Source organism: Oratosquilla oratoria, chromosome 21 (genome assembly GCF_046742065.1).
Source record: "Oratosquilla oratoria isolate Oo_2021 chromosome 21, ASM4674206v1, whole genome shotgun sequence".
Lineage (NCBI taxonomy): Eukaryota > Metazoa > Arthropoda > Malacostraca > Stomatopoda > Squillidae > Oratosquilla > Oratosquilla oratoria.
In genome coordinates, this window is record NC_134797.1 from 45,590,472 (window position 1) to 45,654,820 (window position 64,349).

General features: G+C 38.5%; 1 protein-coding gene across 1 annotated transcript; it reads left to right on the top strand.

Moving 5' to 3' along the window:
* Positions 1 to 6,068: 6,068 nt before the first annotated feature.
* Positions 6,069 to 50,295, top strand: LOC143037148 (sorting nexin-32-like). The gene is made up of 11 exons (XM_076205266.1): positions 6,069 to 6,187; positions 10,061 to 10,211; positions 10,731 to 10,857; positions 11,297 to 11,396; positions 11,733 to 11,826; positions 21,462 to 21,630; positions 22,326 to 22,453; positions 26,756 to 26,932; positions 48,677 to 48,770; positions 49,105 to 49,265; positions 50,089 to 50,295. Exons 1-11 carry the CDS (start codon positions 6,138 to 6,140, stop codon positions 50,293 to 50,295), a joined length of 1,458 nt encoding a protein of 485 aa, XP_076061381.1. The 5' UTR covers positions 6,069 to 6,137.
* Positions 50,296 to 64,349: the final 14,054 nt, after the last annotated feature.

Here is a 64,349-nt window from a genome sequence, read left to right on the forward strand (position 1 = left end):
TGTGTGTGTGTGTGTGTGTGTGTGTGTGTGTGTGTGTGTGTGTGTGTGTGTGTGTGTGTGTGTGTGTGTGTGTGTGTGTGTGCGCGCGCGCGGGCGTGCGTGCGTGCGTGCGTGCGTGTGTGTGTGTGTGTGTGTGTGTGTGTGTGTGTGTGTGTGTGTGTGTGTGTGTGTGTGTGTGTGTGTTTGTGTGTGTGTTAGGATCCTATATATTACAAGGGAGGGTTCCAAAACATCAGAAATAAGATGGGGGCAGATCAACAGGTGCTGGAAACTTAGTCTAAAAGATGTGGAAATCTAAATTATTGACAGACAGTGTTGGTTTTATTGGTACATTCCTTAACCGTTTTTACACTCGGCAGATTTCCTCACAGCTTTTAAAAAGATTCATTGTTTAACAATGGCGTGTGACTACGCAAACGTCACACTTCCGAAGATTCCCGAAACTGTTTTCGAAGTGCAGACGATTTATCAGAGTTGAAAAGTAGCGTTTTCACTGCCTACATTCAAGTTTTAAACAATCATGAGAATGCTCGGTAATTTTTTTTTTCTTTCTTTTTTATCTTCTCTGCTTGGATTTTGAAAAGGTGTCTCCCGTTGTACACTTTGACCTTTAGGGGCAAATGTTAAGGACAAGAAGGTAAGGAGAGTTGGGGCGGAAAAGGAGATGGCAGATAGGACTGATGAAAGAGCATTGGGGTGGTTTGGGCACATTGGAAGAATAAATGAAGAAAGGCAAGTAAAAAAAGGGTGCAAGGCAGAGGTGGGTGGAGTGAATTTGAGGGACTACCGAGGATAAGATTGATGGACGAGGTGAAAAGGGTGTTGACCAAGAGGGGAATGTCTGTTGAGCAAAGAAGGAAGAGGCAGTAGATAGGGGTGAGATGCATTTTGATGCAGCCCGAAGAGATTTCTCCCCATCTTCTCTTCTTCTATATGGAGAGAGGGAGGGGGGGGGGGGTCCGCCGATTAAAAGAAGCGGCCTTGCTGTGGATGTACTGTGTCTTGTTTGTGACTCAGTGTAGTGGGCGGGATACAGGGATGACCCGTCATCCAAGAGGAGCTAAGATGAAAGGGAGGAAAGGGTGATAGATGGGAGTGAAATGAGTGGGAGTAGGTACGTGATTTCTGGCTTGGCTACCCTCTTTGTAGGAGGAGAAAAGCCCTTGGTATATAGATAGATATGTATGTATACGAAAGAAATATTACCATCATGTGTACAGTAATGAAATGGTATAAAGTTCAATCTGTATAGAAGCTGCAATGCTTTCTCAATATAAAAATCAAGACATCATAGTCTGAAGTTTACAAATCCTGTTTCTCAATAGAGTGGCATGTATGGAGTGGTCATTTACCACTCAACTACATATCATCTAAGGCAGCGTTTCCCAATCTTTTCCGACAATAGCAACCCCAATTGTCATGTCTAAGCAGTCCAGCACCGCTATCTTGTTATTGGAATGATAAAAGAAAGTGAAGTGTTCTACTTGATGATTTATTTTCTTGATTCCTTAGAACTGAAACAAATTGACAATGTTGTTTGTAGAAGAAATAAGAACATCCTAGAAAAATAAAATAGCATGGGAAAAATAAAATATGCACAACTAGGTAATCAATGATACATATACCAATGTGATTTTTGTGTGCATCACTTCCCAGCACCCCCTATAATTGATTTATGCACCCCCAGGGAGTGTTAGCACCCCAAGTTGGGAAACGCTAATCTGAGGGAAGAAAATTAGCCGGGTCTCTAATTTCCACCTTTACTATTTCTTGACGTACTTAACGAATCCCAGCGCAGAATTCCTCCCCTGTCTCTCTATCTCCCCTCTCTCTCTCTCTCTCTCTCTCTCTCTCTCTCTCTCTCTCTCTCTCTCTCTCTCTCTCTCTCTCTCTCTCTCTCTCTCTCTCTCTCTCTCTCTCTCTCTCTCTCTCTCTCTCTCTCTCTCTCTCTCTCTCTCTCTCTCTCTCTCTCTCTCTCTACGGTAAATGGCTAAATTTCTGTGGATTTTGCCATGGTTAGATTACCCTAAATTTATGTATTTTTCATATTTCTACCCTGTTACCTAGATATTGTTCAAATTACCCTAAAACATGGTAATTGCCCTGCGCCTGGCAGCACTGCCTACCGGAGTAAGTGAAATAACTATTTCAATAAACATTAAATGGATATATATATATATATATATATATATATATATATATATATATATATATATATATATATTCCAATAATTACTACTTAAGTGGAGTAGGGGAGTGTTTTATATTGCCAAGAATCTTATTTGCCTTCAAATGCGGCATAAGAAAATGTATTAAAAAGGCAAAGAGAAAAGGAAGCTGAAACAGTGATTAGAAATTATCGTTGATGTTCACTATTTTTTCCTTGAGTGGGGAACGCGTTGAAGTACATATAAGAGGAAATGCAAGAAGCTTCTCGACTGTTAGAACACTCAAAGTAATCAGTAATAAGAATCTTAAGAACTCGAACAAAATATTTAATAAATCCAAGTGGAAAAACTGAATAAAGATAGTTTCAACTATATAAAATTAGTATCACAACTGGTTGATATTTTAATCTATATAATTATTCAATTCAGAATGTAAAAATCAATAAAGACAGTAGAAACTATATTAAATGAGTATCACAAATGGTTGAAAAAGTTTGGTTAGTACAAGAACATCATGAGAGATTCTCCACCTGAATTGCACTTTATAATGTGTGTATAAACCCAGCTACAATCTACACAACTGGTTGAAAAAGTTTGGTTAATACAAGAACATCATGAGAGATTCTCAACCTGAATTGCAGACTTTATGAATGTATTAACCCAGCTATAATCTTCACAGCTGGTTGAAAAGGTTTGGTTATACAGGAACATCGTGAGAGATTCTCCACCTGAATTGCAGACTTTATAATGTGTGTATAAACCCAGCTACGATCTACAACCTAATGGAGGCGAGGCTACGGAGTGTTCAGAGGGACCGGAGAGATCAATGTTGTGCTGAGAGACGAAGAAGAGGGAATGTTGAGTAAGAGAGCAGTCTGAAGTGAGAGGTATTGTGGAGACGATAAAGGAATGGAGGCGCTACTATAGCATGAGGTCTACCTCAATAAGTCGTCTACCCTGGTGCAGCGCGGAGGTCCACCGTGCCCCTCCTCTCACGTGGCCATCAGGTCAGATGAGGTCAAACATGGATATTTATATATTTCTCACATTTTCTAAACACGTGACCTCCCCATATAAAAAGAATTAAATGAAGCTCCTAAATCAAAATCCTCCTCTGCCTGAACCAGTTAACAAATAATTCAGAACTTCAGGGCAGAGGCGCCCGCAGGCGGACGCACCGGACGCACGTGCGTCCAGTTTGGACATTACAAGCATACAAGGTCCCCTATTCAAACATTTTTCCCTTCTACAACCCTCAACTTTCAATGAAAAATGTAGATGTTTTACATACATTAGAAACGTGGTAAAGCATCAGTGTTAAAATTATGTATGCACTAGAATACATGTGGATCTATGTAGTATATAAATTATCAACAGAAGAAAACGCAAACGAAAAATGTGACATTGTGTGGTTTCATGTGTCATAGAGACTGGTAGAGTTGCAGAGTTGTTTAGCGACAGGATTTCCGCTTGTGTGTCTGAACACCAAGTGAAATGTATGCACGTGTCATGGTTCGAGTGGTACGTATTCACATGTGCTGTATCGCGTGGTATATGTAATTTTGTCGATCCTGTCAGCGGAGTGTGTATGTTTGTGTGAGTCGTGCACGTGCCTTGTGCGTCCACCACAAGAAAGTCTGTGGGCGCCCCTGCTCCAGGGTACTTCAAAATCTTGCTGAAGGAGTTTTATAGAAGAGTTATCCTGACAGAGGAAACAGTAGTCGTTTTTTTAAGAGATATAGTTCAAAAAGCATAAATGAGGTTCTGTCATGGAGGAAAAACGGAAGCGTAACAGAGGAGGAAAATTCAAGCCTGCATTACGTTGTTCTCGAAAGGGGTGTCAAACTACACGTTCTGTTCATAAAGGAAATTAAATTTTCCATTATATACAGACATGAACAATAAATTGCACTGCAGTTTGAGCCATTATTTCTCACGAACGAAAAGAGAAGATGGTCGGAACAAACGATAACAACATCCAAATTGACAAGGCAAGATTTGCTGGTTGACGGAAGTACAACCGAGGAAGGATGCTGAATGGAGACAACATTCCTCTCTCCGAAGACAATGATGCAGAAAAAAAAAAAAACAGAAACCATGGGCGTAGAATTGACGGGCCTTGGGTTTTTGGTCTCAGACTGTCGGTGCTTTTGGGTGGAACGGCGTGATCGAAACACTCCATATTATTGAAAGGAAATGTGCAAATGGTTCGGTGATATATTCAGATGAGAGGCCAGCTTATAGTAATCTAAATGCCATACTTACTCTTACTCCACTGGTCTTCAGGCCACTTGGTGATCCATAACCGCTTTTGAAATGTCTCGCCATGTCTTTCTGTCTTGTGCCACCTCCTTCCATTCTCTTGGTTCTATTCTGCATATCCGCACATCTTCTTCAACGCATCTCCTCCAGTCTTTTCTAGGTCGTCCAAGTGGTCGTCTTCCGTGCACTCCACTATTGAGCACTTTCTTTGGCCATCTATCTTCTTGCATCCTTGTGACATGCCCTGCCCATTTCAATCTTTTCAGTCTTATTACATTTTTAACATGGGGTTGTTTTGTTTGTTCTCGAACTTCCAAGTTATGTCTTATTCTCCATTCTTGCCTTTGGTTGTCATACACGGGTCCTAATTTTCTCTAAATGCCATAGGTTACCAGAATTCAACAGTGAATTACCAGCGACAGGAGCAAACACTTGGCAATTGAGCGATCGTGGTTGTATGCTAAAACGATGATTCTCAAGAATATGCGAGGTTAGTCAGCTGTTCCTGTCACATCTTGATAGTTTTTGCTGGAAAATGAGAAAAAAATTCTAATTATCTATTCGTGTCATTTCTAGAGGATATACGAATTGTTTATCGCTAAAATAAATGTATTTATTGTATTTGATAGCGTGTTTATTTTTACCTTTCTGCCTTTAATATAAATATAAATAGTATATAGATATATAAATATTCGTGTCATGCCTAGAAGATATACGAAGTGTTTATCGCTAAAATAAATGTATGTATTGTATTTGATAACGTGTTTATCTTTACCCTTTTGCCTCTAATATAAATATAAATAGTATATAGATATATGAATTATTATCTAAGGTTTAAATAAATATGTATACACATACAATATTATAGTTTGATGCTGCGGTAGACCGCACGCTATGGTCGAAACGGGAGGTAGACCTCACGCTACAGAACACCGGAATGGAAATAAAACTGGGCAGGGAACATCAAAGGTTGTCAAAAGGACGGATATGACATATGGAGTGAGTTATTGACTAGATGCTGCAAGATGGGAAGCGTGGAGAATGAAAATTAGTCAAAATAAATATTAGAGAAGTTTTCAATAGTGGCGTGATGAAGAATTGTGCTGTCTTATGACTCTTCGAAATTGGACTGAATGACTGATTCTATGTTGCCATGTAATGCAACAACAGTTTGTATTTTTTAAGTTTCAATTCTTATTTTATAACTATCACCAAATCATAACATCTAGGATTTTCAAAACGAATTGTAGCCTATTCGGTCCTTTTTTTTCCAAAGAACATTGTAACCTCATTGTTTTGTTTTATAAAAGATAAATCAATAACGTCCATATAATCTGTCACACGTAAAACACAATCTTTTATCTCTGTAAGTACAATGCATTGGAAAATGTCGGGAACCTCTAATCATTGTATTATCTTACAATGGGCGTCACGATAGGATAGCTATCGCATATTCATTAGTTGGGCTGAAGCCACAGCACAGGTATTAGCACCATAGATCTATTTTTGCATCTCTAATAAGACAAGGTACTGTGATTATTTAAAAAATTAAAGTTACATTTGAGAAAAAAAACATGAATTGTTATCCATCAAAAATATCGTAGGTCTCAGCTGATTGTCAACATTTGTTTACATGTATTAAACAAACCGCTAGTTTGTGTGCTATACACCCTTAGTTCAGTTATAGTCGCAAAACAAACAGAGTCTATGAAAATTACAACACAGGAATCAGGTCTTTATACAGAGAGTGCAAAGAGGTAATATACAAAAGTAACGTTGTTAATCTGTGTTGTAAGTTAGTGCAAAGTGAATATAAGTTTGACGTAAACTGAGCATTGCCATTGGGGGCGTATCACAAAAGTATGCGGGATTTAAATATTGTTGTATTTGTTTTCTCAACTAAAAATGAGGTTGCATATCGGGCTATGGGAGAAACTAGCAACGCAATACTTTAATAGCCCTGTCCCAATATGATAAACTTGAAGCAGTTATAGTGAAAATTTGTAAACAGTGAAGTGAGTGTGAAGGAAGTTTTGTGTTTCGAATTCAGAAGTCATTAGCCTAGGCAAGATACTAGATAGGTGTTCGACCAGCGGCTAATTTGTGTGTAATTTTAGGAATTCTGAGGTGAAGATACAATAGCTAGATAAGTAACAAGGTCAGAAGTAATCAGTAGGGGTAGTTGTAATTATTATAACAAAGGTGGTACCTTTCAAGTGGTTTGTGATAGATCTCCCCAAACTTGAAATAGGTAGTCATAGTTCTGTTGAGGGTCACCATAGTTAAGTGAGAGGGTGGAGGAAGTAGAAATCTTGTTTATAATGATACTACCATTGAAAATCACCATCACAAGACCTCTAGGTCTTAATCTTCACTTTAGTTCGTATTAAAATTGAGAAATCATTGGGGGGTGGGGCCTGCCAGGAGCTTCTGCCATGTAACCACTACTTGGAAGAGCTACTTCAACTCTTTCCAGAACCAAGGGGTCTAGGAGCTTCCAACTGCTTGAAAGAGAGAGCGAAGCCTTTCAATTTTACTTCCTAGTGTTATAGACCATAGGTAATGTTGCTATATCTAAGAGGGGTCACACTTCAATGTATCACAATCCTGAAGGGATGAAAATAAGGGAAGGGAAGAATGTAACATTTTCTTTAGCATACGATGAGAATATTAGGGTACACCTCTTATGTGTTAGCAGTCGATGCAATAATTGCACTGATCATGGGTATCATTTGCATACTGGTTGCATTCCACATATATATTCCAAAGGCTTTTTCCCCCCCCTTACAAGGGAGGTAGCCAAAAAACAAGGAAATAAAATCAACTCCCACCTATTCCATCCCTACATACTCCACTCCCATTCACACCCCCTCCCTCTTATCTTGGCTCCTCCTGGATGAAGGGTCATCTCTGTATCTCGCCCACTGCCCTGGGTCAGAAGCTGTGTCACAAGACACAGCACAGTGATCATGTCAAATGTACTAGGCTTTCTCATCTTTGTGTCTAAAGTACATACATACATATACCAAAGGCTTTTTCCCCCTACACAGGGGGTAGCCAAAAAGAAAAAGGCATAAAAACCACTCTGACTCATTCTATTTCCTATGTATTCCACTCCCCTCCACCCTCCTCCCCCCATTCTTATCTTGGCACCTCCTGGATGATGGGTCATCCCTGCATCCTGTACACTACCCTGGGTCAGAAGCAGTGTCGCAAGACACAGCACGTCCACAGCAAGGCCGCTTCATAAATTCAGCAACCCCCCCTCTCCATGTCTAAAGTAATAAATAATATATAGTGTGAAGAGATTTGACACATTAAATCTGGGATAACCCATGCTTGTTCACCTTGCAAGTAACATATAGATGCACCAATGTGATACAGACTTGCAGTAGTCATAACCATAGCAAAATCCGTGCTCCTGTGACCTCTTTATGCTGGGTTGGCCCACACCATGTTGGAAATGCAAGGTCTCACAAGTGCTTCTACATGTTAGCTATCTTATTAGCATGTGCTGGTTAGCTACACAATGGAAATGACAAGACAAATAATACAGTACTGACCAGGATTGTAATATCATGACTACATATACTTGTTTATGTTTGTTAATTTGTCTTTTGTAAATATTTTGTGTATTGACAGTCTGGCATGTTACTGACATGTATGCACAAGCCTCCTTCATAACAGAAGCCATGGAAGAATTATGTATTCAACTGATACCAGATGTACTGACATGCTCAACTTAAGTGAATTATTGAAGCCATATAAAAAATAATTCAGGATTTAATTGAGTTTTCACTTGTTTATAGTTCTTATGTTTATTTAGTGACATTTCCTGAATTTTCAAATATCCTGTGTGGGAGAAAAAATATTGCCAGTTTTTACTGAAGATTGGGTATATGTTAAGAAAAAAAATTGGATTAATCATAGGTGTTGTTTTGGTTTACACTGCTATCCATGGAATTTAGAAATGTCTTCCAAGTTGGTCCACAGATCCTTTAGAGAAGAAATAGTATATTACCACCTATGTTACATGTGACGTCTGAAGCCAAGCTGATTTTGTGCTGACACTGCTGTTATGCTTGATTGTGATTAGAAGACCAGTAAATTTAGGGAGAAGGTGGCAAGGAGCCTACACCAGGAGGCATACATCTGTGACTGAAACTGTCACCTTTGCCCTACATATGCGCATTTGGGAATGTTGGGGCAGGTATCAGACAGTTACTCCTGGGAATCAGAGAGAAGTGTAGGGCAAAGTGAAATTTGTGATGAGCACTGTCCAAGTAATCTCTTGCTGAAGACCCAGCCTCAAGGTACCAGAGACTGACCCAAGACACCTTAAAAGACCTTTTATCAGTTCATGAATGAGGTTATAAATACAAATTATAGATATACACAATTAGGTGATTCTTCCTGTAGCAATTTACCATCCATTAGTGGTTGACTGTGTTCATAATGAACACCAGCTACTATTTGACAATGCTAGACTTGCTTGTTTGTGTATGTAGTAGCAATCTCTAAACTATAGGAATGGTGTGAACCCATTACCTGTGCTGCGAGGAGTATGACACATGCGACACAATAAATATAGGGGATAGGGGCTCAGTTTTTATCCTGGTCACCCATTTGATAAAAAAAGTTTATTCTTGTAGTTATTATTTTTGTCTTCCCAGTCCTCCTTTAAGGCTCTAGATCTCTGGATATTTTAAGGAGTGTTTTAATTATGTGATATAGGGAAGTGGTTCTCAATCTTTTTCACTGCAGTCTCCCCATCATGAATCCTTAACATTTGTGTGGATCCCCTTAATTTTTCTCCCACATCCCACCTTGCCAAAAAAGGTAAAAAGAAAAAAATAATAATTATAAAATGTTGATGAAGAGAAACCCTTTGCTTTATTACAAAGTTGAGGACTACAATGGAAATAAGCTTACAAGCTTTTTTGTGTTATCCTTGGCAATTGTAATTGTTATTTCGAACTATGTGTTCTTGTCATTATCTGCACTTCATGTATATTAATTAATTGCCAAATAAACTTATTATATTATTATTATTGTTATTATGACAATCATAGTTATCTTCTGCAAAGGTCGAATGATAGATTTTTTTTCCTTCAGATTCCTCTGATTATATAGAAATGTATCATTTGTAAGAGCAGGCCATTCCCCTTCCAAAATTCTTGTCATGGCCCCCAGGTTGAGGACCACTAATGCAGGATTTCTCAACCATTGTTCCCCGGAATCCTAAAGTTCCGCAAAAGGTCCCTAAGGGTTCCACGAGAACAAATGAGATAAGCTAATGTACTTTTGATTTTTTACTTAATTTCACATACTTGATATAATTAAACACTCACAACATATTCTTGGTTATTGTAATAATGTAATATAGACATCATCATATCTAACCTATTATTACGATGAAAATAAAATGAGAAGGATATGGTATACTGTATGTTTTTTTTTTTTTTTTTTTTTTTTTTTTTTCTTCGTAGGGGTTCCTTGAGACATGCAATTTATTTTAAAGATTATGGAAGGGAGAAAAGGTTGAGAAATGCTGCACTGATGTAAGGAGTTGTATGATATGCATATAGTTTAAGTTGAATTGTTGATATTTAGTTATGTAATATTTGCAGGATGTTAGAGGAAGGATCAGGTTCAGGGGCTTCATCCAATGGATCAACGCCAGAACCCCCTGAGCCTTTTGCACCTAACTTTACCGTACGTTTCACAGACCGTGTCAATAAAGATGGAGATTCGGTTAGGTTTACTCTTCAGGTTTGTCAGGTAAGATATATTTGAGATTTTGAGAATAAGATTCAAATTTATTGGTCATGCTATGATTGTTTTCCAGTTCTAATTTCAGAAACGGCAAGAAAAACCCTTGCTAGCTCATTGAAATTCAAGATGAGGCACTTAGTGGTCATGCAGAACTTTAAAGATGTAGATGTTAATGTACATGAATGTTATGATTATAAGTATGAACAGTATGGTTACTTTATGTATAGGAATGTTGCTTGTTCAAGCTGTTAGAGATGTCATAAGGTATAGAATTCTTTTCTTGGTTTCCCTATGTTCTGTTCAGGAATCCAAGTTAAAGATTTAGAATATCTATTAAATCAAGTGATTGCACTTAATGCTGAATAGAAAACTGAACTTGACTAATTTAAAAAGGAAAACAAAAAGATAAAATAGGATAAGGTTAAGTTATAAATTTGGATTATATCTCCTTATTCCCCAGTTATATTTTATTATTATTTATTTATTCTATTTTCAATTACATATTTATTTATTTACTTTTTTCAGAACGGGTTAACAATTCAACTTCTGGAGAGAGAGTTTGAAGACTTTGAATACCTTGAGCACTGTGTCGTCACCAACCGTGCCTCTCAGGGTATCATTATACCACCATTGCCTCAGCGCTCAGCTATCGGTATATGGCTATTGTACTTTATTTACTTTTTTAAGAGATTGCTTGAATGGGATTTTTTTAATTGGAGGACATATACAAGGTTATGGATGTATAGATGATATGATGTATGGTGGATAGTGAAAGTCCATGAGAAATAGAGGTTAAGTATGTAGTTATGATTTCATTGTATGAGTGAAAAATACATGAGAATAATTTGTCCTTCACAGTAGAGTAGTGGCATACTGTATGTGCACTTCTATGGATGCCCTAGTTTAGGTGAAAGCAGATGCATAGGAATGATCCTTTATAAGTAATTACTTTATAGCCACATAGTTTTTGTTTTGTACATACATTTTCAGTGTATGAAGTGTGTAATGGTAGGTAAATTTTTATTTTTGAGGTGGGAGCTGGTAATGTATTGTATCATGGATACTATCCATGTGTTTCTGTTTTTCCTCAGACCCTCACACAGCTGAAGTGCAGTCCAGGCAACAGATGGGCAAAGACTCAAGAAAACTGATTGCAGATGAGTTTCATAAAGACTGTAGACAGCTACAAAAGTGAGTATCATAAATATTTTCATTAATCCTAAGAGGCATTTTACAGGTGCCAAGATAAGAGGGAGGGAGGAAGGTGGAGGGGAATGGAATATATAGGAAATGGAATGGGTGGGAGTGGTTTCTATGCCTTTTTCTTTTTGGCTACCCCCCGTGTAGGGGGGGAAAGCCTTTGGTATATGTATATATGTACTAATTGATATAGAGGCACTGAATAATTTTTCTCTTTAATGCATACATGATTGGCACTTACTACTTGCTGATTTTTTAACATTTGAATATCCTAAAATTATTATATAGTTCATTGTTTTGCTAATAAGAGGCTTTTGCATCTAACAGATACATTGAACTCCTGCTCTCACATCCTGTACTAGGCAAAGATGAAAAGCTTGACAGTTTTCTGACAAATAAGGATCCCCCTCCTCGTACAAAGGTAATAGGTTTATTAGTTTCCTTGTATCATTTAGATTTTTTTACTTACATAAGACCATAAGAATGAAGGAGACTGCAAGAGACCATAAGGCCTACATGAGGCAGTTCCATGTCCATTACCACCTATCATCCCTAAACATAAAATTGTCTAATCTTTACTTAAAACAACAGATAGTTACAACACTCACTGTATAATTACTAAGTCTATTTCATTTGTTGACCACTGTATTGGTAAACCCGTTCTTGGCTATTTCCTTCTTAAATCTAGATTTGTCCAATTCAAATCCATTACTACAAGTCATGCCCTTTTGTTTTAATATGATAACCTTGACGGCATTACCCTTGTTAAAGTCCTTGATCCACTTGAACACCTCTGATAGATTACCCAGCACTACATTTTTCCAGAGAATATAAATTAAGATGCCTAAGCCTGTCCTTTTAAATTGATATCCATTCTATAGGACAGAGACCAAAATTGTACTGCATAGTCAAGGATGTGTCAAACTAACACCAGATTCAGTTTGATAACTACTTCTGCACTTTTATTTGTAATGGTCCTAGTAATGAAACCTAATGCTCTGTTAGCTCTATTCCTGGTTCTAATGCACTGTTTTCTAGATTAAAGGTCAGGACTCACTAGAACTTCCAAGTCACTCTTGCACCCATTTTTCACTACAAAGATGTTATATAATGTATACCTGCTTTCTGGGTTGTGTAAGCCTATGTTTAACACACTTTACTTTGAGATATTGAAATCCATTTGCCATTTCATTGACCATGTGAACAATTTGTTAAGATCTTCCTGCATGATCATGGCATCTTCTCCTGACCTAATTTGGCTTCTTATTTTAGCACCATCTACAAACTTGTTAACATTACTACTGATCCCATTATCCAAGTTATTTAAATACATAATGAACAATAAGGGACCCAAAACTGAGCCCAGGGGAACTCCACTAGTAACACTACCCCATTTGGATTTTACACTGTTTATGGTGACCTGCTGTTTTCTATTACTGATCCATGCTCTAATCCATCCAAACATATTTCCTCTTATGCCATGGGCTTTGATTTTATAAAAAAAAAAAAAGACTGTCCCAAAAAACGCCCTCAGTTCCATCTATCGCATTCCTTGCAGTAGTTGCTCATCTTCGTATTACGGCGAGTCAGGTCGAGGCGTCGATATATATATATATATATATATATATATATATATATATATATATATATATATATATTTAGTAAACCCTTCTTTTTATTTCATTCGGGAGTACTAGTATTCAACCTTATTGTTTTGAGGGTAATAAATTTATTTTGCACATTCAAAATTGAAGCAGTTAGGTTACTGTACATTTCATCCAGATTGCTGTGTTGTTGACTTCATGCTTGTGGGTAACCTCATCCAGGCTTTCCATACCACCCTGTATGACCTGACCTTGATCTGGACACCTACATACATACATATACCAAAGGCTTTTCCCCTTACAGGGGGGTTAGCCAAAAAGAAAAAGGCATAGAAACCACTCCCACCCATTCCATTCCCTACATATTCCACTCCCCTCCACCCTCCTCCCTCCCTCTCTTGGCACCTCCTGGATGACGGGTCATCCCTGCATCCTGTCCACTGCCCTGGGTTAGAAGCAGTGTCACAAGACACAGCACATCCACAGCAAGGCCGCTTCATAAATTCGGCAACCCCCCTCTCCATCCCCTCATGCAGAAAAGGAGAAAACAGGGAGAAATCCCTTCAGGCTGCATCAATTTTTTTCCCATGCATGCTTCCTCACTCCCCCTCATGCATCACAGCATCATCCATACACAACCCTTCTCCATTCACCCCTATCTTCTGTCCTCTCCCATCCTTCCTCAACAGACATTCCTCTCTTTTGTAATGCCCCTTTCACCCCATCCCTCCATCTCATCCTAGGACACCCCCTCATATTCATTCCTTCCTCCTCTGCCTTCCATACCTCTTTTACTAATCTTTCTTCACTCATTCTTTCCATGTGTCCAAACCATCCTAATACTCTTTCATCAACCCTATCTCCCAGTTCCCTTTCCACCCCTGTTCTCCTCCTCACCTCCTCATTTCTCACTCTATCTAGCCTAGTAACCCCTATCATACTTCTCAGACATTTCATCTCAAACACATACAGACTCCTTCTCTCTTATGTTCCATGTTTCTGCCTCGTACAGTGCTGCATTAATTACATCTGGGCTTACCACACACCCCACTCTGTCACAGTCCTCTGGGCAAGCCTCACATGAGACCAATTGTCCCAAATATTTTCTCAGCTTTTCAAAATTGGCTCTCCTGAAGTCAGGTACTAGAATGTTATTCATACTATTTACTTTTTCCAACCAGTCTCATGTTACCTAGAAAACAAGATCTCTTTGCCAATTTTGTATACTACCTTAATGGGTGGGAGTGGATTTTATGCCTTTGTTTTTTATCTGCCTCCCTTTTAAAGGGGGGAAAAACTGTTGGTATATGTACCTTAAATTATATGAATACTGTGATTATGCCACCATTTACTCTTCTTCCCTTCACTGATGGCAGGTCCAGTGTTTTTAATTTCTCTTATGTGATTATGTGCAAGGCTGGGAACCAGTTTAGTCACTGCTCTTTGTATTCTCTCAATTTTGATTATATCCTTTACTTTATACTGACCACACCACTGCTGCATATTCTTAATTTAGGTTGAGATAGGGATTTTTATTATTAATTTTATTAATATTGTGTATGTATATATATATATATATATATATATATATATATGTATATATATATGTATGTATGTATATATATATATATGTATATATGTATGTATGTATATATATGTATATACATATACTGTATATGTGTATGTATATATATATATACATATATATGTATATATACATATATATATGTATATATATATATATTTTTTTTTTTTTTTTTTTTTTTTTTTTTTTTAGAATGGGTGAAAAGAGGAGATCATATGAAGGGGTGATTGTGCCAACTGCACTGTATGGAGAGGAGACTTGGAATTTAGGAGAGGCAAAGAGGAAAATTTTAAATGTGTCTGAGATGAAATCTGAGAGAAGTATGGTAGGGGTTACAAAGTTGGATAGAATGAGAAACAAGGAGGTGAAGAGAGCAGGGATGGAAAAGGAGATGGCAGATAGGGCTGATGAAAGAGTACTGGGATGGTTTGGACACATGGAAAGAATGAGTGAAGAAAGATTAGTAAAAGAGGTGTGGAAGGCAGAGGTGGATAGAGTGAACTTGAGGGGATGACCAAGGATGAGATGGATGGATGGGGTGAAAGGGGCATTGAGCAAGAGGGGAATGTCTGTTGAGCAAGGAAGGGAGAAGGCAGGAGATAGGGGTAAGTGGAGAATGGCTGTGTATAGATGATACTGTGATGCAAGGAAGGGAAGGGGTGGGGGAGAGTAAGGAATGGTTACTGGTGAATGGTAGTATGACATAGCTGAAAGGGAATTCTCCCTGTCTTCTCTTTTCCTGCATGAGGGAATGGAGAGGGGGATTGTCAATTAAGTGAAGCGGCCTTGCTGTGGATGTTCTGTGTCTTACTGCATTGCTTCTCACCCAGGGCAGTGGGGGGGATACAGGGGTGACCCGTCATCCATGAGGAGCTAAGATGAGAGAGAAGAAAGATTGGTGGATGAGAGTGGAATGGAAGCGGATGCATGCCATTTGACTTGGTTATTTCCCTTATAAGAGAGGGAAAAAAAATGTGTGTGTGTGTATATATATATATATATATATATATATATATATATATATCTATATATATATATATATATATAAAACACGACCTCTATCGTCTCCCAAGACAGAAGGATGCCAACAACATATATATATGTATATCACGTTAAAACCACTGTTGGAGTAGAAAAGACTGAAGACAGGGAATCTATATATTTCGATTGCAAACTGCAATCCTTTTCAGTAGATACAAATCTTAAGTAGCACCCTTGACATGAGAAAGGGGAACATTGGGAGAGGTCTCTACTCTCAGCTCTCTCCGTATGTGAGGTCAGGAGGCAAATGCGTTTTTAATAGGCTGGTGATAAAAAGTCCTGAAATTATATTTGGGGACCATTGCCCCTTTGAAATGTTCATATTGGGCTGGTATTCAATTATAGTAGATTCTACCATTTTTCTCCTGAACTCCCATCTGGATTTATAACTAAGCTCAGCTTTGTCCCAATCTAAACAATGTTTAAATTGCTTAACAACAAAGCTCAGCTGTGTTCCAACATGTTAAGCAATTTAAACATTGTTTAGATTGGGACAAAGCTGAGCTTAGTTATAAATCCAGATATGAGTTCAGGAGAAAAATGGTAGAATCTACTATAATTGAATACCAGCCCAATATGAACATTTCAAAGAGGCAATGGTCCCCAAATATAATTTCAGGACTTTTCATTACCAGCCTATTAAAAACACATTTGCCTCCTGATCTCACATATGGAGCGAGCCAAGAGTAGAGACCTCTCCCAATGTTCCCCTTTCTCATGTCAAGGGTGCTACTTAAGTAGCACTCATTACTTTTATTTGTATCTACTGAAAAGGATTGCAGTTTGCAATCAAAATATATAGATTCCCCGTCTCCAGTCTTTTCTACTCCAACAGTGGTTTTAACGTGATTGACAAATATGTGACCGGGAGGTGCCAAGATGAGAGGGAGGGTGGAGGGGTGTGGAGTGTATTCAGGGATGGAATGGGTGATTTTATGCCTTTTCCTTTTTGGCTACCTCCCTTGTAAGGGGGAAATAGCCTTGGTATATGTATGTATGTATATATATACAGACGCTCCTCAACTTACGTTTTAGTTACGTTCCGAACGGCAGAACGTAAGTTGAAAATGAACGTGAGTTGTTACTGTACTATACATCCGTAAATTCTATTACCGTATCTTATAAAACACCCCTAAATCATTAATTATACACATAACATTGTAAAATAATAACATTAATTTCAAATAAATTGAATTCAAGCAACATAAATTAAGATGGTGGAGGAGGAGGAGGAGGAGGCAAGGCGCGTTCAGTCTGTTGTTTGTGCCATGTAAACAATGGACGCAGCGTCATGTGTAAGTATTGTTTGAACTACGGAGAGCGCGCTAAACTAAAAAATTCACTCAATTTTTTTTTTTTTTTTTTTTTTTTTACAATTTTTTTTTTAGTCAGTTCAAACGTAAAATCGAAAAAACGTAAAACGAATGAACGTAAGTAGAGGAGCGTCTGTATATATATAAATATATATATATATATTATTATTATTATTATTGTTGTTATTATTGTTATTGTTATTGTTATTATTATTATTGTTGTTGTTATTATTATTATTAATTATTATTATTATTATTATTATTATTATTATTATCATCATCATCATCTTTTCACCTATGCAGTGAAGAGACACTTATGGTCATCAGTAGTTTGTATGTTTCACTCACAATTTTGTTGATATGTTTGTTTGTTAATGGGTGAAGGCTCAGGTTAAGGATTTGTCCTCAACAAGATTGTTATACTTTGTTAGCAATCTTGACATAATTACTTTGATAAGGATAATTGAAGACTCAATAGGAAACATTTGTCTATTGACTAGATTTACTCTTAGAAGCTTGTTTGACATATACTCTTGTGTGTGTGTGTGTATTTACCTAGTTGTATTATACGGGAAGGGAGCTATGCTCGTGGTGATCCATCTTTGTATCTCTCAGCATCAAGTTTTTTCTTGAAATCTTGAATAGTGTTTGCACACACTGTTTCTTTGTCTAATTCGTTCCAAGTATCTATCACTCTGTGTGGGAAATGTGTGTGTGTATGTGTATGTATGTATGTATATATATATATATATATATATATATATAATATAATATTTTTTTACTTGTTTATTTATTCTTATTTCTATTCCGTCTGGGGTATTGGCTGCTTGTTATTGTGGCAAAGTAGCATGCAGTAGATACTTTAGGGTCTATATGGGGCACCCCTACAGACCAGAGCCACACATCATTTTGTCTATGATAGAGGAAAACTCTGTTCATAGAGAAATGATGACACTTTTATACTACGACTGTCCCTCCGTTATGCTGTCCCCCAACCCCTTGTTTCGGTCCTGTACCATCTCTCTGAGTATTCTTTTTCTGTGGTGGGGGAAAAGAATACTGCCACCAAGTATTCCCACTTGGATCGTAAGAGGTGAGAAGAAAGGTACGGGGATTGGGACTAGGCATCCTTCTCCTTGTAGCCCCACAGGGGACATTCCTAAACAAAAAAGAGAAGGCATAAGAGGGTCTGGGAGTTTTCGGACCAGCACCCTAAGGTTTGGGTCTTTTAATGTGCGTGGATGTGGTACAGATGAGAGTAAAAGGGAAGAGATAGGTAGTATGTTTGTGAGAAGAAAGATGGATGTGTTGGCTTTGAGTGAAACTAAGTTGAAAGGAAAGGGTGAGTGTAAGTGGGAGGTTATCAGGAGTGAAGAGAGGGCGAGGGAGGGAAGGGGTGGCTATTCTAGTAAGTGAAGAGATAGGTAAACGGGTAGTGGAGTGGAAGGAGGTTTCCTCAAGGATAATGTGGATGAAGGTGAAACTGGGGAAGGAGATGTGGGTCTTTGTAAGTGCATAAGGGCCTGGCAGTGAGAAGAGTGTAGAAGAAAGGGAGGCCTTTTGGATAGATTTAAATGAGTGCATAGAGGATTTAGGAAGAAATGTAAATGTAATAGTACTGGGAGACCTTAATGCTAGGGTAGGAAATGGTCCAATCGATGGAGTGGTTGGGAAATGTGGAGTTCCAGGAAAGAATCGTAGTGGAGAGTTGATGGTGGAAATGTGTCTAGAAAGAGAGTTGATGATAGCAAATACAGTGTTTCGGAAGAAAGTCAAGCATAAGTACACATGGGAGAGGGTGGTGGAGGGAAGGGTGGTAGATAGAGCGCTAATGGATTATGTAGTGGTAAATAGGATTATGATAGGAAGAGTTAAGGATGTACATGTGCTAAGGGGAGAGGGTGGGAGAATATCAGATCATTTTTTGGTGGAAGGTAAGTTGAGAGTGGAGGATAGATGGAGAAAGAGGAAAGGGACAAAAGGTAGGGAGGTTCTTAGAGTGAACTCTTTGAATGAAAAGGGAAAGGAGAAGGAGTACAAAAAGAAGCTGAAGGAGGAGTGGGAGGGAGTAAAGGATAGAGTGAAGCTGGGTGTGGAGGAGGAATGGGGATGGTTCAAGGAGGGAGTCATAGTGTGCAAGGATGGTGTGTGGAACAAGAAGGACAGGGGGGAATAGAAGAAAGGGTAGTTAATGGTGGGATGAGGAAACAAAGAAGGTTGTAGAAGAGAAGAAGCGAGCTTTCACAGATTGGTTACGAAATAGGACTAGGGAGTCATATGAGAGGTACAAAGAAAAGAAAAGAGAAGTAAAGCAAAAGGTAAAGGAGGCAAAGAGGAGAGCAGATGTGAAATGGGGTAAGAGTATGACAGAAAATTTTGAAAGTAATAAAAAGATGTTTTGGAAAGAAATTAAGAGAGGAAGAGGAGGCAAATCAAGTAGAGAAGAAAAGGTAAAAGGTGTAGATGGAGAGATGATAATGGAAGAGAAGGCAGTAAGGGGAAGATGGGCAGAATATTTTAGGGAGTTGCTAAATGTGAAGGAGGATAGGGAGGGAAAGATAGCTGCAGTGGGAAATACGAAGAAAATGAGAGTGATGAGTGAGGAGAATGGAGGAGAAATAAGGAAGGATGAGGTGAAGGCAGTTGTTAAGATGATGAAAGCAGGTAAGGCACCTGGTCTGGATGGATGCCATGCAGAATGTCTGATAAAGGGAGGTACAGTGATGGTGGACTGGCTGGTGAGGTTATTTAATGTTTGCTGGAGAGAGGGTAGAGTGCCGGAGGACTGGAGGAGTGCCTGTATAGTTCCTCTTTACAAGGGAAAAGGGGACAAGTGTGAATGTAGTAGTTTCAGAGGGATTAGTTTGTTAAATGTAGTTGGGAAGGCTTATGGGAGGATCTTGATTGAGAGGAACAGGAGTAATTGGTGAGGAACAGTGTGGATTTAGGACAGGTAGAGGTTGTGTAGATCAGATCTTTGTGGTAAGACAGATATGTGAGAAAGCTATAGGAAAGGGGAAGGATGTTTTTTGGGCTTTTATGGATCTGGAAAAGGCTTATGATAGGGTAGACAGAAAGGCACTATGGAAGGTTATGCAGATATACGGGATAGGAGGAAAGCTTCTGGGAGCTATCAAGAGTTTTTATGAGAGTAGTAGAGCTTGTGTCAGGATTGGAAATGGAGAGAGTGAGTGGTTCGAGGTAAAGGTGGGACTTCGTCAAGGATGCGTTATGTCACCCTGGCTGTTCAACTTATACATGGATGGGGTGGTGTGAGAGGTAAATGCAAGGGTAGTGGGCAAGGGATTGGAGATGGTTAAAGAAAATGGAGAAAAGTGGGAGGTGAGCCAGCTGTTGTTTGTGGACGACACTGCACTTGTGGCAGGATCAGAGGAGGGATTGAGGAAGTTGGTGGCAGAGTTTGGGAGAGTATGTGATAGAAGAAAGCTAAAGCTAAATGTGGGTAAAAGTAAGGTGATGAGATGTACAAGGGGTGAAAGTGGTAGTAGACTGGAAGTGAGCATTAAGGGAGAGCGACTGGAGGAAGTGGATAGTTTTAGATACTTGGGTGCAAATGTGGCAGGAAAAGGTGGAGTGAAGGTGGAGGTAGAATGTAGATTGAGAGAAGCGAGTAAATGCCTTGGTGGATTAAAGAGTGTAATGAGGAATGGACATTTGGGAATGGATGCTAAGAGGAGACTGTATGAAGGAGTGATTGTGCCAACAGCACTGTATGGGGCAGAAACATGGAACATAAGAGAAGAAGAGAGGAGGAGTTTGAATGTGTTTGAGATGAGGTGTCTGAGAAGTATGATGGGGGCTACTAGGGTAGATAGAGTGAGAAATGAGGAGGTGAGGAGGAGAACAGGGGTGGAAAAGGAGCTGGGAGATAGGGTTGATGAAAGAATATTAGGATGGTTTGGACACATGGAAAGAATGAGTGAAGAAAGACTAGTAAAAGAGGTATGGAAGGCAGATGTGGAGGGAGTGAACATGAGGGGACGTCCTAGGATGAGGTGGATGGATGGGGTGAAGGGGGCTTTGGGGAAGAGGGGAATGTCTGTTGAGGAAGGACAGGAGAGGACAGAAGACAGGGGTGAATGGAGAATGGTTGTATATGGATGATGTTGTGATTGCATGAGGTGGAATGGGCGGGGGGATGGGGGGTGAGGTAGTATGTGTGAGCAAAATTTGACGCAACCCGAAGGGATTTCTCCCCGTCCTCTCCTTTTATGCAATGGGGGGACGGAGAGGGGGGATCGCCGATTTAATGAAGCGGCCTTGCTGTGGATGTGCTGTGTCTTGTGACACTGCTTCTGACCCAGGGCAGTGGACAAGGTGCAGGGATGACCCGTCATTCAGGAGGTGCTAAGATAAGAGGGAGGGTGGAGGGGTGTGGAGTGTATTCAGGGATGGAATGGGTGGAAATTATTTTATGCCTTTCCCTTTTTGGCTACCTCCCTTGTAAGGGGGAAAAAGCCTTGGTATATGTATGTATGTATTTCTATTCCAGGTAAAAAAGAGTCTTCTGAGTCGCTTATCTGACTCTTTAGATGCCCGGAAAGCAGCTTATCCAGATAGTGAAGAATTTTTCCAGAAAGAAAGAGACTGGGTTGCTAAATATCGCCCAGCAGTTGTTGAATCAAGAGAGGCCTTTAACAAAATAATCTATGCTGAGTTACGTAAGTTATGTGTGGCTTTTGTGCATATGTTTAATGCATGTGTGGTCTGTTACTTTTTATTTTAGCATTTATGTAATCATTAGATCACCACATTGTAATAGATTTATACAGGTGTGAGTGGAGAGTATTTACCTAATTGAAGTATACAGGAAAGGAACACTTGTTGGGTTCCATTTCCTAATCTCCACTTTATCATACCTAGCCTCAAATTCATGTACAGTTCCAACTTAATCTGTATCCTTGATTTCCAATTATCATATTTAGATTTTAATTCAGAGCAATTGTGAATGAAATGACGCAGCCCAAAAGAATTTCTTCTTGTCTGCTCTGTAATTTCTTGAGTGGATTGGTGGGGGGGTTGCTGTTTGAATCTAGTCTGTCAAAGTGCTGCTCGAGTCTCTAAGGTATTGACTGCATAAAACTTGTACAGTCCATTCCCCATATGGCAGGGTTGAGTAGGGGTGGGGGAGGTCATCAAGATGAAACCCCTTTGTGTCATAAAGGGTTATCCCTCACCTGAATAGAATTGCATGGTAGTTGCCATGATAAATGTAGATATAAAATCAAATTAATGGTGCATGAAAATGAGCTAGCAGGTAAGAAAGAATTTGTTTATGCCCTATACTTTTTTATTTGTCTAAACTATTTTGTACCATCTCTTCATTTTACTTAGTGTGCACCTTGTTTTATTCCAGGCATTGTCCACCAGCTTGAAGAAATCAGCACTGCCCTGAAGTTAAGCAGTTGTCCATCTGACCAAGTACACCATAAACGGTTCAACATGGTGAATTACCTGTTTGCAGACTTTGTTGATACAATAAAGGTAAGGACAGAATATAAATGCTTAGTTTGGCAGAGTGGAGGTAGTTTTTACCTTGTTTTCTTGAAAAGGATTACTAAATACATCCTAGTGAATGATAATATATAAATATTGTTACAAACTTTTTGAAAATTTGCAAAACACCATGAACCTCTTACCAAGGATAAAATTGAATTCAGAAGATGAAAACCTATACTATATACTCTAATAGGTGGGAGTGGTTTCTATGCCTTTTTCTTTTTGGCTACCCCCTGTGTAAGGGGGAAAAAGCCTTTGGTATATGTATGTATATACTATATTGGCTATCAGCTGACTGCTGTTCCATCACTGCTTTCACTATGCCTCTCCAGACAGGCCTAACTTCATCCTTTTTCCTCCAGTCTTGCAGGTTGGGATCAATTCATACTGCATCACTCTCCACTCCATCACTCCATCAATATGTTGTTCTTCCTACTGGGTGCTTACACGTCCTTCTCTTCCTTCCATTGCCATCTTCGGCAATCTGGTTTACTCCATCCTGGCACAATGACTGGCCCACCTTGCTCTTCTTCCACATAAAATGTATTGCAGTAGTTGCTACCCTATCTCTTCTCTAATTTCTCTATTGCATTTTCTCCTCCATTCGCCAGTCTCTTTGTTGTACACTGGCCCCAAGAGTCTTCTAAGAATGTAGATTTCAGAGACTTCCAGCCTTATTTTTTATTGTTCTGTTAAGGTCCAGGTCTCACACCCATATAACACAGTTGGTCTGATTACTGTGTTATAAGTTCTAAGTCTTGTCTTCTCACTAACTTTTCTGCTCATCGTGATGAAGGAGAGTGCATGGTAATATCTATTTCCTGCTGCAATCCTTTAATTTATTTCCATGTCCTCCTGCAATCCTTTCATTTATTTCCTCACCTGGGGTATTGGCTGCATGTTATTGTGGGATTAAAACCTGCTAAGTAGTATGCAGCTGATACTTTAGGGTCTATATGGGGTGCCCCTATAGACCAGAGCCACACATCATTTTGTCTGTGGTAGAGGAAATCTTTATTCATAGAGAAATTATTATACTGCATTACACTGCAACTGCCCCTCCATTATGCTGCCCCTCGACTCTTGTTATCGTCTTATACCATTTCTCTGAATATTCATTTTCTCATTTCACCAAATCCTGTGGTGGGGGAAAAGAATACTGCCACCAAGTATTTACACTTGAGTCATATAAGGCAACAAAAACTGGACAGGGATAGAACTATGCCTCCTTCTCCCTGTAGCCCCAAAGGGACATTCCTAAAATAAAGTAAAGGCTTAAGAGGGGCTGGGAGGAGTTTTTTAACCAGTACCTTAAGGTTTGGGTCTTTTAATGTGCATGGATGAGGTACAGATGAGAGTAAAAGGGAAGAGATAGGCAGTATGTTTGTGAGAAGAAAGATGGATGTGTTGGCATGAGTGAAACTAAGTTGAAAGAGTGGGGATGATTTTGAGTTTGGGAGTGTAGTTGGGAGGATCTTGGGAGTGAGGAGAAGATGAGGGAGAGAAGGGATGGCTATACTAGTAAGTAAAGAGATAGGTGAGCACGTGGTGGAGTGGAAGGAGGTTTCTTCAAGGTTAGTGTGGATGAAGGTAAAACTGGGAAGGGAGATGTGGGTTTTTAAGTGCATATGGGCCTGGTAGTGAGAAGAGTGGAGAGGAAAAGGAGGCATTTTGGATAGATTTAAATGAGTGCATAGAGGGATTAAGGAGAAATATCAATGTAGTGATATTGGGAAACCTTAATGCTAGGGTAGGAAATGAACCAATAGACTGAGTGGTTGAGAAGTGTGGAGTTCCAGGAAAAAATTATAGTGGAGAGTTGATGGTGTAGATGTGTATAAAAAGAGAGTTGATGATAGCAAATACAGTATTTAAGAAGAAAGTCAAGCATAAGTACACATGGGAGAGGGTGGTGGATGGAAGGGTTGTAGATACAACATTAATGTATATAGTGATAACCAGGAGAATAGTAGGAAGAGTTAAGGATGTACATGTTCTAAGGGGAGAGAGTGGGGGAATATCAGATAATTTTTTGGCGGAAGGTAAGTTGAGAGTGGAGGATAGATGGAGAAAGAGGAAAAGGACAGAAGGTAGGAAGGTGCTTAAAGTGAACTGCTTAAATGAGAAAGAAAAGGAGGAATATAAGAAAAAGCTGAGAGAAGAGTGGAAGTGAAGGAGAGAACAGAGCTAGGAGTGGAGTATTGGGGACATTTCAAGGAGGGAGTCAAAAGGTGTGCAAAGATGGTGTGTGGAACAAGGAGGATGGGAGGAAATAGAAGGAAGGGTAGTGAGTGGTGGGATGAGGAAGCAAAGAAGATTGTAGAAGAGAAGAAGCAAGCATTCACAGATTGGTTACAAAATAAGACCAGAGAATCATATGAGAGGTACAAAGAAAAAAGAAGAGAAGTAAAGCATAAGATAAAGGAGGCAAAGAGGAGAGCAGATGTGAAATGGGGTAAGAGTATGACAGAAAATTTTGAAAGTAATAAAAAGATGTTTTGGAAAGAAATTAAGAGAGGAAAAGGAAGCAAATCAAGTAGAGAAGAAAAGGTAAAAGGTGTAGATGGAGAGATGATAATGAAAGAGATGGCAGTAAGAGGAAGATGGGCAGAGTATTTTAGGGAGTTGCTAAATGATGAGTAAGGAGAAATAAGGAAATGTGAGGTGAAGGCAGCTGTTAAGATGATGAGAGCAGGTAAGGCACCTGAGTTGGATGGATGTCATGCAGAATGTCTAATAAAAGGAGGTACAGTGATGGTGGACTGGCTGGTGAGGTTATTTAATGTTTAAGAGAGGGTAGAGTGCCGAAGGACTGGAGGAATGCCTGTATAATTCCACTTAACAAGGAAAAAAGGGACAATTGTGATAGTAGTAGTTTCAAAGGGAGTTTGTTAAGTGTAGTTGGGAAGGGTTATGGGAGGGTTTTGATTGAGAGGGTGAGGAGAGGAACAGAGGGAGTAATTGGTGAGGAACAGTGTGGGTTTAGGACAGGTAGTGGTTGCGTGGATCAGATATGTGAGAAAGCTTTAAGGAAAGGTAAGGATGTTTTTTGGGCTTTTATGGATTTGGAAAAGGCTTAAGACAGGAAGGCACTATGTGAGGTATTGGAGATGTATGGGATAGGAGGGAAAGCTGTCAAAAGCAGTCAAGAGTTTTTATGAGAGTAGTAGAGCTTGTGTTCGAATCAGAAATGGAGAGAGTGAGTGATTTGAGGTCAAGATGGAACTTTGCCAGGGATGTGTCATGTCGCCTTGGCTGTTCAATTTATACATGGATGGGGTGGTGCAAGAGGTAAATGCAAGGGTAATAGGGCGTGGATTGGAGATGGTTAAAGAAAATGGAGAAAAGTGGAAGATAAGCCAGTCGTTGTTTGCTGACGACACTGCACTTGTAGCAGGATCAGGGGAGGGATTGAGTAAGTATTGGGTAAAATAGGGAATTGGGAAAGAGGGGAATGTCTGTTGAGGAAGGATGGGAGAAGACAGAAGATAGGGGTGAATGGAGAATGGTTGTGTATGGATGATGCTGTGATGCATGAGAGGGAGTGGGTGGGGGATGGGGAGTGAGGAAGTATGTTTGAAAAATAAATTGACACAGCTTGAAGGGATTTCTTCCTGTCTTCTCCATTTCTGTATGAGGGGACAGAGAGGGGAGGTCACCAATTTAATGAAGTGGCCTAGCTGTGGATGTGCTGTGTCTTGTGACACTGCTTCTGACCCAGGGCAGTGGGCAAGATGCAGAGATGACCCCACATTCAGGAGGAGCCAAGATAAGGGGGTGGATAGGAGTGGAGTATATGGGATGAAATGGATGGGAGCGGATTTTATACTATGTTTTTGGCTACCTCCCTTGTAAGGAGGAAAAAGCTTTTGGTATATATATCTATGTACGACTCCTAGGTATTTGAATCTGTCAGTGTATTGTATGTTTAGGTTTTTGACTTGTTCAACACCTCCATTGCCACCTTCTCTCCTCATTTTCATAATTGTTGTTTTTCTTCTTATTACATATGAATCTGATCTGCTCTACTTTTTCCTAGAATAGTGAGAGCAAATTGTTTCTTTTTTTCCTTATTCTCCACTATCATTACTACATCATCTGCATAGGCCAATAATCCAATGTTCCTTGGTTACTATATTTCATATATACTGTATATATAATATATATATATATATTTTTTTTTTTGGGGGGGAGGGGGGTTGGAAGTATAGTGTTCTATTCTTGTAATGTCCAACACTTCTTTTCTTATTTAAAGACATTCAGAAGAGCTTGTTCTTTCTCTTCCAGAACCACGTTGATGATAGTGCAAATAAAGATGACTCAAGCTTAGGATTTATGTTGACCTTGTGGAGTCATTATATTGAATCTGAAGAAACTATGCTTCTAGGAAGGACGTGTTTAATGGTAGACTATCAGCAATGTAACAGAGCACTCGACAAAGCCAAACCCAATCGCAAAGAAGTGGTAAGTAAACAAGTCCATGTTTTACTAAAGTATTTAGCACTTTTTCTTCTGGTATGGGAGAATACAAAATCAATATACAAACGACTTGATCCTCTTTATGAGGGTGGTGGCCGAGTCAAAACCTACTTTTCCCCCCAACTCGTTGTGGGAGAAAATTACAAAAAGAAGGATCGCTAGTACCCTTGTACTGTCCAATTATCTTTTACCCTACAAAGAGGAACATGGTGTTGGTATTCTTGTCCTCCACCACAAGGTGTAGGAGTGAAATGAAAATGTAGGATCATAGTAGTGGTAAAGGAGAAATTCAAGGAGAGTAGCAGAAAGGAGGGATAGAAGTTAAAAGTAGTTATTCTTCTTGTTTCGAGTAGTAGTCTCTAATCATGAAGATGCTGAGTGACTGGTCCGTAGGGGTGTCACAGAAGCCCCGTAAATTCTGACCAAGTAATTATGTTTATGTAGTGGGATCCATGACTAGGCCAGGTATATATGTCTGTTGAGCAAGGAAGAGAGAAGGCAGTGGTGAATGGAGGATAGTTGTTATGGATGATATTTTGACGCAGCCCAAAGGGATTACGCCCCGTCTTCTCTATTTTCCGCATGAGGAGACAAGGTGGGGGTCGCCATATAAGTGAAGCAACCTTGCCGTGGATGTGCTGTGTCTTGCGGCATTGCTTCAGACCCAGGCAAAGGGCAGGAGACAGGGATGACCCTTCATCCACAAGGATCTAAAGTGAGAGGGAAATAATGTGTGATGAATGGGAGTGTGTGTGTGTGCACCCTGGCTGGCTACCTCGCTAATTAGGGGGAAAAGACCCTTGTTGCATAGATAGATGTATAGAAAAAGAAGAACAGAAAATGCTATGTGACTTGCACCATTATCCTGATTGCCTCCAGGTAAGTTTGTTTATAGAATACGTCTGGGTATTGTTTTTGTGGCTTATATGCAAGAGGAGCAACAAAGAATGTTTTAATTTATATTTACCATAATGGACAATGTTCCGAGTGGTCTCGGATCAATTTCAGACAGCTCCCACTGTCACTGTGATATGAAATTTCTAAGAAAAGTGTATTTAAGTGATTGTGTGCTCATGTGCATGTGTATTTACCTAAGGTGATGTACAAAAAATGGGTGAAATGAAATGGGTGGGAATGGATTTATGCCTTTTGACTGTGGTTACCTCCTTGTAATGGGGAAAAAGCCCTTGGTAAATCTATGATATACAGTAAGTCCTTGTTATACGGTACATATACATTCCTGAAAACCTCACTGCAAATTGAAATTACTGTATATCAAAACCCATTATAACATGTGATAATAGGATATGTGTTCCAGCACGTCGAAAGTCACCCCTACAGACATGAAAATACATGAAAATAGGTATATAAGAAAATGTAAAGTACTGCACAAAAGAAATAAACAGAAAATGTTTTTATTTACCTTTCACTCACCACATATTCTATCAGATGATGTCCTCTCAAGGCTAAGGGACAGTAGGGATCTCAGCCCTTACTCATCTTTTGCTGAGTGGGCAGATGAAGATAAGGGTGAGGCAGGAGGCTGAAAACATACCTTTTCCCTGCTCTTTCCTCTTCAAAATATCTAATTTTACCTCCAATGTCAGACTACTCCTCTTTTGCTTTGCCTTTTCAACTCCAGCACTGTCTGCAGAACGTTTTGTGGCCATTTTTCTGTGACATCCTTTTCGTGTTTTCTCTTTTCTTCTCTGCGCACTTGTACATATTTATTTCTATAATCAGTATATATATTCCATTTTTTGGGTTTTTTGTTTTCCTCCATTTTGCCCAAAGCTTTATCCTTTTTATCTTTTAACTCTCTACATATTTTGTTGTACCAACATTTTCACATATCCTTTTTCTTGTTTTTGTCTTGGAACATACTTTTCCACTCCTTCATTATAAATTGTTGTCAAAATTTTCCATTTCTCTTCTACTGTTGTTTCCTCTTTGTATATCCTTTCCCAGTCTGCTTTTTGAAAAAAAAAAAAAAAATCTCATTTTATAAAAAAAAAAAAATTCCATACATCATTCTTCCATTTCTATATTGTTAATTTTTTGTGATGTATTTTTCTTCATTTAGTTCCAGTTCTACTAATATGTGGTCGCTTTTAGTGGTGTCTTATATTCAATCTTGTCCACTATTTCAGGTTCTGATGTGATTATTAGGTCTAGTCTCGATGGCTCTTCCTCATTTCTATACCTAGTATTCTCTTGTATCCATTGTGTCATTGTATGTTCTATAATCATATCAAGTAGTACATTTCCCCATAGGTCATCTCCACCCTTCATTGTCATTTCTTCCCAGCAGATTTCTTTACAATTAAAGTCACCCATTATAATTATTCTTCCTCCATCATCCATTATCTTATTTAGTGTTATCTTTGTGTCTTCTAACATATTCTTGTGTTCTCTCTCTTCCCATGAAGCCATTTTAGGAGGCACATAATTTACCACAAACTTCCTGCTCTTCTTGTCCCTGTCCTCTATTTCCATCATGATCATTTCCACTCTATTCTTTCCATATGTAACATTCCTCACATTTATATCCTTCTTAGTCAGGAACATAACTCCACCACCTTGTTTTACTTCTCTGTTTCTAATCCAATAATTATATGCACCATGTCCTGCACTGGGTGGTAATGAACCTTTTAATATTGTCTCCACAATTCCCATTATATCAGGTTCCTTTTCCATCAGGTAATCATTCAGTTCATTCAAGCCTGTTATTAACCCATCTATATTTGTGAAGGACACTTAATTTTCTGTTACCTCCATCGTGTTTTCTGTTTCCCTTCCGTTTTTCTCTGCTATGAACCATTTCCTCACTTTCCACTACTCTCCAATAGAATTTCTCTTTGACTCTGTTCTGTTCTCGTTTTTTCCCTATCTTCAATTCTTTTTGTTTTCTCTTCCTCTCTTTTCTCTTTATTCATTTCTCTTTTTATCCATACCTGTTTGTACCAATCACTTTCTGCTAGTTATCCTGTTTTTGAGAAGACATTCTTTGCTTTCGTTTGTGACCTGAATTTAACCTTAATTGGTCTGGTCTTGTCTACATTGTATTTCCCTATTCTATACATTTCTTCAATTTCTTTCCCTATTTCCTGTTCACCTTCTTGAAATATTCTTAGTACCTTGTTCACTCTTTGTTTCTCCTCTCCAACTCTTGTAGTCCTATTTGAGTTACGTTTCTCTTCTATTCCTAACATAATTATACATTTATTTTTACCTGCTAAGTCTCTTACTATATTCTCCTTCTCTCTCATCACTTTAATAACTGTGTCCTTAGTGTATTCCTTCATCTGTTGTTTCACTATATCTCTAAATTCAATTTTGCTATTTTCCTGAACCTTTTTCCAACCACTTACCTCTTTTTATATGGACTCTTTATTCTCTTTATTCTTCTTCTTTAATTCCTCATTCTCATCCTTTACTTCTTTTAACTGTCTTTTTAATTCTTCTATTTCTATAGCTTTTGGTTCTTCCTCTTTAGTTCTTCCAATTTATCAACTTTATGTGTAATCAGTGCAAGTTGGCTGAACCTAACCTCCCACTGTACATTCATTTTTGCTAGTTTTTCCTCTAGACTTGCTAATCGGGGGAGGTTGTCATCTCCTCCCTCATTAAATCCATGGAAATAATTATCTTCACCTTCCATTGCGCTGCTCTTATCTATATTTCTAATTTTTACATTTTTACTAATCTCTTCGACTTCACCTCTGTCGTCTGCGCATCTCTTGTTGACATTCCTTCTGACTTCCGGGGCCCGTTCGTCCCCTTCCTCATTTCCTTCCATTTTCCTCAGTAATCCCTCCCCTTCTCCTTTTTCTTCACCTTCCCACTACACCACGAGCTTTCCCCTTTCCTACTAATACAACACAGGTACTCCCTCGTCGTTGAGATCCACGAAAATTGTATTTTTTTCTGGAGTTCCAATATTCGCTGTCACTTCGACTGTCGTGTGTGTAATTTCACACCATTACCCATAGATTGGGCCATATTTGAGACCTGAGCGCTCATCTGGGAGGGTAATTGCTATCGATCACGAGTCCAACACGTGGGTTAAAACCGTGATTAATCTCTCTCACACACACACACACACACACTTTCAACGAACGGACGGCTTGACGAACGCTCTGAAGAAAAGTGCAGATTGTGGATACCAACGCAAAGAGAAGTGCCTTTTTGTATTTGCAGGGGGGGGGGGAAATTGCTCGTGAGGCAGTAGGTAAGTAGGAAAAGAGGAGAAGGGGAGGGATTGCTGGGGAAATGGAAGGAAATGAGGATGTGGAGGACTTGGCCCAGGCAGACGGGCGTAAGGTCAACATGAAACGACCACCGGATGACGAAATGGCAAATAAAAATGTAAAGATTAGAAGTATAGAGAGGAGAAATACAGTAGAAAGTGACGAGAATATGTTCCAGGGATTTAAAGAGGGTGGGGGGGACACAACCCCCCCCCGACTGATAAGACTAGAGGAGAGAGTTGATAAGGTGATCGAGGACTTGGAACGTAAGTTAGGTAAGGTAGACTCCATCTTCCAGAGAATTGAAAGATTGGAACAACTAGAGAAGGCTAACAGAAACTTAACTGAAGAAGTAGAGGACCTAAAAAGACAGTTAGGAAATGTAAAGGAGGAGAATGAGAAATTGAAGAAGAATAGTAATGAAAACAGTGAGAAAATAGCTACAGAAGCTAAAAATTGGAGAATAACTCAAGAAGGGAATAAGGTTTCATTCACTGACATAGTCAAACAGCAATTGAAAGAACATAATGAAGACTCAGTTATTAAAGTGATGAGACAAAAGGAGAATATAGTAAGAGAATTAGCGGACAAAAAGAAATGTATAATTATATTAGGAATGGAAGAGAAACATAACCCAGATAGAACCGCAAGAATCAAGGAGGAAAATGAAAGGGTAAGCAGTTTATTAAAATTAGTCCAGGAAGATGAACCAGAAATTATAAAGGAAATTGAGGAAAAATTCAGACTCGGAAAATATAGTACAGATAAGACCAGACCAATTAAGATTAAATTCAGGTCACAAACAACGGCAGAGAAAATTCTATCCAAGACAGGGAAACTAGCAACAAATGATCAATATAAAAAGGTATGGATAAAAAGAGAAATGAATAAGGAGGAAAGAGAGGCAGAAAAGCAGAAAAGAATTGAAGCTAAGGCAAAAAACGAGGAAAGAACGGAGTCAGAGAAAGAGAGATTCTATTGGAGAGTAGTGAACATGAAAATAAAGCAGTTCGACATACTAAAGAAAAACATAAGGGAAACAGAGAACACAATGGAAGTGGCAGAAAACTAAGAGTGTCTTACACAAATATAGATGGATTGATAACAGGATTGAATGAACTGAATGATTATTTGAAAGAAAAAGAACCGGACATAATGGGAATTGTAGAAACAAAATTAAAAGGCCCACTACCACCCAACAGTGTAGGACATGATACATACAATTATTGGATTAGAAACAGAGAGAAAAAACAAGGGGGTGGAGTTATGTTCCTGACAAAGAAGGATATAAACGTGAAAGGTGTCATATATGGAAAGAATACAGTAGAGATGATTATGATAGAAGTGGAAGACCGAGATAAGAAGAGCAGAAAATTTGTGATCAATTATGTGCCTCCGAAAACAGCCTCATGGGAGGAGAGTGAACATAAAAGTATGTTAGAGGACACAAAGATAGCATTAACTAAAATAATGGAAGACGGAGGAAGAATAGTTATGATGGGCGACTTTAATTGCAAAGAAATCTGCTGGGAAGAAATGACAGTAAAGAGTGGTGATGACTCATGGGGAAATGCTCTACTTGAGATGATTACTGACCATTCAATGACACAATGGATACAAGAGAACACTAGGTATAGAAATGAAGAAGAACCATCGAGGCTAGACTTAATAATTACATCTGAACCTAGAATAGTGGACAAGATTGAATATAAAACACCAATAGGTAAAAGTGACCACATATTGATTGAACTGGAACTTAATGAAGAAAAATATATGAAAAGAAATGAACAATATAGAAAAGGAAGAATGATGTATGAAAAAACAAACTTTGATAAAATAAGAGAATTCTTCCAACAAGAAAACTGGGAAGAAATATACAAAGAAGAAACATCAGTGGAAGAGAAATGGAATATTTTGACAAAAATTTACAAAGAAGGAGTGGAAAAGTATGTCCCAAGACAAAAACAAGAAAAAGAATATGTAAAATGCTGGTACAACAAAAGTTGTAGGGAGTTAAAAGACAAAAGAGACAAAGCCTGGACCGGATGGAAAAAAGACAGAAGACCTGAAAAATGGAAAATATATACTGGTTATAGAAATGAATATGTACAAAAGTGCAGAGAGGAAAAAAGAAAATATGAAAAAGATGTTATAGAAAAGTGTAAAGATCAACCAAAACTATTCTACAGATTTGTAAACAATAAACTGAAAAACAAACAAGACTTGGAGAAATTAAGACAAGGAGGAGTTGAATACACTGAGGAAATGGAAATGGCAGAAATTATGAACAAACATTTTAAATCAGTGTTTACAAGGGAAAATATACAACCTGAAGAGATTGAGTGGAAGGAAAAAGTCCCCCCTATGGAAGAAATAGAAGTAACGAAGAATGAAATATTGACACACTTGGGTAATTTTGATGTCAGAAAATCGCATGGGCCAGATGAAATAGCAAACTGGATTCTGAAAGAATGTAGGAATGAACTGGCAGACAAAATACATAGCATAATAAGCAGTTCCTTAAAAGAAGGAAAAGTTCCAGAAGATTGGAAAAAAGCAAATATAGTACCTATATATAAAGGAGGAAATAAAGAAGAACCTACCAACTATAGACCAGTCTCTCTAACAAGTACAATAGCAAAAATATGTGAAAGAATTATCAAAAGTAGATGGGTAAAATACTTGGAAAAAAACAACGTACTAAATCCAAGGCAATTTGGATTCAGACAAGGACGATCATGCGTCACCAATTTAATATGTTTCTATTCAAGACTAATAGATATAATACAAGAAAGAGATGGATGGGCTGATTGTGCATTTCTAGACCTAAAAAAAGCTTTTGACAAAGTACCACATAAGAAGTTGCTTAAGAAATTAGAATATGAAGGAGGAATACAAGGTAAATTGCTAAATTGGATGGAAGACTTTTTGCAAGAAAGAAAAATGAGAGTAGTGATAAGAGATCAGCACTCAAAATGGAATGAAGTAATAAGCGGTGTCCCGCAGGGAACAGTTCTGGCCCCAATAATGTTTGCTATATATATTAATGATATGGATGAAGGAATTGAAAGCTATATGAGCTTCTTTGCAGATGATGCAAAATTACTGAAAAGAGTGAAAACTGAAGAGGATTGTGAATCACTACAGAGAGATCTAAATAAAGTACAAGAATGGAGTAGGAAGTGGGAGATGGAGTTCAATACAAAAAAGTGTAGTATAATGGAATTTGGAAAAAGCAAAAAACAGAATAACAGGATCATATAATTTGGGAGAAGAAGGAATAAAAAGAGTAGAAAATGAGAGGGACCTGGGAGTCATTGTTATGAATAATATGTCACCTGAGAAACATATAAATAAGATTTTTGGAGAAACTTATAATTTAATAAGAACAATCAAAGTGGCATTTACATACCTGGATGAAGAAATGGTGAGGAAAATCCTAATCACCCTGATAAGACCAAGATTGGAATATGCAGCAACGATATGGTCACCAAGTACAAAAAAATGTATAAAAAAACTTGAAAGAATACAAAGAGCAATTACTAAACTGGCACCAACACTCTCAAAACTATCATATGAAGAGAGACTACAAAAACTTAAACTACAGACACTAGAGCAAAGAAGAGAGAGAGGAGATTTGATAGCTATTTACAGAATCATGAAAGGCATAGAAATTACTGATAGAGAGAATCTGATAAAATGGGATGACAGAAATACAAGAGGACACGGAAAGAAAATAAAAAAAGACAACTATAGAAGAGATTTGAAAAAGAACAGCTTTCCTCACAGAGCAATAGATAGTTGGAACAAGTTAGATGAGAAAGTGGTGTGTGCAAAAACAATACATGAATTTAAAAATAGTTTAGATAAAATGAGATATGAAGACGGGACCTCACGAGCATAGCTCCCCTTCCCGTAAAATACAACTAGGTACAACTAGGTAAATACACACACACACACACATCGGTCGAAGTGACAGCGAAGTTTGGAACTCCAGGTAAACCTCAAGGTTCGTCAATCTCAACAACGAGGGAGTACCTTTGTTGTATTAGTAGGGAAGGGGAAAGCTCGTGGTGTAGTGGGAAGGTGAAGAAAAAGGAGAAAGGGAGGAATTACTGAGGAAAATGGAAGGAAATGAGGAAGGGGACGAACGGGCTCCCCCGGACGTCAGAAGAAATGTCAACAAGAGGACTGCAGACGACGCAGGTGAAGTCGAAAATATCAGTAAAGACACTAAGATCAGAAATATAGATAAGAACAATACAATGGAAAGTGGAGATAATAATTTCCATGGATTTAATGAGGGAGATGATGTCAACCTCCCCTGATTAGCAAATCTAGAGGAAAAACTAGAGAAAATGATCGAACACTGGGAGGTTAGGTTCAGCCAACTTACGCGGATTACGCAAAGAGTTGATTGGAAGAACTAAAGAAATAGAAGAATTGAAAAGACAGTTAAAAGAAGTAAAAGATGAGAATGAGGAATTAAAGAATAATAATAAAGAGAATAGAGTCCATAGCAAAAGAAGCACAGGATTGGAGAAAAGTCCAAGAGAACAACAAAATTGTATTTAGAGATATAGTGACACAGCAGATGAAAGAAACTAAAGACACCGTTATTAAAGTGATGAGAGAGAAGGAGAATATAGTAAGAGACTTAGTGGACAAAAAGAAATATATAATTATATTAGGGATGGAAGAGAAGCGTAAAAGATGAGAAGGAAAAGGTAAACAAGATATTAGAAGAAGTTCAAGAGGATGGACAAGAAACAGGGAAAGAAATTGAAGAATATATATAGAATAGGGAAATACAATACAGATAAGACCAGACCAATTAAGGTTAAATTCAGGTCACAAACGACAGCAGAGAATATCTTAGCAAAAACAAGGAAACTAGCAGACAGTGAACAATATAAACAGGTATGGATAAAAAGAGAAATGAATAAAGAGGAAAGAGAGGATGAGAAAACAAAGACTAGAAGCTAAGGAAAAAACGAGAAAAGAACAGAGTCAGACAAAGAAATTCTATTGGAGTAGTGGATATGAAAGTGAGGAAATGGTTCATAGCAGAGAAAAACGGAAGGGAAACAGAAAACACGATGGAAGTAGCAGAAAATTAAAGGTGTCTTACACAAATATAGATGGATTAATAACAGGCTTGAACGAACTGAATGATTACCTGAAGGAAAAAGAACCAGACATAATGGGAATTGTAGAGACAAAATTGAAAGGTCCACTACCATCCAACAGTGTAGGACATGGTGCATATAATTATTGGGTTAGAAACAGAAAGTTAAAACAAGGGGGTGGAGGGGTTTTTTCCTGGCTAAGAAGGATATGAATGTGAGGAATGTCACATATGGAAAGAATAGAGTAGAGATGATTATGATGGAAGTGGAGGACAGGGATGGGAAGAGCAGGAATTTTGTAGTAAATTGTGTGCCTCCTAAAACGGCCTCGTGGGAAGAGAGAAAACGCAAAGATATGTTAGAAGACACAAGGATAACACTAAATAAGATCAGGGAAGATGGAGGAAGAGATGACAGTGAAGGGTGGAGACGACCTATGGGGAAATGTACTACTTGATATGATTATAGAACATCCAAAGACGCAATGGATACAAGAGAATACTAGGTATAGAAATGAGGAAGAACCATCGAGAATGGACCTAATAATCACATCAGAATCTAAAATAGTGGACAAGATTGAATATAAGACACCACTAAGTAAAAGTGACCACATATTGGTTGAACTGGAATTAAATGAAGAAAAATACAGGGAAAAACAAACAATATAGAAAGGGAAGATTGATGTATGGAAAAACAAATTTAGATAAGATAAGAGAATTCTTTCAAAAAGCAGACTGGGAAAGGATACACAAGGAGGAAACAACAGTAGAAAAGAAATGGAATATTTTGACAAAAATTTGTAAAGGAGTGGAAAAGTATATTCCAAGACAAAAACAAGAAAAAGGATATGTAAAGTGTTGGTACAACAAAAAATGTAGGGAGTTAAAAGACAAAAGGGATAAAGACTGGATAAAATGGAAAAAAGACGGCCTGAAAAATGGAAAATATATACTAGTTATAGAAATCACTCTGTACAAGTGTGCAGAGAAGAAAAGAGAAAATACGAAAAAGATGTCATAGAAAAATGTAAAGATCGACCAAATCTATTTTACAGAATCGTAATCAACAAACTGAAAAACAAACAATAATTAGAGAAACTACGACAAGGAGGAGTTTAATACACAGAAGAAATAGAAATGGCAGAAATTATGAACAAGCATTTTAAATCGGTGTTTACGAGGGAGAACATACAACCTAGAGACATCGAGTGGGAGGAGAAAGTCCCCCCTATGAAAGAGATAGAACAAGGAATAAAATAATGAAACACTTGAGTAATCTCGATGTCAGAAAATTGCACGGTCCAGATGAAATGGTAAACTGGATTTTGAGAGAATACAGGAATGAACTAACAGACAAAATACAGTCTAATAATCAGTTCATTGAAAGAAGGAAAAGTTCCAGAAGATTGGAAAAGAGCAAATATAGTACCAATATATAAAGGGGGAAACAAGGTAGACCCCACTAACTATAGACCGGTCTCTCTTAAGAGTACGATAGCTAAAATTTGTGAAAGAATGGTCAAAATTAGATGGGTAAGGCGTTTGGAAAAAAAAACAACGTACTAAATCCAAGGCAATTTGGATTTAGACAAGGACGATCATGCGTCACAAACTTAATGTGTTTCTATTCAAGGCTGATAGATGTAATACAAGAAAGAGATGGATGGGCTGATTGTGCATTTCTAGACCTGAAAAAATGTTTTGATAAGGTGCAACGTAAGAAATTCCTAAATTAGAAACTGCAGGAGGAATACAGGGCAAACTGCTGAAGTGGATGGAAGACTTCTTGCATGAAAGAAAAATGAGAGTGGTGATAAGAGACAAGCACTCTAATTGGGATGAAGTGATTAATGGATTTCCACAAGGAACAATTCTGGCCCCAATAATGTTTGATATATATATATATATATATATATATATATATATATATATATATATATCAATGTAACTTAAAAAATAAAGTCTTTCCAGTTTTTCCCGTTTTTCAATCCGTGGTATTTTGGGGACATCGGGTGGGTGTAAGGTTGTCCAATAGGAAGAAGAAAAAGTCGGGGTCAGGTGGTATACTTCCTCTTCTTCTTCGCGTTCTTTTTCGCGTTCTTCTTCTTCGTCTTCGCATTCTTCTTCGTCTTCTTCTTCGTCTTCTTCTTCTCCTTCGGATCTAGAGGACTCGAGCGGATCTTTGAGACTCGAGTGGATCTAGAGGACTCGAGCGGATCTTTGGGACTCGAGCGGATCTAGAGGACTTGAGTAGATCTTTGGGACTCGAGCGGATCTTGAGGGCTCGAGCGGATCTTTGGGACTCGAGCGGATCTTGGGCGTAAGTCTAAATAAAAATATTTTTCTAAAAAACAAAAATGACGAAAATAAAAGAGGTGAATAATTTACAGTTGCTTATTTTATAGCCTTTGTTTGAAGGCGGGGCGTAGCCCTCCGCGAGCGAAGCGAGGTGCGCCGCAGACCAAGCCCCCCTGGCGCAGCCGAGCTGGCGAAGCCAGGGGCTTGTATATATATATATATATTTATATATATATATATATATATATATATATAGCAAAAATAATCACAATAACGCGTGACGAAAAGATATTGCAGAAACCACAGGGAAATTAAAGTCGGAATGCTGAACGTTTTCGTCTATTACGAATGATGTCGTAATTGACGAAAACGTTCAGTATTCCGACTTTAATCTCCCTGTGGTTTCTGCAATATATATATATAGATATATATATATATATATATATATATATATATCTATATATATATATATATCAATGATATGGATAAAGGAATTGAAAGTTATATGAGCTTCTTTGCGGACGATGCAAAATTGTTGAAAAATGAACACTGTAGAAGATTGTGAGTCGCTACGGAGTGATCTCGATAAAGTATGGGAATTGAGTAATAAGTGGGAGATGGAAGTCAATATTAAGAAGTGTAGTATAATGGAATTTGGAAGAAGCAAAAAAAAAAAGAATAGTGGGGTCATATAAATTGGGAGAGGAAGGAATTAAAAAAGTAGAAAATGAGAAGGACCTGGGAGTCATTATTTTGAATAATATGTGCCCTGAGAAACATATAAACAAAATTTTTGGAGAAACTAAAATTTAATAAGAACAATCAAAGTGGCATTTACATACCTGGACGAAGAAATTGTGAAGAAAATACTAATCACTTTGATAAGACCAAGATTGGAGTATGCAGCGACGACGTGGTCACCAAGTACAAAAAAAAATGTATAACAAAACTTGAAAGAATACAAGGAGCAATTACGAAATTGGCACCAACACTCTCAGAACTATCATATGAAGAGAGACTAGCAAAACTTGAGCTAGACATTAGAGCTAAGAAGAGAGAGAGGAGACTTGATAACTATTTACAGAATCATGAAATGCATAGAAACTATTGATAGAGAGGATCTAATAAAATGGGATAGTAGAGATACAAGAGGACACGGAAAGAAAATCAAGAAAGGCAGTTATAGAAGAGACCTGAAAAAGAACAGCTTTCCCCACAGGGTAATAGACGTTTGGAACAAGTTAGATGAGAATGTGGTGTGTGCAAAAACGATACACGGATTTAAACAGTCTAGATAAAACGAGATATGAAGACGGGACACCACGAGCATAACTCCCTTTCCTGTAAAATACAACTAGGTAAATACACACACACACACACACGCGCACACACAAATCGTGGTTCAGTTGGTAAAGTTCCCGGGTGCCACTACGGCGGTCCGTGTTCGAATCCCGCCCAGGGCTGAAATAATTTCAGTATCACTGCGCTGCGGATTGTTACTCCAACTCTCGTGGGGAGGGGAGTTGGGTGTGTGTGTGTGCATGTAAGGTCACAGCATTACCCATAGATCGGTCATATATGAGCTCTGAGCTCTCTTCCGGGAGGGAAATAACTGTCGATCCTTAGTCCAACACGTGATCCAAGACCATGGTGAATCACACACACACCTGTACCTACACATACACGCACGTGCTCATACACAGACTTGATGTAAGGTCACTACCAAAGGAGATATTTTGTTAAGGAATGTGAAGGCTTCATGAAGTAAAGAGAACAATCAATCAAGCAATCAACTGTTGCCTCGAATTTCGCCGAGTGGAAAACCCGCAGCCCCACGGCGGCTGGCAAAGGTCCTCGAAATTTCCCACCATTGGCGGACTGAGTGTAGAATTTCTATCGGGGAACCTTATAAGAGGGCCTACTTGATCGCAAAACGTATTCAAAGGAATCAGATAGAAGTCGAGGTTTTAGGCACATGCATTTATTAGATATTTTGTATTTATGTTAATGCTTGCATAATGCTAATATTAGTAATTTTAATAATCTTGTAATGAAAATAAAAAATTCATTCATAGAACAATCAATCGGAGTAATTTACAAAGCATGATTTGATTTTTTTTTTAAAGTATGATTAAGATTCTTATTTGCAAGTTCAGTAAATGGTCGGGACTCGAACTTACACTGGTGCAATGGTGTTCGCACCACAGCCCACTGCGCCACGGAGAAAGCCATTTATATGTATAATTATGGTTGGAACGTGCGCGATTTTCGATGTGTGCAAATACCACTACAACAGTAAAGTGGACATGATCGATTACAAAGTAAAGCTTCCAGTAATCGATGAACAAACGATTATTCCCAGAGTCGAGGTTGAACTGAGGTCTGTCTTGGTATATACCAGCGTTTCTCAACCTTTCCTTGCGTAACCTTTAAAATAAATTGCATGTCTCAAGGAACCCCTGCGCAAAAACAAAAAAACAAAAAAACATTTACTATACATTTCTCATTTTATTTTCATCGTAATAATAGGTTAGATAGGATGATGTCTATATTACATTAACCAAGAATATGTCGTGCATGTTTAATTATATTACGTATATGAAATTAGATAAAAAATAAAAAGTGCATTAGCTTATCTTACTTGTTCTCGCGGAACCCTTAGGGACCTTTTGCGGAACGTTAGGGTTCCGGGGAACTGGTTGAGAAACGCTGGCATATACTATTCCCTCGTTTTAACGGACCTCCATTTAACTGATATCGGAAGCAACGGACAAGTTCTGTCGCAGCCGACACAATCTGTAAAAGGGTTATCACACTGGGCTACCATGGGCTTTACCAGACTGTAAACCCATTCGAACGTTAGACATACTGTTTGCTCTCAGAGAAGTCTAAATTTCTGTAAGCTTGGTCATATTTTAGTTTAAGTGGAGGTTGGAGGAAAATAGACCAATGTCATATCCGTTAAGTCCCACGTGATGCGGACTGAGTTCTGACGGCTCTGAACACGAATCGATTTTAAAATAAGAATTTTGAATTTACTGTATGGTAGTGTATATTTAGTTTACAGGTATTTTACACTCGGATTGGATGGTGTGCTTGGTTAAAAGTACAATACAGTACTATTCCTTTTTTTTTTTCGTCCTAACCTTCCGATAGGTTGTGACGTTAAACCATATCATTTGTTTATATTAGTCACTACATAGTGTCACTGCCGACAATCGGCATTATCGAACCGATGCTCCTCCCCCCCCCCTTTCTTTCTCGTTTAAACGAGGGATGATTCTATTTCAATCTAACACAGCTCCCCATGACACTTTTTTCTCTCTAGAAGGGGGTGCAAGTTGTTTCTTGTACGAATATTTGATTATAAAGTAATGATTCTTAAAAAAAAATCAGGCGCATATTTACTCGTCTTACTAGTGGGTGGTGATGGGGAAAGAGGGAAGAGACGAAGGTAACAGTTTCAACACGCACACAGGCAAAGACGAACAAACGTCAGACAGAACAACTGGGAAAGAGAAATACTACACTAAAACCATGAATGCATATCGTATAATCTACACATATACCACTGCATGATCTATTTCCAGGTGAAAGTAACCGAAATATAATCTGTGACTATTCGCAAAAATAATCGAAGTAATCGAGTACATTAAAGATAAGTATCGCCCATCACTAACACCAGTCAAAACTCGCTAATTTACAAAGCACAGTCAGCAAAACAGTGTAATTATTTTCACAAGAAAAGGAATAATATAATCCACAACAATTTGAATATATATATTGTGGCGAAATTGCATGTATGAATGTTGCATAGTGTGCCTGGATGGTTGGTATGCGTGTAAGTGATGCGTGATGTCGGAGAGTCGAAGCATAAGCAAGGGGGTATGTAGCGGGGGTGTGCGTGGGGGGATGCCGGGGGTGGTCCCGGCATCGCCTGCCATACCCTCGCATAGAGAGAGTAAGCCTAGCATTGGTGTTGAACACACGTGTAAAATCCTCATGTTCGCTAAGCAGAATAAACAAGAGAAGACTGAACTCCTGCCTTTCCCTGATCCGGACAATTGTAGGCGTGAACTTGTCTTTAACTCGTGATTCCATGATCACGGCCCACGAGAAAGAGAAAAAGGTACATGCGAATACGTAACAATATATATATATATATATATATATATATATATATATATATATATATATATATATATATATATATATATATATATATATTCCGATACTCATCAACAGAAAAGCTTCAAGCGGATCATTCGACAGCGAAGTGCGTAATCGAAATATTACGATATTCGACTTAAGTGACTGCACGTTCGCACCAGACTTGTGTAAGCGAGAAGGTAAAAAAGTATTTGTAAGTTAAGAACAAATTCGCGCATGCAGACGCACGAAATGAATATTTAAACAGGATACGGAAACAGCAAAACTGGATGACATATAGATACGAAATTCAAATGCTGAAATTTGTTGGAAATTAATTTGGAAGTGTAAGATGACCAATAGGCACATTTCAAACGCTGGAATAAAAACAGAGTAGGATGAAAATGGTAGGTGAATTTCAAAGGTTCAAGTGACTTGTGAAATTGCCACATGCAATATATACTCGTTTATGAATCAAACGCTAGAACCGCAATGTCATGAGAAGGACGACATAGATATTTGAAATTCAAATCCTGGAGAAGGGTGAAAATTAAATTTAAAGAGTACGACGACAATATACAGTTACCATTCAAACGGTGGTATCAAAACAACGAGTAGGATGAAAATAACATAACTAATTTCAAGCGCTAGTCAAATTGCCAAATGCAGTGTACATATAAATCCAACGCTAGAATCAAACTATAATGTGTGGAGTGACATAGATATATGAAATTCAAATGCTGGAGTATGATGAAAATTAAATTTAAAGTGTACGATGACAACCTACAGACAAAATTCAAACGCTGGGATCAAAACAAAAGAATGAAAATGACACACGAATTTCAAATGTTCTAGTCAACTAGTAAATGCAGCATATATATAAATTAACGTTAGAATCAAAATATCGTGTGTAGGGTGACATAAACAGTGAAATTTAAATGCTGGAGTAAGATGAAAATTAAATTGAGTGATGAGTTGACAGGAATGGGCCGCAAAAACAACTAAATTATGTTCGAATTACTAAAGGAACATTTCATATATTGTACTTATTATATAATAAGCGAAAAACGAAATTAGAAAAATAGCCTTGGAATGAAAATAATAATTCAACAAACAAGGAATTCAGGATATCTATTATCTACCGAAAGATATGATAGCACCAAAGGAACCTTATTCAAATTTGGTCAGAATCTACACAATACATATATGCACACACACACACACACACACACACACACATATATATATACATATATATATATATATATATATTTGTGTGTGTGTGAGTGTGTGTATATGTATGTGTGTGTTGTGCATGTTTTAAGACATACACATGGGGATTGGATGAAAATGAGACTACGTCTTCTGTAGCTATGTGAAGTGTGGTTGGGGACTTGTACAGTCCTTTTGTACCATCGCACATAGCTCGGTTGCTAGCGTCGTGACTTCGTGATTATGCACACACAGGTCAGGTTTCGAATCCCTTGGCAGCTTCTAAAATGCTCACATATATATATATATATATATATATATATATATATATATATATACATATATAATATACACACACAAACACACAACTTGCGTCAATGATTTAAAGAGAACATTTCTCTAACTCTGAGATATGGAGAATTAGAGAAATGTTCTCTTAAAACCATTGACGCCTTTTGTGTTGTAGCATTCAACGGATATATATATATATATATATATATATATATATATATGTGTGTGTGTGTGTGTGTGTATGTGCGTGTGTGTATGTGTGTATGTGTATATATATATATATTTGTGTATATATATATACATATGTATATATATTTATATATATATGCATATATACATATATATATATATATATATATATATATATCAGGCATGTGAATTTCCCGCGTTTCCCTATTTAAGAACGCTTTCTCACGTTTTGGCATTATTTCCGTTTTTCCAGGCTGCAAAAAATAACAGGTATACGCTCGTAACTGTTACTCGTAATATTTTTGTTCCGTTCTGAATTGCCACTCAATGCAGTATGCTCCAGATTACTCTATTTGAAGCTGAAAAATGCAAAAGCTCCCTACCGTGGGAGGGGGGGGGGGATCCCGGCTTACTCGCTTCACTCAATAGCATTATTTTCACTCGCATGTCTGATATATATATATATATATATATATATGTATATGTATATATATATCACAGTACTACCGAAGAGGATTGCAGTTAGCAATCAAAATACACATACAGTTTCGCTTACTTAACTCTTTCTTTCGTCCGACTGTGGTGTTAGTTGTGATTTACAAATGTGCTACTACATTTCTCACCAGTAATAATAATATATATATATATACTGTATATATATATATATATATATATATATATATATATATATATATATATATAATCTTTTTCCAAGTTATTTGTTAATTCATTATTCATCACTTTGGGGTCCAAATGTTCCTGTATCCCGGTGCGCCAGGCCGCCACTCCCTCCCATAGATATCTCTGGGAACTTTGGACTGTTGCCTGTATTGATCAGTGTGGGACAGTTTCTATATTAACGGCTCAAAGTGGTAAGGGGGGAGGAGAATACTTTCCTGTTGTCAACTCCCCATGTGTGAAAAAGTGCAAGAAATAAAGTTGGAGTTTATATAGAGAGACTTAGGTCCAGTCCGGAGACCCAGTGCCAGCCCCTCAGGGCTGCACCTCCTGATGGTGGTGATGATTGGGAAGGTGGGTTTTGATCATGGTTCATCTTGCAGAACCACCACGCGGAAGCAGATACCCGTTATTGGTTCCCAATTAGAGAGTAAGGTACAGGACTCCACGTGCTTGGATGCACACACACACGGGTTGTGTACTGTATATGAAATTAGAACTTCCATCCTGAAACGTATTACCTGGGAATCATCAGCCCAGCATGTGATCCAAGACTGTCCAGTTATAACACAATCTTTAATCATATTTATTGCGTAAATATATATATATGTATATATATATATATATATATATATATATATATATATATATGTACATATTGGTAGGAGGCCATGTTGTATACATGATTTCAAGAAGCCTACAGCGACAATGGCGTTGTTGAGTTTATATTGAAGCTTTAATTTCTCTCGTGCAACAAGTTTCTGTGCTGGTTCCAAATAGCTGAGAAGGTGTCCAGAAGACATTTGATGCGGTTTTCTCTTTTTTAATTTCTCCAAATAAAAAAAATTAGAAAAGCGAAAACCGAACCAAATGTCTTTTGGACACCTCAGCTATTTGGAACCAGCACAGACACTTGTTGATCTATAGAAATTAAAGCTTCTATATAAACTCAACACCGCCATTGTCGCTGTAGGCTTCTTGAAATATATATATATATATATATATATATATATATATGTATATATATATATATATATATATATATATATATATAATATGTGTGTGTGCGTACATTTATTACATCACAGAGTTTATCACTCAGCATGTCTTTGAATTTTACAATCATTTCCAGTTTTGAAAGTTGGTCGGCAGGTCTGCAAAACAGGTTCGAATTGAATGTAAGCACCTATGCTTGCAGCCAGTGTCCACAACATAACAGAACTTGAGAGATATTTTTGCAAGCACTAAATTATTCTAACCTAACGAGTTTCTAAGTAGAATGCCAATGTCTTAGCATGGACAAAAATTCAGTGAAGACTTGTGTGTGTGTGTGTATATATATATATATATATATATATATATATATATTTATATATATATATATATATATATATATATCAAAAGAGGAGGTTTCAATATTTTTGTAACGTGCCTCCCTGCCTTTTCCCATCGCCCCATTGATCAGTGTTGCATCATATCATTCCTTTTCCATCACCTCTTTTTTCCCAAAGAAAATTCCCATGAACTCCATTGGCGCACATAAGCGACAAAATAATCTTTGCAGAGTCGGACATATGAAGATTGACATTGACATGAGATTGCCGAGGGAGAATATAAACGTCATGTTATGTTGTGCATTCAATCGAGCCGTTGGGCGAGTGCTTCACGCCTGCGCGATCTGGAAACCGTTAGTCGAAGAAATGTTTGCTCATGTTTAGTAATATCGGGGTAACAACGAGGATTTAGTCATTTGGAAGCGATGATTTTGACAGCAAAACCTATCGTGAATGGATATTAGTCACTATATGTGAACGAAACGTGATGTTCCTTATATAATGAGAGGGAAAGCAGCGGCAGAGTAGTGCTGTGTTTATTCATTAGCTTATTTATTTATTCAGTTCTTTACTTGTTTGTGAGATTATTATCTTTGTATTTATTTATTCTTTTTGTTTATAAATTGAATGATGTGAAATGCTCACGCCAAACAGCCTAGACGACTTCGTTCAAGACTATACATAGCCCGCCAGCGTTAACGGGCGGTCACCAGTGCTGCCAGGTCGAGTTGCCTATTTAACCCTAAATTCATCTTATAATTACCCTGTTTGCTTTAAAAACACCATGTTTGTCAATAATTTATTTATTGAGATCATGTGTATACATTTATGTAAAAAAATATTACCATAATGTGTGCAGTAATGAAATAGTATGTAGTACGGCCATCCACTGTTGCTATTGTCCATAGATATTCATTTACTCCTTGTCAGGCAATGTGCTGTCCGTCACCAGATTCACGTGTATGGATGTAATTTCAAAATTGTCTGATGTTGAATTTTCCAAGATTCTCTTAGCATGAATCATTTCAATTAACGTGTCTGTGTTCAGGGAATTTCTTGTTTTAGTTTTCAGAAGATTGATTTGAGAGAGAAAAAGAAATCTACATTGGCATTTGAAAGGGGCAGGCATAACGGTTTTGTCATGGTTCCCTACCCATGGAAACAGTAGTGTGCCATCACCTTCCTTCATATTCTTTACTTCCTTTCAAAATTCCCAAACACTAGTGTCTCTCTGAACGTTCATTTCTATGTTCCTTAGCAAACTCCACACAGTGTGAGTTATGTTTAAGACATTCTCAGGGACAAAATTTGGAAACTGATGCCAATACTGCAGTGGAAGGGATAATTTTAATTAAAATACATTGAGGCCTCAATGCTTTTACATATTCAAGTTGGATCAGTAAGATTAAATCTAAGTAGAACCTGCGGTACATTCTCAGAATAAAACTCAAGACATCTTAGCCTAAAGCTTTTATAAACCTGTTTCTCGATGGGGTGGCAAGTGTAGAGTGATGCAGTCACCCGACCGCCCATATATTCCAAGATAAGAAAGTTAACCGGGTGTCCGATTTTCACCTTTGTTGTTGACTTTAAAGTGACTTTAAGTTGATTTTAAGGCTTCTGGTAACATTCATTTATAGTAGCCAAGACTGCAGAGACTACTGATAATAGTTTATATCTTTGGGTACTCAGATTGCATTTCTTTATCGAGGTCATTGAAGAAGGCAATGCATAACTTGGAAATTCTAGGTACAGTTTATTTACAGAATCATTCAGTTTTTGGAAGATGGACTGGGATGCTTGCAGTCAATTCTCCAACACTGCTTGAATGAAAATAGCTTAAAAGTTGTTCCAAGAGCTTTTTCGCTACACTATCCAGAGACAGCCATTTTCTCTGAGATGAATTTAGAATCCTGTAAGGCTTGACATAGACGAATTCATGAAAATCCTATAAAGCCATAGACTGCTTAGCAGACAAGAAATAATTTACCACGTGCCAGGTCCTCAACCCACCTATGCAATTGTTTGCAAGCATACGAAACACAGAAATTAAAATGGAATTGCATTTCATCACAAACAAAATTGGAATGTCTTGTTTAAGATGAAATGAAAGGGAGTTATATACCACCATCATTACGCTGGTACCATCAGCAGTGAATCCTATGTTCCTTGTATGGTATATTTGCTTCCCTGAACACAGTTCATAAGGGCTGGAGGTAGTGACATTTTCCAAGGGAACAAGCGTTGGAAACAAATCCTCCATACCTTTCACACTTGCCACCCTGGCTACAATAGTTAGATGCTTAAAGCAGCCATGGTTTTTTTATTCATCCACAACCAACGAAAAACAGTTTCTTAGTAGATCCAGCAGGTGATCCTGATCATTCTTACCCAACATGTTCCTCACAATATACGGAGCATTTTGTCTTCCCGCATTTTTTTTTTTTTTTTTTATTTTTGCTAGATCTGAATCAGGACACGTTACCTTTATTCGAAGAAGAAGACGATCAACGTCTAAAAAAAAGGAAAATTAAGTTTAGACAACAGCCGCTGGTCTTATTTCGCCTTTCGCCAGTTTTTCTTTCTTGTATCCACTAACCATCTAATATACTCCTTGCATTTTTTCAGGTTTTGCGCATTGTTCACATGCTTTATTGTGCCTTCATGTCTTTCAATTTTTTATTTCCTACTTGTCCATCATGAATGCAGGTTTTGAAGTGGTCCTTTACTGCTTATACTCAGCCCTTGAAGTTCACATCATCTTCCCATTTCTTACTATACTTTTGAGCGTAGGATGAACGTTTACGTTTAGCTGGGTATGGTGTACGAGTCCATGGCTATAACGTCACATTTCATAAACAATTCCTTGTAATGTCCAACCTCCCGATCGGTCGCACAATGACAAACAGACTCACAGTGACTATCGCGTGCTCGATCTCAGAAAGTTCTCTTACGTGCCAGATAATCTGAAACTTTATTGACGAACTTTGAACGGACCCCAGTACAGAACCCCCCCCCCCCCGCGTCTCACTTGTTCTTTCTATCTCCCTCTCCAAACTGAATAGCTAAATTTCTGTGGGATTGCAGTAGTAAAATTACCCTAAAATTCTGTCTTGTTCCACATTCTATCCTGTTATCCGATAGCGCTCACATTACCCTAAAACAGGGTAATTACCCTGCAACTGGCAGCATTGGCGGTCACTCTAGACGCCATTTCAGACAGCGGGAAAAGCGAAGTGATAATCTATCAAGCCCGGGTCAGTCGTCCTCACTCAAAACGCAGAGGAAGTTGAGAACCGGAACAGCATATCACTAGAGACGCCAACGCCAGCGCTGTATTTCATGTCAGGGCTGAATTATTCTTAATTGCAGTGATCAAAACCTCTTGCTCCAGTTGGCAACCCTGGCGCTATTCCCCCTTTTCCACGAAAGCGTGACGGTTGGGGGAAAGTTTGCCAAAGACCGTGTTTTTCAATTCGTCGCCCGATATCCAGCGCTTCTATCCTTGGTGATGAGTTATGATGATGGTAAAGGATATTCTTAGGGGTGGATAAATGTTAAAAGTGAGTCCGCATTATTATTTGACTGAAAATGAGTCTCTTGCCATAAAAGAATGTGTCATTGCTCCATATGGATGCTTCTAAAGCCCCCAAAATGGTTGACAGCACAAAAACTAAGCCGATCGGAAAGGGTACAGCGGCGAGCCACAGAACTGGTACAAAATCTCAGGAAGAAATAAAACAAAAACCGCTTAAAACATTTGAATTTATATTTTTCCGGTTACAAAGTGAGGACTCCGGTGGAGATGGATGTGGCTAGATAGAAGTCAACTATATTTTAAGGGGAATTGATAACATCAGAATTTAGAATATTTTCACACTAAATAGTAACTAGAAGAGAAATTATGGCTCCTAACTGCAAATATGTAAATTAAGGCTAGAAGACGATGGAACGTAGTTTCGTTCTAAGAGGGATTTCAAATGATATGACGTCATGTCTGCCAACCGTTTATTTTATTTGTTTATTCATTTTATTTTATTTTTTTCTGTTTGGGTGTCTGTTTAACGCCTTTTTTATTTGTTTATTTATTTATTTTTGTTTATTTATTTATTTAAGTATTAATTTTTTAATGTATTTATTTATTTACTTGTTTCCAACATCGTTATGGAGCAAAGGGTCACCCGTGGGGTTGATTTCTTGTAACCGTAAACGAGCTGGAAGCTCGTATGTATTCTTGGCGTTGTTACATGAATGTGAAATTTGGAAATTATTGAAAGAGGACGGAGAGAGGGAGGTGGGAGGTGAGGTTAAGGAGAAGGATGCTAAAGATTTCTCTGGAAGACGTATCGAGGTGTACTGGTAGAAGAAACTTGCTCATTGCTACAAGACGGAGATAGTTCAGCTTTGCCAGCATGAGAGCCTGCAGGGGCGGAGAATGTGGGTCTGGTTGGCAAGATCGAGGGCATGGTGTACAGTGATCGACCTAAAAGGAAAAAGTAGGACAGACTGGTAGAGGTCATAGGAGTAGGAACAGAGGCCGAGCAGGTGCTGTTGCTCAATACCACCAGTACAATATATATATATATATATATATACATATATATATATATATATATATATATATATATGTTAACTATATTATGACAAATAGGATTGAAGGTGGAGGAAGCAGATGAGGAGTAATGGGAGAATTTTGTGCTTAAACGTTTCGACCCGCAGGGTCTTGATCACAAAGCTAACAATTCAAACATAATATGGGGTTTTATACATGGGTCATCTCATGGGACGCTTCGGAGAGCTTATTTTATTTGCGCATTCTTTTATTATTAATAAGCTTGTGGCTTTTGTTAGACATATAAATCCTTCTCTATGGTTAATGTTGTTATTAGTGTTAATGTATGCTGCCTCAATTGTCTTCCTCAGTTTCTTGGATGATCCTTTATTTAATATGGTTGTGTTGTTCCAGTCTGGAAGGTGGCCATGCTTATCCACATGCATTACTATGGAGTTAGAAGATCTATGGGCTTTTACGCCATTTGTGTGTTCAATAATCCGATTATTAAGTCCGCGACTAGATTCACCAAAATATGAAGTGGAACAGCTTTTACACGGGATTTTATAAACAACTAGACCACCCGTGACCCGTTGGATCATATAATTTTTTAAATTATACGTTGTTCATAAAATGGTCAATAAAATATTTATTAAGACAATGTTCTATTCAGTAGACGAAGGCAGTGACTTGATTACTTATAAGAAGTGAAAAGCAGAAGATTGTGACGTCATGTCGTTGCTTGGAACACTACGCATCATATGATTTATAGGTTTCGTAATATTTTATTAAACTCATTTTGCCTCATAGATGCTAACTCAGGAGTTGGCTATACTTTTAAATACTGAATATGAAAAAAAATTATAAGTATATATAGATAGATATATATGTATGTTGGGTCAAATAAAATTTTAAATGATACATTGTTATAAGAAGTGAAATGCAGAAGATTGTGACGTCATATCGTCGTTGCTTGGAACACTACGCATCATATGATGTTGTGACGCCATGTCTCTTCTTCTGATTGGCTGGGCCTCAGTCGTGACGTCTTATCTCTTCTGATCTCTTCTGCTTGGCTGGTCCTCATTCGTGACGTCATATATCTTTCTGATTGGCTGGTCCTCATATCAGAGGTCATATCTCCTCTGATTGGCTGGGAGACGGTTTCAAGCAAGCAAGATAAGAAACAAGATTATCAGAGTTTTATAAGTATATAGATGCTGTTTTCGTTAGTAGGATTATTGTAGCTACGTGTGGCCAAATGTCCTACTTTATTACCTGATGTCCTGGGTATTTTGATGCCCGCTTTTAGGAGAAAAGTGTCTAGGTGTGAATTGATATTAGAGTTTGGTACTGTAATGTATCTAGTTTCATCATTACATTTATCTTAATTTTTGTTTTTACTTTTGTTAATTATTTCTTTGGCTTTCTGTTTTAATCTACATAAGAGGTCTTTTGGATATTTGAGTTTGATGAAAGTCTCTGTGATATGTTGTAATTCAAGATCTAGATATTCTTTACTGCATATACGAAATGCTCTGAGGAAGAAACCTATTATAATACCTATTTTAGTTCTGTCATTATATCCTGAATAAAAGTGTATGTATTTTTTTTTTATTGGTGGGTTTCCGGTATACTGAAAATTTCACATTTTTATCTATTCTATGGATAATTGTGCCTAAAAAAGGTAATTTTCCGTTATTTTCATTTTCTGCTGTAAATTGTATATTTTCATTTACACTAATATCCTGAGCTTGTTATTAATATCTGTATCATTAGGCACAATTACAAGTATGTCATCAACATACCTAAACCATTTGCTATTGCTAGCCATTATTGTCATGTATTCCTCTGTTTTGAGTATTTCCATGTATAAATTTGCTAAAACTGCAGAAAGGGGACTACCCATGGCGAGACCAGAATGTTGTCTGTATTCAATATTATTAAAAGTGAAAGCGCCAAAACCTACACAAAGAGAAATTAATTCGAGGTAATCTTTTATGGGGACGGGTAGATCTTCATCTTTCAAATTATTTACTACTCGTTCAACAGCTTTTAGAGCGCCAATTATTGATACTCGAGAATATAGAGGTAACATCGTAGCTGGCTAGTTTTTTGTTACTGAAATCTAAGTCTTTTAACCTGTTAATTAGATCCGAAGAATTTCGTAGATGTGCATCACTAATAGTTCCTAATGTATTGGATAGAGGTTTAGCTAAACATTTGGCTAACTTATATATATATATATACGTATATATATATATATACATATATATATACATATACACGTATATATATATACACCCACACACATATATATATATATATATATATATATATATATATATATATACAGTATGTATGTGTGCGTGTGTGTGTGTGTGTGTGTAGAGCAGTGGTTCTTAACCTTTTTTGGCAACGACCCAAAATTTTGCACAAATAAAGCATCGCGACCCAAGCCTACATAGATATTGTCGGTTTTACATTGAAATTTCAAAACACTTCAAATAAATTTTCTGCTTTGGAGTTTTTATTTAATCATGGTCTGCTTAGAATCCTAAAACTAGGCATCATGTATTTTAATTATTACAGTATGTAATTATAATATATTTGTAGTGGGAAAATGATTATTTTCTGCAAACCCTTAGCGACCCAATAAAATGGCTTGGCGACCCAAATTTGGGTCGCGACCCAGGGGTTAAGAACCACTGGTGTAGAGTGACAAAAAAGCTGTCCACATTTTTCGATAGGCCTCATTTCTTAATTTTCTGCAAGAATTGAATGAAACTTTGGCGATAACTAGTTTATTGTGTTTAAAACATCTTAACAAAACGTGAGAGCCATTTGACTTTTCTTCTTTATTCTAGACTAAATCTAGTGCATGTGTTCTAGATGACCTCCTCTGTGCATTTCTTGTCCATGACGTCCTTACAAACCGACCGAGGAATGGCTTTGATCTCCTCCATGATAGTTTACTGGAGTTCCGTGATGATCCAGCGTCTCCCTGCGTACACTCTGTGTTTAAGGAAGCCCCAGAGAAAGAAATCTGGGAGGCTAAGGTCTGGGCTGTGAGACTGACCACACGCCCATTGGTGTTCTCTTTCAGCCAATCTCGGAACAGGTTTGAGGTGCGAGAGCTTGCCTTATCTTGCTGGAACGAGAACCTCCCCACAAGCGACGGGTGCAGTGTCTGCAGCTCACTCTTGAAGGTTTTGAAGACCTCAGTATATCTCTCCTTGGTGACTGTTACTGTCGCGCCAGATTCCTCGGTGAAGAATGGTCCGATGATGCCTCTGGCTGAGATTACAGTCATACCATGCCGTTAGGTGAATGGAGGGGCTTGATGGCTACCTCATTGGGTCTGGAGGTCCCCCAGAAGACATTTGTCTTCTAGTTTACCATTCCTTCAAGATCGAAGTGAGCTTCATCAGAGGTCCAAAGGAGGTTTAAGGAAAGTTGGGGGTCTCCTGGATTTTCTCCAGTGTCTTGACTGCCGTAGCCTTTCTCTGCTACTTGTCTGAGGCTGTAATGGTCTGTTTCGTCATCACTAGCACCATCCTGCAAGTCTCACGGGAAGTACTGAGGGACTGACTTCGCTTGCGCACAGAGCCTCTCGGACTCTGCTGAACTGACTCCTACATGCTCTGGACCAGCTCAGCTGTACGCTTCCTGAGACGTCCTGAATGGTTTTAATGAGGTTCTCCACTGTCCCATAGTTCTCGAAGTAGTCTACCCAGTCCTGAATTCTGCTTTTGGATTTTTTTTTTCTCGCGTTCGAACAGATGCACGAAAGTGTCATGCGCTTTCTTGGACGAGCCTGTCTTGTAGTGATGTTTGATGCAGTATATTCTTGGCTGGAATTCCCATTGTGATCTAGTTGTGTTCATAGGCGTTGCTTCTGTCATGTCCAGCAAAAATAAAGATGATTAGTTAACGAATGAAGGATATCACAAAAAGTGTTTGTGTAATATTCACACACACACACACACATTAATATATATATATATATATTATATATATATATATATATATAATGTGTATGTATGTATATGGAGGGCTAGCCAATAGGAAAGAGAAACTGCCTGAGGTCAAGCATTTTCTTGTAATTACATCTTTTGGTTTAAAGACATAATTATACCTTTTTTCTCTCTTCCTTCATGGTAGTTACTCCTGTATTCTTGAACACAAGTCACCGATATTTCTTATTGTATATAACAAGTAAGATACACAGGGTGCGTGTAATGATTTGATTGTAAGGTAAGTATAGCTCGTAGAATAAATTTTCAAGTGAAATTTATTTTCAAGTCGTTTGTACTGTGTTGGCTGTTTCTTCTACAGTGATGTTCCATGACTTAGCGAGTCTGTGAAGGAAGTTTGGCTTTTCGCTGTGTTTGTGCGTGTGTATATATGACGTCACCCGATTTTGTGACCCCCTCTCGCTCTCCTTCCCCCTCTCGCTTTAAATCTCTCTCTTCTCCTTCCCCCTCTGACCCCCCTCTCGCTCTCCTTCCCCCTCTCGCTTCCTTCCCCTCAGTCGCTCTCCTTGTTACACAACAACAACTGGGGTCTTCCTTCCCCCTCTCGCTCTCCACCCTAGCGAATGCTACACTCTCGCTCTCCTTCCAGACTCGACCAAATCACCTCCTCGCTCTCTTTGCTCCTTAAATCTCGTTCCTTCCCCCTGTCCTTCCCCCTCTCGCTCTCCTTCCCCCTCTCGCTTCCTTCCTCTCGCTCTACTTCGACACCTTCCCACTCTCCTTCCCCCGCGCTCTCCCTTCCCCCTCTCGCTTCCTTCCCCCTCTCGCTCGTGCTCCCTCTCGCTCTCCTTCTCCCGTCTCGCCTCTTTCACCCTCTCGCTCATCGGATTCCCCCCTCCGCTCTCCTTCCCACTCGCTCTCCTTCCCCCTCTGCTCGCTCTATAACCTCTCGCTCTCCTTCCCCTCTCGCTCCTTCCTCTCCGAGGAGGGAGGAATTGAAGAGGGCTCTCCTTGAGGTCAGTCTCGCTCTATTGGATTCGCTCTTCCCCTCTCGCTCTCCTTCCCCCTACAGGAGCTCTTCCTTCGTCGGACTAGCAAAAAAGAGGCTCTTCCTAGTACGAGAGAAAGTAAAGTATGGTCTTCCTTCCTCTCGCGCTCTCCTTCCTCTGAGAGCTCTCCTTCCCCTCGCTCTCTTCCCCCTCTCGCTTCCTTCCCCCTCTCCTCTCCTCCCCTCTCGCTACTATTCCCCTCGTGTGTCCTTACCTCTCGCTCCTATTTTCTTCTGTTCTTTTCCTCTCCTTCCCCCTTGTACTTATCCTAAGACAAAAAATTTAGAATCTCCTCGCTCGCTCTCCTTCCCCCTCTCGCTCCCCCCTTCCTCCCTAATATCTCCTCAATTCCCCCCTTTCTCGCTCTCCTCTATCGATTTATATCCCATATCTATAGATTCTTACCCTCTCGCTCTGCTTTTATCCCTCTCTATTCCCATCCCAGGGTCTTCCCCAATTCTCTTCTCCGCTTCCTCTCTCCCTTCTCGCTCTCTCCCCCTCTCTCTTTCACCATCTCGCCCTCCTTCGACAGTATTCCCCTCTCTATAATTCTCGCTCTCTTAAAATAGATTCCTGTCTAATAATACAGCTGACCAAATAATTAATATATATATAATAATATAATATAATAATAGCAGAAATATGTGTTAATGTTTTTCCTCTCTATGAAAACCTGTTATTTATTGTGTGTTCTATCTGTGTCACTGTGCTTGCATGTGTATTTCTGTGTCTCGTAGTGTGTCGTGTAGTGTGTCTCCAAGCTCTCTTCGTTGGGCTTGAACTCCTGAAGAAGTTTCCTTATTTCTCTTCAAAGAGGCTGTTCAAACAAATTCTTACGACCATGACCCGGGCGACGCGTCTTTGTCTTTATGACATTACCCTTTTTCAAACCGGAGAAAAGTGACAAGAACCATATCTGGAGAAGATTTCATATGAAAGTGTGATGTTCAATGTTAAAATTTCGTGTTGTTGATCAGTGTGTTGGTGGTGTTGTTAGTGGACGTGGTGTGTGTGTTTGGGATGGGGGGTATAATTGTGGTGCGAGATCTTTTGGTGTTATTGATACGATAAGCCTGATAATTTCAAGAGTCGACGCATCATAGAGCTGATCGCCGGACGAGCCCGATCTGAGTTCTCCTGGAATAAGTACAACATATATGAGTGACTCGTTGGGTCTACTTTTGAAAATTTCGACAGCAACACCCATACTGCGACTATTGATACGCATTCTAATCGCGCTCAATTTACTTTTTTTCAAAACTTGCTATAGAAAATAGTGGCTCAAGATTCTTATTTATGGACTGACAAAAGTACTACATATGTATTATACATTACGCCCGATGGACCAACATCCCCCTAAATTAATGGGCATCCGGAAAAGGTGTGGACCAAAATGTGAAATGATACGTAATGAAGATCCTCAGGAGGAAAGTGCACTGGAGCATTCATATGCCTGACGAAAACAATGTGTGAGTGTGGTGTGTGTGGTGGTGGAATATGGGAGGAACATAAAAATCGGGGAGAAAAGCGGTGCAAGCCTAAAACTTAAAAAATAACACTAGAAATAGATCGAGGAGAAGCATTTCAGAGGACACAGTTGAAGCCCGAACCAGACATGAGGGTATACATCCTCGTGGTTGCAATCAAACAGGACCAAACGACGGATATACCATGGAAAAGATCGACTTCCTCACAGAATACACACATATTAAGATAAAGAAAGAAGGGATAAGCAATCGTGACAAAAACAAAACAGGCAGAGAGAAGTGAACTCTAACGAGAAGAACTCAAAGAAAAAGCGGCATACAAAGAAAAAAATAAAACAGCGAATAATAACTAATAATGCTAATATCAGGATTATTTTTGATATAGTTTGATATTTTGTTGCATTGCTAAATTGGTTCTTAAAAGTGATATACAAGATATTGGTGTGTAACGCTGGATGGAAGTTTTCGTTCATTTCCTAATAATCATGCTAAACGGGGCTAAGTGACTCTCTCTCTCTCTCTCTCTCTCTCTCTCTCTCTCTCTCTCTCTCTCTCTCTCTCTCTCTCTCTCTCTCTTCTCTCTCTCTCTCTCTCACTCTCTCTCTCTCTCTCTCATCTCTCTCTCTCTCTCTCTCTCTCTCTCTCGCTCTCTCTCTCTCTCTCTTTCTCTCTCTCTCTCTCTCTCTGTCACGTCATGCCAGCTGCCGCCACTCGTCTAAAGAAAAACATATCTTATTTTGTCAGCAATAAGATAGTATGTAGTTAGTGTCCCGTATGGGACCAAAGAGGAAGAAGAAAAAATAGAAATAAGGAAAAAAGAAAAAACATAAAATGAAAATAGAGAAAAAGAGAAAAAGAAAAAACATAAAAAAGAAGAAGAAGAAGAAAAACGTTTGGCTCGGGCTCAAGACCTGTCAAACGTTTCTCCTGGATGGGGGTGGGTGGGGGTGGGGGTGGGGGGGGGGTTAAAGTGGGGGGTGGGGTGGGTCAGTGTAGCAGAGAGGACTACGTAGGTATCATCAATTCGCCAGCGTTTCTATCCTCATGCAGAGAGTCTCAAACTCCCGCATGGGGTCGCCAGGTGATTTTTATTAATACGAGTGAGGTCACATAAAAGGGAATTTGTTTTTATTAGATACATTATTTGATTTATTTCAATTATTAATTTTCTCGCGTATTTGATGACGTCAGATGAATTTATTACAAAACCGAGACATCCTAAGCCAAAAACAAAAACGAAAAAAAGTGAATAAATAAATTAAATGAGTAAAGTTAATAAAATGAAATATATTGAAATTTCATTTCATACAAAATAAAAAAATAAGAGAAAAAAATATGTAAATAAGCAGATGAATAAATAAATGAAAAAAAAAATGTATATCTTGATGACTTCGGTCAAGACCCAAAGAGAAAATAGAGGAAGAATTCTGACAAAAGATTTTCGCTGGCGACGGAGGGCCCCGGACGTCGCCGCCGTAAAGATACTTTTTTGGCGACGTGTTAATGTAGCGGGAACGCATGAAAGCTATGAGCCGCGCCACCTGGAACAGTCTCCAAAGAAAACGGGGTGTGGGTCACCCCTGTGATTCTTTTGTTATTGAGAAATGGGCTGACATCTGGTAGTCGGGGGGAGGGGGGAGAAGAGAGAGAAAAAATGGGATGGGAGTGTGTGCATTTTTAAGATATATAACTTAAATTTAAAAAGGTACACACGTACGTACAACCTAACACAAACATAGACACCAGCTTGCTGGTGTAGTGGTACAGAGGTCGAATTCGTAGCTGTCAAAGTAAAGAAAGAAAGAAAAATATATATTTAAACACACACACGCATATATATATATATATATATCTATATATATATATAAGTATATACACACATATGTATACACACACACACACACACACACACACACACACACACACACACACACACACACACACACACACACACACACACACACACACACACACACACACACACACACACACACACACACACACACACACACACACACACACACACACACACACACACACACACACACACACACACACACATATATATATATATATATATATAATCACAATGACAATATCGAAAAAAATCTAGGTTTGATCGATTCAAATGGACTCCAAGGGGGTGGGGATGCGTGTCCTGTACACTATAACTAGGCAGACACAGTTAGCTAACCACATAACATATCAGTTCTCAACCTCATTCTTAGGCGTGGAGAACCTCACACTTGAGTGAGAATCACGTGATCCATCGACATCGACGTCATCACCGAGGCCCGATGACGTCACGACGCGAGCGAGAGCTCATGTTCTTGCCATCGATCACATGACGCCATCTCATCGATCACAGTGGCATCATCGAAGCTTCACTACAGAGACTCGTTGTTAGCGTCATATACTATCCTCAGAGGGAGGCTGACTCTCCGCCTGGAAACGCCTTGCTGCGCTTTGCCCTGGGGGCTTAGATTTCCTGGACAATGGGAGCAGTGTCGTACAAACTTGATGCTTTCCTCGGTCTCGCCAAGTGGAAATGGTCATTTACATAAAGAAAAGAACAAATGAATAAATAGATAGATAAATAAATTTATTAACAAATAGAAATAGATAAATTCATAAATAGATAAGATAAACTAATAAATAATGAATGGATACATAAATAGATAATAAATAAGTACATGGGCGAAATAAACAAGTAAATGCGACAAAGCAATGCTAAGTAAGAAATAACTTCACTCACACAACATTCAGATTAGTGACAAACTTTATAAACTGCATTCTAGCTACGTTCACGTGATTATATTTAGAAGAGGATTGAAGGGAGGAGGAGGAGTAGGAGGAGGAGTAGGAAGAGGAGGAAAAGGAGGCGTAGGAGGAGTAGAAGAAGGCAAACTTTTTAAATTTTATTCTGACTATGTTCACATGATTATATTCAGGTGAGGACTGAAGAGGGAGGAATAGGAGTAGGATGAGGATGAGTAGGATGAGGAGGAGAAGGAGGAGCAGGAGAAGGAGTATGAGGAGTAGTAGGAAGAGTAGGCAAGTTTTATAGGTTGTATTTTGGGTACGTTCAGATGATTATATTCAGGTGAGGAATGAAGGAAGGAGGAGGAAGAGGAACACAAAGGAACACACAAAGGAAGAACAAACAACAGCAGGCCTACTGGCCCTAACGAGGCTGTTTGTGTTAACTAAACTACACTACAGTTAAGGAAACAGGGCAACTAGGCGATAGAAGATGAACTAATACTACTGCTATCACTATCCTATCCGATTAATCCAATTATGATTAAATGTCTGGTTGTCATATCTTTTATTGCAAAGGATGATATTTTATCTGCGGATTAGATTCCAAGTATTTGTCTAAGCGATTTTTAAATGTTGTTATCGTGTTACTTTCGAACTAACACTACTGCTATCACTATCCTATCCGATTAATCCAATTATGATTAAATGTCTGATTGTCATATCTTTTATTGCAAAGGATAATATTTTATCTGCGGATTAGATTCCAAGTATTTGTCTAAGCGATTTTTAAATGTTGTTATCGTGTTACTTTCGACGACAGTGGGAGGTAACGAATTCCACACGTTAACAACCCGGTTAAAGAAGAAGTGCTTACTTTCGTTCGTAGAGAATCTTTTGCCAATTACTTTGAAATCGTGGCGTCTTCTTGTATTTGATTGGTCTAATAAGAAGTAATCTTTGACATTAATGTTGTCAAAGCCTTTGAACATTTTAAAAACCTCAATCAAATCTCCTCGCATTCTTCTTTTTGAGAGGGAGAACAAGTTTAGATTTTTCAGTCTTTCTTCATACGGCAGATTTCTCAGCCTTGGTATCATTTTGGTCACTCTCCGTTGTACTCTTTCTAGTTTGTTAATATCTTTCTGGTAGTATGGGGACCAAAATTGTACACAGTATTCTAGATGGGGACGAACCAAGGAGTTATAGAGGTTTAGCAATATTTTTTCTGATTTATTTTCGAAGATTCTTCCGATGAAGCCAACTAATTTGTTTGCTGTTTTAACAACTTCTGAGCAATGTTGACTTGGCTTCAAATCATTTGATATTAAAACTCCTAGATCTTTTTCTTTAGTTACTGAATCCAGTATTTCGCCATTCATTTGGTATTGGATGTGATCATTGTTACCTCCAATGTGCATAACTTTACATTTGTTAACGTTAAATTTCATTTGCCACTTGCTAGCCCAACTTGATAATTTATCTAGATCGGATTGTAGAGTTTCTTTCTCTTTGGTGGTTATTACTTTACCGGCAATTTTTGTGTCATCAGCAAATTTTGATACTTTGCAGAGGAGGCCGTCATCTAGATCATTTATATATATTAAGAACAAGACGGGTCCCAAAACTGATCCTTGCGGTACGCCACTTTTAACGTCGAGCCAGCTAGATGATGCCCCGTTAATTACGACCCTCTGTTTCCGCTCTGAGAGCCAATCTTTAATCCAGTTGTGGATATTACCAGAAATGCTGTGCATTTTTAATTTGTCGAGCAATCGTTTGTGGGGGACTTTATCGAATGCCTTCTGAAAATCTAGATAGATTATATCAACAGATCTACATTCCTCGTATTTGTTAAAGACGTCATGAAAAAAGTCAAGGAGATTAGTTAGACATGAGCGTTTGCTTCGGAAGCCATGTTGTGAATCTTTCATAATCTTATTTTCTTCTAAAAAATTTACTACGCTGTCACGGATAATTGTCTCTAGCAGTTTGCACACAATCGAAGTTAGGCTAATCGGTCTGTAGTTGCCTGGTTGTGATTTGTCCCCTTTCTTGAATATTGGTGTTACGTTAGCACATTTCCAATCTGATGGGACTTTACCGAGTGCTAATGATCTGTTGAAGAGGATGCACAAGGGTTTACCGATTTGATTTTTGACTTCTTGCAGAATTCTAGGTGAAATTTTGTCAGGTCCCGGGGCTTTATTCATTTTGAGCTTATCAATCACTTGTACGACATCCCTTTCTGTAATTATGAGTTGATTTAAAACGTTTTGGCACATTGTATGTTCTGGTGGCTGATACACTGAGCAATCTTCGTCTGTGAAGACGGATGCAAAAAAATTGTTAAGGATTGAGGCCATCTCATTTTCATCATCCGTATGTTTTCCTTCATCGTCATTTAATGGTCCAATGCCGCAGGTGAGCGTTTTCTTCTTATTCGCATAACTATAGAATTCTTTAGGGTTCGACTTGCTTGCCTCAGCAATATATTCTTCAAGATCTTTCTTACTACGCTTTATCAGTGTTTTTGTTTCGCGGCGAATTCTGTCTAGTGTTAGTTTATCGTCTTGGCTTTTAGTTGATAAATACTTTTTGTACGCACTCTTTTTACGAGAGAGGTTGTTACTAATTTCCCTATTCCACCACTTTGGTTTATTTGTTGCCGGGCGCCTCTCACGATAGGGAACACAGAGATTTACAGCATTGTTTAGGTCCTTGATGAAGTTTTCCCACGCTTTATCAATATCAGTCTCGTTCGAAGTTGTACTCCAGTCTAAGTTTTCTAGTAATGATCGAAGTCTATTGAAATTAGCTCTACGGAAGTCGGGTACTTTTTCTTTGCTGGTCTTAGATAAATTGGCTTCCATTTTAATTTTGAATGTGATGGTACGATGATCACTAGTGCTGAATAATGGGCCTATATTTACTTCGTTTACAAGATTTTCTGTTGTAGAGAATATTAGGTCAAGGATGTTATCTCCTCGGGTAGGGCTGTTTACGCCTTGGTGGAGGCCACTTTCCAGTAAGTTACTATACAAGTCTCGTCCTATATGCGAACTCAAATCTTCACCCCATCTCTTCACCGGTAAGTTAAAGTCTCCAATGATGAGGAGGAGGAGTAGGAGGAGGAGGTGGAGGACGTGGAGGAGGAGGAGGAGGAATAGGAGGAAAGTAGGAGGTGTGGCTCAAATTCTCATTCTTGAAATAATAATAATGATAATAATAATAATAATAATAATAATAATAATAATAATAATAATAATAATAATAATAATAATAATAATAATAATAATAATAATAATAATAATAATAATAATAATAATAATAATAATAATAATAATAATAATAATAATGATAATAATAATAATAATAATAATAATATATACATACATACATACATATACCAAGACTTTTTCCCCCTTCCAAGGGAGGTAGCCAAAAAGGGAAAGGCATAAAAACACTCCCACCCATTTCATCCCTAAATACACTCCACACCCCTCCCACCCTTCCTCTCATCTGAGCACCTCCTGGATGACGGGTCATCCCTGCACCCTGCCCACCGCCCGGGTCAGAAGCAGTGTCGCAAGACACAGTACATCCACAGCGAGGCCGCTTCATTTAATCGGCGACCCCCCCTCTCCGTCCCCCTTTGCATATAAGGCGAGGACGGGGAGAAATCCCTTCGGGCTGCGTCAAAATTTACTCACACATACTACCCCCCCCTTCCCCGCCCATTCCTCCTCATGCAGTCACAACATCATCCATATACAACCATTCTCCACTCACCTCTGTCTTCCGTCCTCTCCCTTCCTTCCTCAACAGACATTCCCCTCTTCCCCAAAGCCCCCTTCACCCCATCCATCCACCTCATCCTAGGACGTCCCCTCATGTTCACTCCCTCCACATCTGCCTTCCATACCTCTTTTACTAGTCTTTCTTCACTCATTCTTTCCATGTGTCCAAACCATCCTAATATTCTTTCATCAACCCTATCTCCCAAATCCTTTTTCACCCCTGTTCTCCTCCTCTCCTCCTCATTCTC

Bases quoted from the DNA above. Each gene is read 5' to 3' on its own strand.
- LOC143037148 (XM_076205266.1), top strand. From the start codon at position 6,138: ATGAAAATTACAACACAGGAATCAGGTCTTTATACAGAGAGTGCAAAG. The intron at 10,858-11,296 runs GTATATGGCTAT...GTTTTTCCTCAG, and splicing joins GCCTCAGCGCTCAGCTATCG to ACCCTCACACAGCTGAAGTG. The intron at 49,266-50,088 runs GTAGGATGAACG...TTGCCATAAAAG, and splicing joins TTCTTACTATACTTTTGAGC to AATGTGTCATTGCTCCATAT.